General features: G+C 36.2%; 1 protein-coding gene across 1 annotated transcript; it reads right to left on the reverse strand.

Moving 5' to 3' along the window:
- Positions 1-1,789: 1,789 nt before the first annotated feature.
- LOC149075686 (alpha-mannosidase 2C1-like) lies at positions 1,790-32,945 on the reverse strand. The gene is made up of 17 exons (XM_089243172.1): positions 32,481-32,945; positions 29,152-29,266; positions 26,811-26,995; positions 23,931-24,061; positions 21,867-22,086; positions 21,002-21,129; positions 17,954-18,082; positions 15,984-16,143; positions 13,337-13,482; positions 12,845-13,242; positions 12,443-12,697; positions 10,280-10,506; positions 9,236-9,409; positions 9,017-9,127; positions 7,929-8,118; positions 6,000-6,163; positions 1,790-5,873 (listed from the first exon to the last, which is right to left on the reverse strand). The coding sequence occupies exons 1-17, from the start codon at positions 32,724-32,726 to the stop codon at positions 5,607-5,609; spliced, it is 3,246 nt and encodes a 1,081-aa protein (XP_089099298.1). The 5' UTR covers positions 32,727-32,945; the 3' UTR covers positions 1,790-5,606.
- Positions 32,946-72,089: the final 39,144 nt, after the last annotated feature.

Raw genomic sequence — 72,089 nt, forward strand, 5'->3', positions numbered from 1 at the left:
AAATGTGTATGTGTTGTGAACTTAAAATGAAGTTTGTTTCTGTGCAATTCTTGTTGTAGTGCTACCATCAATTTTTCAAACTATGAGCGAAATGAGCCCATAGACTGCAATCTTGAGTGGATCTTTTACTATATTTCTCTCTCTATATTCTGCTATAATTCAAGTCACAATAAATACATAGATAAAAATAATAATGGGATTCACCTTAGGCTGCAGTGTGCTGCTGCTTCCTAGCAGACAAGCATACAACAACTTGCCAACTTCTTTTTTGATGCCAAAAGCGTAGAAAATTATAATCAGTGGTTTGACTAATTTCAGATTTTTAATTAGCGATCACATTTCTCTTAAATTTTTATATTTCTTCCAAAATTTTGATTTTTTTAATTTTTGTATCACTTATAATCATTTGGTTTTTTTTAAATAAATCTAGTGATATTTTTCTGGCATGCAAAATATTGATTTGAGTATCTATTATTCTAAATTACAAGTCAATCAGCCCTGCTACCTTCCAGTAATCAGGCAATTCCTGTAATTTGCCATACCCTGGTTTTATACGTGTCGAAAGTCTACTGTACTGTTGTTGTCTACTAATGTTTTCTTTCTTATGAACTGGTAGTTCTAAATCTGCATTCCTGTTTGTTCGTTGTTCATGTTCAAAACTTATCTTTATCAAAGGTGATTCGATAGTCACACTGGAATTTCCAAATATAAAGATTCCAACTTTAATCTCATAATTTATAAAAGGGAGGGATTTTTTCCCCCATTAAGCTAAATAAATTTATGGCTTAAAGGCATTTTCAGATTTCTCCCAAAGAGTGTGTTTTTTGGGAAAGAACATTCATCAAAACAAAAATTGAACCTTGCAATGGATCCAAACAAAAAATATTTAAAAAATAATAAATTTTCACACCATAACATTGTACCATGTTCCAAAGTAAGCCTGATAACACATTTAAAAAAATTCAAGAATTTTGTACTTCATAGAAAAGTTTTCACTATTTTGTTCCCGAATCAATTTTTTTTTAAATCACAAAAGAAGACTCGTTTCAATAGAAATATTACTTGTATAAATTTCCTATTATTCAATAATGATCTAATTAAGACTTTTTACCTACCAAGAATTCAAATTTTATAAAAGTCAAAAAAATTAGCATTACAAAATTGTTCTAAAAGCATTATAAGCATAGAATAACTTGAAGGAAAAAAATATTTTTGTGCACTCCACTCAAACACAGCATTCATTTTCTCTACAAACTAATCAACAATACAAAAAAAACAAAGATGGATAAAAATGTTCATAAGATAGAAATAAACAAATTAAAAATATGGTAATTTAAACTTTGTATGTATTGCATTTAGAACAATGCTGGCAACGACAGGGTTCCCGGTAGATTAATGATAAAAATCCAAAAATGCTGTATAATTTAAAAAAATGATTTTTAACTTTTATTTCATATACTCATATATATCATGTATATATTTTCTCTTCTTATTTAAATTTTTTTCATTATTACAAATGACAATTTTAAATCAATTTCCACCACCCTATCTGTTAAACCAATGTTTTGGCTATCCAAGACTACAGCCATCTCTTGACACAAGTTTATATTTAGCAGTACAATACCATCAAAGCATTACCCATTTCTACCCACAAGTGTAATAATTTTTAAATTTGTGAGTGTTGTTCCCTTCCCACTGAGTACATATTATAAGTGTTAAAGTTAAAGGGACAAAGGAAAATATTTGTCAAATTTCCACGTTTTAAAATGTTTTGTTCATTTTTGGATCATTTGATTTTTTTTTTTTTTTGTCACAAAAAACAATCATTTCTGCACATGAGGACTGACCGAGATCTACAGTTTATTGCCGATTTCAAACACAACAGCATTCAACACACACACATTTTCTTTCCTTCCATATACCTCACAGTGAGATAGGGGTGCTAGCTAACTCTCATGTGGGGGACGGTGATAGCAATGTATTCTGTGTGGTTATCTTGCCACCATTTATGTTGTACTTGTATGTCAGAAAAGATTCTGAAAAGGATGAATCGGGTATCAAACTCAACTCTGAGCATCCTATGATACAGTAGGCGAGTATCTTATCGAGCTGGGCTACCGTGCTCTCGTTTTCCATGCTGCTGGCATGACAACTGGTTCACAGAGCAAGAGAGAGAGTATATACTGCTTCTTCAATTAAAAAATTTCAAGTTTTCTTATCGAGTCATGAAGATACGGGCCCATTACCAAATTTAGAGAGAGGATGCAAATTGGTTAAATCACTTCTAATGTAACCAATTACACACAGACAAACATAAGTATTCTTTATGGGCATTGTATAATATTTTGCCATGTATATATATTTGTTTATAATTTTTGTTAATTGCATTTTTGGTTGGGTTGCTGTATTTTGGGTAAGTATATGACATCCATATTTTTATGGGCATCTTTTTCTCAGCCACCTCATTGGGCATTTTGATTGTTGTGGCGCTGTATTTGTATTTGTAATTAATTTTTCTTCTCAAGTATAAAGGAAGTTATAGTATCAGGAAAATTCAAAAAAAAAGCTCTAGTCACACTCGGGAGGAAGAGGCAATTCATACTTTTGCAAGAAGTTGTGAATTGTAAGTATACATGGAAATGAGCAAATCATACAGCTCTTGGCAAGTTCCAAGGCAGTAAGGTATTCAAAACAGTTCTTCATTCCATCTCTCTGGCAGATTCTAACGAGATTGGTTTTAGAATCAATTAATTCAAATTTTTTTCAAGTAAATTGTACACATTTTATATCAATTTTTTTACAGATGTGAATTTCCAGTAATCCGAGATGGTCTCTTCCCCCATTCACCTTGGATATTGGCGATCCTACTGGGCCATGTATAAATTCCTCATGAAATTTACATAAAGATAGTTCAACTCTTCATTATAGCAACAGTAGGAAGGATTCAGTAGAATTTTGTCATTACAACCAACATTAATGTTTTCAAGACCTTGTAAATGTAAAAAATGTAGCGAGATCAAATACAGGAAGTTTAAATTTCATTATGATTGTATATTGATCATATTTTATCAAGGAAGCATGGGAAATTGGGATAAAAATTGCTGGACATTATTCGTAAAATTTTTTGGCATTCAGCATGAAATAAAGTGCAAAAGCAAGTATACAGTGAATTAAAATACATTTATAAAAAGATAAGGCTGAAAATGATGCATATGTGTGATGAATACATAGTCATGTGCATAGATGCCAGAACCTGGGAGGAGGGAGGGTCTAAGGCTATTGAGTCCCCTCTCCCAATAAATTTTGTGAGGTCCCCCCCACCCCCATTTTGGTGCCTCTGTGATCACACATATGCATTATAAAATAATTTCTAAGTTATTCAAATTATCTTCATCCACCAATTTTGGTAGAATTATAAATTAAAATACGCTAATAAATGGAGGGAAAATAGAACATTTTTATACAAAAAATCGAGAAGGGCCAAATTACAACATACAGAGATGCCCCATTTTACTGGTCATATCAAGAGTAAGTCATAGCGTCAAACATGTAACAAATCTTATCTCCATTGTTAGGTATCAATAGAATACCAGTGATGAGCTTTAATTCCAAAAAATTTTTGTGAAAATGCCATAAAAACAGAAGCAAAAGCAACAAAAAAAGTGCTGTTTTATCTAAGATCCTTGCTTTTTTTTATTGGCATTATAAGCAAGGTTCGTTAACATTGTTCTCTAAGGGAATTAGTTAGGACCACACAATGACTACAATTATTGCAACTGAGGCACAGGCGGAGATAGACGTGAAAGGATGCGGGGGAGGGGGACATGATGATGAAAGCTGGAGGAGGGGGATGATGTGGATTTGTACATATATATGGGTGGGCAAAGTCTGTAGAAACTTTAAAAATGAATAGAAACCAGAAAAATAACCAAAATAAAAAAAATAGTTTACAGGGTTAGCATCGCTCACAGGAATGTTTTTAAGACGGAAAAAATAGCAAAGAACAGCCGATAGGTGGCGCTGGTATGATCTACTTCAGTGGAAATATGGAAATGAGACGGTTATAAGAACTTGTACTCCAAATCCACAACCAGTTCACCATTGTAACCGTGAATGTAGACCTGCTGCACTCTGCCATTACTGGATTTGTGACTCGACTGCAATGTGTTATCCCATGTGGTGGTGGTCATGAGGAACAAATGCTGCTGTAACAAACGATTTGGAGGCATTTTGTTCATTATTTGCTTATCTTTTATTTTACTTGTGTACGTCATCGCCACCTATCAGCTGTTTTTTTTTTCCTGCCTTAAAAAATACCTATGACCTAGTGATGCTAATCCTGCACAAGCCATTTTTTATTTCGGTTATTTTTCCAGTTTCATTAATTTTTAAAGTTTCTACAGACTTTTTGCCCACCCTGTATATATGAATATACATTATATAATTTGGCTCCGCCATTGATACTGTGCAGCACTCCTTCCCCCCCCCTATTTCTGCTCATGAACTGAGGTTGTAAATTCAACCAAGTTTGGCTGCACATTAGAAAACTTTGAAAAAAAAATTGTGATTCTTAATTTTTTCACTTGAAAAAACTCATGTAATCCCTTAATTTTAAGATTGTAATCATCTATTATAACTTAATAGCAAAAACAACATAAATATGAAGAAAGCATGATTTGAAACAAAATTTAATAAAGGATAAAACAAAATTTAATAAAGGATAAAACAAATATAACAAAAACATAAAACAATTAACTTATGTTTAAGAACGACTAGTGTATTTCAGACTTGGTAAGAAAAATAGAGAAAACCTGCACATCAAGCTACACAAAACAATTCAACAAGTGTTAATACTGCGCATAATAATACGGATAAAACATTCAGCCAAAAATATATGTATACAAGATAGATCGCTATTTTCATTAACTCCCAATATTTCACAGGTGCAACACTGTAAAAATAATCTAAAAATTTGCTGAAAACAATGCTAAAAAATCTTAGGTGGCACATATATACACACAAACACACATTCACATTCAGGTGCTCTGAAAAAAGATTTTCAAGATGACTGGCATATGAAAATCATTGAATATCGACTTTATGCAGGCAATGATTCTTTAAAGATGGGAAAATACTCATCATAGAAATAGTTAAACATTGACAATAATTCAACAAAAACTTTACAAAAACTTTGTAACATGTACCAAGCCTAGATATATTTCAGTAACAGAATGAAAAACATTCATGATATTTTCAAATGAAAATTTTAAATGTTTTAAGATCTGAAATCACAGGTTAAATTCCCAATTCAGTGGAATCAAGATAGGGCTTAGTCTTAAAATATCCCAATTACGAATACATTAGAAAATTAATAAAAAAACAAACAAGTTGTAAAAAATACTTTGGTGGTCAGTAAATCATCACAATATTAGACATAAGCACATATTTTTCCTATGTATAATGCAAAATATACATATAAATAATCAAAATCAATCATTTTCATTGCCAGTTATAAAATTTTTTCAATATTGTACATGAAATTTGCAATTTAAAAATTAGAAATACATAATGTATGTTACAATGTGACATAGCATCATCTTTCTTTCTCACACTTCAACATACAAAAGTACGGACAGAACTTGAAATGGAGAAAAATTGAGTTCCAAGTTATTACCTTTCCATTTGACTTTTTGCCCTGGAAGCTCAACTACATCTTCGAGTCCATTACAGAGAACTGCCTTATTTATGGGAAGACAACTTCTTAATACGACATGGACACGACCACCATAAGATTCATACATACGAACGACAAGACAGTCATCTCGATCTTCTGCCTTCTTCACTGCATCTATGATTATGGCCGGATCACTTACCTAAATTCAAAATAAAAGAATACAACTATTATTGGTTGGAAAATTTTCAACAAAGTTTTAAGAAAAACTTTGACATCCTTGAATGACTTATTTCTCTATCAAAATGTTTACTGTCAAAAATGTTACCTGAAACCAGCTCAGGGACTCGTGCATTTCTAAGGGTAAAACTCTGTGGGCATTTGTCACATAATGACTGGCACCAGGCTTTGCAAGATGGCTTGTTGGAAACATGTGAAGAGGGCAGTTTAGCTGATATGCTTGTTGAACAACCCCTACTTGTTGAAAGGTCTCTGAAATGTTTCAAAGTTCACAAATTATAACTAATATTAACACATACAATCATAATCTATTTTTAGCTGTCAGAGAGATGGTGAGAGAGAACCTTAAAATAAAGACTTTACTAAATGAGAACATCTGGTAAATAACCCTGACTCATGCCAAAAACAATTTTTTAACTTAAAAAGCCTCCTATATTAAGCATCCACATCTGGAAACACAGCAATTCATAAAAATGTTATGTCTGTTATTACTGAGAGTGAACATCTCTTACACAGTATGGAAAAAATCCATTTCTTTAATGAAGTGTGGTAATACAGGACAAGTAACAAGACAGAGATTTAAGTATCAAAAACCTGACTGTTATGGATAGAACCTCTCACAACCCTGGACTAATTGGCGTTATATATATATATATATATATATCTTGATTTACTGCTACTTAGAGGTGTCTTTGATTAAAACAAATGTAATCTTTGCAGAGCTCTGAGCCAGTGAAGAAAAAGCTAGAAGGCAAGTAAAAAAAGTGAAAGGAAATGAGCCATATCTGTATTATAATATTAGTTGCACAAATGATTTGTGATGATTATCTGAGGTCTATCTTGATGGAAATGATTAACATTATGGAACAGTGATGGTGTATTTCTTTTCATGCATTTGACTCATTTCTAATGACTTTTCCTTTTAGTGACAGATTAAGTCAATGTTGTGAATTCTACCCCAATTGGCATTTAAAAAAAGAAATATGATGTTTATAATCGGATGAATGAAGAAGCTATAAATACAAGACCAAAACATGCAATGAGGTGGCTGAAAAAAATTATGCCCATTAAAAATCTGGATATCAAATATAACCAAAATATAACAACCCAATATAAAAGCAAGCATACATCACAAAAAAAAATTTAATATATAATACACTGCCCATAAAAGATTATGATTGTCTTATCTAAATATATGGATAGCTTCTTGATTTATCCCACTAGGTTTATCATACTTCTTTTTAGATATATCAATTGTGTTCGAATTCATGACCCCCACAGAGACAAGCTATTCCATTTTTTGACAACCCTTATTAGAGGAAAATTCCTTGCGACATTACAACTTGGAATTGTCTCTTACTAAACAATACTGGTGTCACCTTGTAGTGGGCAGCGTATTTGATTCTATAATAATCATTAGTTTTTTATTAGTTTTATTTTAGTATGTATTAGTTTTTTTGTGATAATTGCTCTTATTGCGGGTCGCTGTATTTTAATTATATTTGGCATCCCTATTTTTTAAGAACATTTTTTTTTTCAGCCACCTCGTTGTACATTTTACCTGTTGTAGCGTTTGTATTGGTATAGGAAGAACCCCACCATTCGTTTTTTCCTTATTACCAAGGACTGTAAGACTCAAAGCGCACTATATTGGATCATACATAATCCTCATGTTTGTTAACCAATAACAGAAAACATCTGAAAATAATTTCTAGAATCTCCTGACCATAGAATAATTGTTCATTATTGCTAACATGAGAAAAATTATACACTTGAGCCAGAGGAAAACTTTTGTTGCAGAGACCTTTGAATTTTTTTTTTCCTTTTGAATGAACTTGATGATGAAACAATAAATTTTTTCAACAGATCAAAAATAGAGTAACATAGGTGGACAGAATCACCCTCTCATTCAGCTGATAATAAATATTAGAAAAAGTAAAACAAAAAACAAGTGAAATTAAATTAATTTAGTCAATCATTAGACTATCCAGACTATATTAATGAAAAATTGTCATACTTGTGTGTGGCATGATGGCATAGTTGATAATATGTTCACCCATGTCAGCAGTTGGGTCTGGTGACTTTGACGACCTTAACATCGAAAGTTGAATAGTATTACCTCGAATCGAATGTCCATATTTGCTGGTATTCAGGAGAGCGACGCCCCAATCATATTCAGATAAGTCAACCCACTTATGTGCATATACCTGTCATGAAAACAAAAAACGACCTTAATGCAAGATCACTTATTGGGGGCCATTCAAGTATTACGTAAGCAAATTTTTAGCCGTTTATGACCCCCTTCCTCCTTGTCAGCAAAATTTCGTCATCAGCTCTGCCCTTCTGAATCCTAACTCATATTTTATTTTCATAACGGGTGGTTGATGACGTAAGCAAAATTCAACCCCCCTTCCCCCCTTGTCATCAAAAGTCAGCAAATCGGAACCCCCCCCCCTTCGATGATGACGTAATGACCCCTCAGGAATCTTGTATTGTTAGTGGAGAAGACATCTTTATCTACATGTATGTCGCCATCAGTGGCCTATGTCATTTATCAGTTATTAGTTGATTGCTACCGCTGTCCATGTATGGAACCATTCAATATATATGTGCTCCAAGGAAGGAATATTCTATCCGTTTCCATAGCTTAGTGGTAGAGCACTAGTCTATTAAATGAGAGACCTGGGTTCGAGTCCCCATGGAGGAAGAGATGAGTTTTCTTCCTAAAATCATCATCGCCAAATGTAACCAGTCTATTTAGAAATATTGTATTAACAAGTGGAGAGGACATCTCTCTCAATGATATCAATCTCTTTTCTCAGTTTTCTTGTGAAGACAAAGGCATAAGTGTTCTGAAACTTTGATGTAAACAATAACAAGAACACCCACAACATTTTCAGTGCTTGCGGAAATAACTTTAAAGTGTCATGAATCTAGTAGAGTAAAATGACAAATCTCATTTATTTTCGTCAGTCTGAAAAAGTTAGAAGTGTTTTGTTTTAATCTTGATGTTTTCCAAAATTTACAATTCGCAACACAAACACTCTTAATTTCATTCTATTGTGGGACTTGTAATGCATATAATGAAAGAAATATTTTTCGTACCTCATATTTTGCCCAGTCCCATGAAGTATTGCAATGTGTAGGTCGTTGTATGTGACCATATTGTATCTCATAAGTTGCTTGCGGGGACAGCACTGTGACAGGGAATTCTACCTAATAAAAATAATTCAAAGCTATCAACTTCGTGAAAAAACAATTTCAAATATTTTTTTCAGTTTACACTCTTAACTTGTGGGTATAAAATAAGGAAAATCTTTTTACCTTCAAAAATTTATGGTTTTCTTTCCAATTGATAACAGTCTCAAACAACAAATAAGGGTGGACAGCATCAATAACAATCTTCTGAAAAACTTCACTGTGTTCTTCAATTTTCACTCGATATGTAAGAGAAGCTCGAAGGGGTCCCTGTTCAACTATTTTCACAGCATCTATCAACTGCAAACAAAAAAACTTTTCATCCTTATGCCAAATCATTTTTCTGTGCACATAAATGTCATGATCTAAACCTAAAATCAAACCCTCCATTGATATGACTTTTTTCTATCAATGTAATGTCATTAGTTTTTATGATGATATATTAGAGCCATTTTGTATATAATCAGAAAAAATATATTTCTTTAAAATTTTCATTAACTTGTTTGTTTTAATGACATTTATGGACACTTCTGCATTTATACATTGATTTAAATTATCATTTTCACATAAAAAAATCCAATAATCAAGATCAATTTTTTGCCAAGAAGAAATTTTTTTTTAAATCTATAATCACAACACTACTTAAGCTGGGGGGAAAATTCAATGTGTTTACAAAGATGGTCTCTAATAGAACATCTAAAACCCTAATGCTACTTTCATGTGCTATTGATTCATCCATACGGAGGATTTCCCATACGAAAGATCCCCCACACGGAGATAATTGTTTTCTCCTTCACACAAGATGTGACAGTCACCACTCTCAGTCTGCAGTCTGCTGTTTTGTGTGGGAAATATGGGCTGAAATCAAATTAGCTTTATTACAGAGTGGCTTTGTACGGCTGAATGTCCGTAGCATGTGAAAGCATACATTTGTTCACGTACGCCACTGTGCTCTTTGAAACAGCATGGCAACCATTTGTTGTAGAAGAAGTGGACAGCAGTGCGAGGGTGGCTTCACCATACGGTGAAAGCTTTCACCCAACTGCTCATGCCACCAATGGAGTGTCTCCACACGGCAAATGAATCTGTAGCATGTGAAAGGAGCACAAGAAGTATTTTTAGCAACAAAAAGTTTAATTTTTTATGCACTGAAAATTGGCAAATACTAACCTCTTTTACGGCATCACGTTTTGTCTCCATGTAGTAGTCCATAACATCCCATGCATCCCAATATAGAGGAATGTCATCAAATATGACAAATTTGTTTCCAACAGATCCGCTAGATATGGCTTCCTTGTGACTCTCCAAATGAATAAGGGATTGGATACATCCAGATGTATTGATGACAGCCTCTATAAATTGGTTTTTTAGCAAGAAGTTTCCATCTTTCTTTTTCTCTGAGAAAGAGGGGGGGGGGGGGAATAAGCAACCAAAATTAAATACATCATAATAGCATTTGATACAAAAATATGCTTGAAATTTATTTTTATTGTCCTCTATTATATTGCCATGACTTTGTTTGCATGTCTTCACAGTAAGTAACAATTGCAACAAAGTATGAAACATATAGAGTACAGCCCAGATAATCTGAGGTGAATGAGATTGAAGCCACCTCAGATTATTAAATAAACTTCAATTATCTGAAAAACAATAAAAAATGCTTTAAATGTTGGTTTTATTTTAGAAAAACAGACATGCAAAAATGCAGTACTAGCATATTGTTACGTACTTGAATATAATTGAATAAGTTATAGATGCCATATGATTTGTTTCAAAAATGGAAGAATGTAAAAGGGCAGTGAAGATGAGAGATGATTGAGAAGAGTTGGGGGATGGGATTGATGGTGAACGACGTTGAGACAATGATAGTTTCAACTGCCTTTCCAATGATTTTACATAAGCAATTAGGAGGACAACGCTATTGTCCACCATTATGAAGAAAAGGGTCAAAGAAAGTTAAGACGTTCTATATCTATTCAAGGGAGTGTAATAGTTTACAACACCAATTATACCCATTATGGGGGTGGGGGGGCTGCCTAGTGCCTTTCAAACTAAAATATTACTGTAAACCTGTAGGTTTAGTACTTAGTAATAAACTAATAGTTTACACTTAGTACTCTTGGGAAAAAAAAATAAAGTTGGGTTCTCTGAGGAAAAAAAAACAGAAAAGCAGGTCTCAAGGACATTTGAAAATTCTCCATTTCCCTATACCTCGGATTATCCAGAAACTCGAATTTACAGGGCTCAGATTTTCAAAACTCTACTATAGGTCAATTCTTCATGGGAAAAAAAGTTTTCTTAAGAATAATATTCAATTATAATGAAACATCTTCATCTTAGGAAGTAAATTTTGATCTCTCCCTTTTATTAAAGTTGAAATATTTTGAGTTGTCTACATCTCTATCTACCCAATGAGAAAATTACAAAACTTTAGAAACATCTTAATTAAGAGATGGACAGAAATTGTGAAATTACTTTAACGACCAAAAATCTATGCAAAGCTTTTTTGTAGAATCACTTCATTCATAAGAGAGTTTCACCAGGAAGTGGGCCTGGCATCATTTCTGGTATTGGTTCTTATAGCTCAACGCCATATTGTATAGTGAAGAATGTGAATGGAAATGGTTCTGAGATAGTTTAGATACCTTGCCATAAAGGTCGGGCAGTTTGGTCATGTGTCGAAAAATTTGCAAACAAAACAACTTTTAGCTGTGACAGCAAGAGCCATTTTTTCGCAATTTCTTTCACATCCCTTGATTAGGACATTCCCAAACCTTCATAATTTTGGACGTTCACAAAGCTTTCTGGTGGGGCAGTTAAGACTGCACACCGGGCAAACCACTCCAACTATTAGAGACACCCTGTTCATATTTTACATCTAACTGATATTCATTCAAATTTATGAAATACTAGCAAAAATACCCGGTACTGCCCAGTTTTCTTCAATTGCTGGGAGGATTGAAAAAGTGACAAACCATTATAAGGAATGAACCATAATACTGGCATCATCAAAGAAGTGATAAACCATTGTAAAGGCATGTGTATGTCTGAAACGTATTATTAGGGAACCACGACAACCGAAGTAAACATTGTAAAACAAACTATCAAACACTGTTTGGGTCCATGAACTATTGCTGCCAGACGGTTTTTTGGGCATTTGCCCTGCTCCGACGAACTTTTAAAGTAGCCTACAGTTCAATCTCGGTCCTGTTTGGCATATGTACAAAATTTAGGAACGATCGGTCTAAAATTGCAGATTTATATAGAGAACAAACATACTTATACAGACATACATACTTTCACACTTATATATAAAATGGTGATGAATCTTACCAACCACTACTGGTGCTTTTACTGCAGACAATCCCCTTAAAAGCTGGTAGCCCATTGGTCCAACAACAACTGCAACCAAAGTTCCACCACCCATTTCATTTGTGAGATTTTGCATAGCTTTCCCCACACCCTCTATCCACATGCGACGAGATATTTCATCTTGGTACCAAGGCACTCGAACCAATTCAGTTCTATTCCATGATAAGGTATTTACAAGAACAAGCTCTTCTTCTTCACCACTTCCTTCAGGAACACCTAGAGTAAGAATGGAACATAGTTGGAATATCTCCTTGTTTCAAAATGGAATTTTAAAGATGAATTAAGTCAGTACAGTGAAAAAAATGAGAACATTTTTCTCATGTTAACAAAGGCTAAAAGAAATACTAGTAAAAAAAAAGGTACCAAAAAGTCTTCGGACTGCAGTATCCATGAGTCCTCTGGTACCCTTCAAAACTTCTTTGTAATAATAAGCGGCTTCTCTATGTACATCTTCAATTGATGAGCCAGGCAGTACATCATGGAATTGATTTAACAACAATATTTTCCAGAGACGTTCCAATTCAAGTTCTGGGTAGGCTTTCTTATCTTCATCTCTACAAGCTGCTAACAGCACGCTGTGGAGAAGTTCGGTATCACGAAGCAGAAGTTCCCCTTGTCTGTTAAGAAGTTTCATTTTTGCCTGTGTAGTGTATGTCCCATTATGAAGCTCCAGGAAGAGTTCTCCAATCCAACGGCACAGTTTCTTCCGGTGCTTCTCTTCAATCACAGTGTAGAACATTTCTGGGGTACCATGATGAACTCTACATAAAAGTTATAAAACAAACTGTCAGAAATGAGATGTACAATTTTTAGGTGTCGTGAATTTCAATACAAACATATTCAAATTTTACTAACTTGGGCAAACCATCCACATTATGCAACCGTTTTATACTCTCAAGCATTTCTTCAGTTGGACCTCCGCCTCCATCACCATGACCATAGAGCATCATACTACATGACACACGGCCTTTATCTTGTAGTTCTACTGCTGTCTTGATGACCTATTCAATATACAAAGTTAATATAGACACATGTAAAGCGTTTGAACAAGAAAATCCAAATATATATGTACCTGGATCGTACAGAAATTGATACGAGCCCTCTCACGTCCCAAACAAACTCCACACGGCAGAAAAGCACAGAAAAATAGACACCATGGATCGTGAGCCATGCAGAATGTACAAATGGTGCTACCAGTTGGTGACCAATTAAAGAAAAGTTCATTCCTCTAGTCACCATCATTGCAGCAAACATAAGGTGATTATCCCACCAGCACTGGACATTATTGTTTTAGTGGGAGGAGGGGGTTTTAGGAGGAAATATTGATGATGTGCAAAGACAAAGCAGCATTAAGGCGAATTGTGTTCCGCTATTTGGCTAAGTTCAACAGTGGACAGAAAAGTGCATCCAAAGATGTCAGCACCACCACCACCCACCAGGTGACCTTCAACATCCAGTGCAGCAGGAAATGTTGACACTGTGTCAAGTTTGATTATGGCGAACAGGAGTATAACATTTGATGAGCTGCACAACGAAACAAGACATGCTCGAGGAACATTTGCAGTCGATTTTCCACAACAATTCATGTGAGGTCAATGACTGAAGTGTGATGGGAAATTGCAGGCTATTGTCTGTAGATGGTGCAACAACACAACCACAGTATGGTTCACCAAAGCCATTCAGAAACACTCAGCCAAAGAGCTAGACTAGAATGGGGAGTTTGTCTAATAATTGTAATATTCAGTTTTTATGAATAAACTATTTTCCCAACCCGTGGTTGCATTTGTGTCAATCATTTCTGTTCGACATAAATAATTCAAAAACAATAATTTACGGTACGGATTGCAAACTGGCAGCTCTCAAATGATTCTTATCTGTGCTGCAGTTTGTAATTCAGTTGAACTAATATTTTATTATTCTTAATGTAAAAACTATTACAAATTAAAAATTCAATTTAAATGTACAACTGTTTTCATAAAGGCGAAGCAAAAAAAGTAGTCTTGTTATAGGCTTTTCCTTTTCAGTTTATGTTTCGATTCACAGATTATGGTCTTCGCATACATTAAATATTATTTAATATTGCCCCATCCAATACATATTTGGTTGACTGGCCCTTTGCTGCATTTGAATTACTGATCTCTAGTCGCGGGCAAAATAAACATCTTACATATTTTTTGTTGATTTTGAAATCAATATATATGACATTAAAAAATATATTGGAATGTGAATGGAAATGGTTATTACTTCAAACATATCTAACAATCTGAGATAATTCATTAATTACATCCAATACAAATTTCACAAAGATTGAAAGTTAGGATTGCAGCAACAAAGACATTAGAATTAAGAACTATATCAAAAATTAAGCAACCGTTAAAATTCAGAAATGAGGACAATGGTGAAATATGTACATTAAATTTTTAGTTGGTTTAGTTTGATCTAAACAGCATACTCAGTTTCATTCTCCAAAAAGTTTTTTTTACATCGTCCTCCTAAAGAGATTCTACTTTTCTGGGTCGTCTCGGATTGGAGTATGCCATTAGGTTTTGGAGGCCATACTTACAGAGGGGCATTGAGTTGAGGGTGTGCAGAGAAGACCCATGAGTGCTCTTGATGGCACATGGGCTTAAGCTATGAAGAGAGACTTGATTTTTTTGAAAATTTTTTACATTGAAAGAGTACAGGTGTTGGGAGGGGGGGGGGGAAGATATGATTGAAGTGTGTTTAAAATTTTTAATGGGATGGATAAAATGGATCATGTGTTATTAATACATCATCAATCAACTGCTTCGACAAGGGGACACCAGTATCGATTAATAACGGACAAATCTAGGTTATGGTGTTGCAGTGAGTTTTTCTCTAACAGATTTGTGAATAAATGGAATAGCTTACCTCTGTGTGAGGGTCACAAATTCTGACACAAATGGCACATTTAAAAAGAAATATGATAGATGTGTGAAATCGAGAAGCTATCCATACTTAGAATAAAACCACCATAATTTTTATATATAGGCAGTATATTTATATTCAATAATAATTTGTTTTTTCTCTCTTATTGGGTTGCTGTATTTTTGATATAGTTTAGATAGATATTTGACATCCATATTTTTCATGGGTAGTTTTCTCAGCCACCTCGTTGGGCATTTTGTCTGTCGTGGCATTTGTATTTGTATTAGTGTAATCTTCTATTATGAATTATGCACACAACCAAATAAATAAATAAATAAATATTTCAAATTCCCTCAGACCAAGTGATTAGCTATGAATTTCATAACTATTCAATAGATTTCCTAAAAAATATACCTTTAAATTAACTGATATCTATATTTATGAGATGTTCAGTTGATGATTGTTTAACAAGGTCATTTCCAATCCATGAAAATATTTGTTAAGAAATTTGTACATTGAAAAATAGTTAAATATAAATTTTTAATACATACTGTTTTGCGTGTATCTAACTTTTTCTCAAAAACATAATTTTTCTCAAACTATCAAAAATTACCTCTTTAACTGAGGCATCAGAAGTATATGTTTTTGCAGGTGGAAAATGAACCAGGACTTCTGATCCATCAATACCTTCCCAAATGAAATTGTCATGTGGAAACTTGTTTACTAAGCTCCAACTAAGTTTTGTCGTCATAAATCTGTCAATCCCACAAAGCCTTGAAAACAATAAAATGGATGAAATAAACATCACACAAAAAAATTTTAAGAGAAAAAAGTCAAGAAAGTTATTTCATTATTTTTATTTATTTAGTTATTCAAAATTAGAGAGACTGCTAAGATAATATTTATTCAAGTTAAAATTGTACCCACCAGATAAGCACTGTATATCGTTCAGTAAAATTGCAAACTTAACTCTGTATAGATGATATGCAGTGAAACTTCTCTTAAAGGTACTTGATACCTTTAACATAGTGAAAAACTATGCTCTAATAGAAATATTAAACAAAAAATGGTTAAAAAAAATTATTTCAAATTGTTTACACACGTTCTTGATTGTATGTGCTATCCTATGCTGTTAAAAAGCTTTACATATCTTGCATACTTAATTTTTTTTAACAAAAAAAAACATTTAAAATAGCTTGCATGCATGATAAAATACCATGACATCAATGTAATTGAATGAAAACTAATTGATTCAAAATAAAGGAAGCTGTTTAGTTCATGAAGTGAAGCAAAAGCTTGAAATTTCATTGACTTGATCTTATTTAAAATTAAATTTTTAATTTCAAAAATTTTTAAATTTTAAATTTAATTTTAAATAAGATTGAATCAATGAAATCTCAAACTTTTGCTTCCTTTCATGAACTGAACAGTTTCTTTCATTTTGAATCAATTTTTATTAAGTTACAATGGTATTTTATCCTGTGGGCAAGCTTATTCTAATGCATTTTTTGAAAATTTACAAAAAATTAAGCATCCAAGAAATGTGAAACTTTTTACTGGCATGGGATAGCTCATACAATAAAGAACAGGTATAAATATTTGAAATAAATCAGTGGTTAAATACTATTTTTAATGATATTTCATTAGAGCATAGTGTATTTCACCATGTAAAGGTACCAAGTCCCCTTAAGTTGCCTGTCAGCAGAAGTGTATTTACGAGAATGCTAGATAAGAGTGCCACATATAGCTGACCAGATGACCTGGAAAACTGGGGCTGTCTGGGGTAAAAGTGTTCAATGCATTTACTGGAGGCTTGAAAATGTATGTTGATGAGAACCAACTTATCGAAAATTGAGTGCTGCCACAACAATCTTTCTTCCTATAGAATTTCAACAAATTAAATGTGTAGAAGAATTTGCATTGGAACATATGACTCCCTTGAATCTCCAGAGTAATTTATGTATACATAATGTAATGCTTCCTCCCCATTCCCTTTCGTCTTTCCCAGGACAAGCTACCTTTAATCATATATAGTACTAGATGGCTGACAACCATAGCTCCATCCTGACATTTTACTTATTTTGCAGCCTTTTTGTAGAAGTAGTGTGACAATATTTCCATAAAAAACTGAAAGCTTACAGTTTTAAAATTAAGGTATTATTGTAAAATTGTATTATTGTTAATTTTGAAATTAATGTATTTTTATCATTGTTATGATTCTACCAACTGCAGTTTCAAGAATTTTGATTCATCACAAACAAACGCAATGTTTTTCTTCTTTTTGGCTATAAAATTTCCAAAAATTCACATTCTGTCTTTCCAGCATTGTTTACTTTTCATTCAGTTGCAGTGTTTCATACTTGGCGTTTTACTATCATGCAAAGTTATTCCTTTTATAATTCACTCTAATCTGTCTAAAACTACTATTATGTAATTACAGCTTGTGCAGCTCAATTGCTATTAGTTAACAGAGTTTTATATTTATAATCATAATTATGACTTCACGTAAGTACACTTAGTATCAAATATCTTAGTGTTTTCAATAGTAAATATGATTCAAAATATAACATATATATACATTACTTCATTATCTGAGGAAGTTGTGCAGAATATCCAAACGTGTCAGGCAACCAAAATTCTCTACATCTTTTACAAAACTCATGTTCAAAGAACCTTTGACCATATAAAAACTGACGAATGAATGACTCACCACTGAAATGGATATAAAATAATAATAAAAGTAGAAGCCTATAAATATGAACATTTTTCATTATATTTCAATAGAGCATTATTTTCACTCGCAAATAAACTGATTTAAGTTTCAAAAAACATTACTATATAATAGTAGATGTTGTGAAATTTTCCATGTTATACTCTTGTTCAAAATTTTTTGTCTAATTTCAATATTGTTAATAATAACTTGATGAAAATTCCGAAACATTTTAAATTGATAAATTTTTATTACCACATTTTACGGCATGTTAACCACATGTCTACAGAGGTGTGATGTGACAAATACTTATGCCATAGAAAACCAAAAATAATTAATGAAAAAAAATTGTAATATAAATTTACATATGCTTCAATATGGTGAATTTAAAAAAAAACCACATGAAACATATATGTAAATTTCTGTTACAATTTTTTTCATTAATTATTTTTGGTTTTCTATGGCATAAGTATCTGCCTGGCATCACACTACTGCAGACATGGGGTTAAGATGCTGTAAAATGTGGTTTAAAAATTAGCACTAGTCAAATTTGTAAGGATTGAGATTAATTGCATGTCAGACTACCTCAAATTGATATATTAGAATTACTATTCTTTTTTATCTATTTATTTATTTTGGACTCGGCATGAGAAGTGAGAACATTAGCCTCTCTCTCGTTATTATGGCAGAAACACTTTAATGTAAAAAATGTAGAGAAAATATATAATCTATAACTTCCCAACATGCAAAAAAAATGAGCCACTTGAAAATTATGAAGCCTAGTCAGCACATAAACTGGATACTTTGGGAATACAATAATAACCGGACTTTTGTTACCCCAAATGGCATGATTTTTCAGTTATGTGATTTTCTGTGAAAATGCACTCATTTATGAAATTCAAGCATAATCACAATATTGCTCAAATAATGCAGATTATCAAGAGATAATCGAATAAAGAATCGTTTTATTTGATCAGAAAACCATGTGATGCAACTGCAATGATTTTTGATTTGTAAATAAAACTAACATGACTGAAAAATATAATTGCAAGGCTTGTATAGTGTCTTCAATTTTCAGAGAAGGTCACAATTTCATACTTGAAGTCCAACGTTATACACCTAGTCTTAAAAAATAAATGCTGTTCATTGTGATGCTCATTAATGGGAATTCAACTGTTGGTTGATTTTAACCCCCAAGTGAAAGAAATATTTGTTTTCTTGCCTCCAAATACAAGCAGCTCATTTCCCCATTCCTTTCTTGGACGAAAGTGTTATGAAAACATTCAAAGGGTTTAACATGTGACTTTCATTTGCATCGATTTTAGAAATTACATTTTTTTTAGTGAAGCGGATTGCAGTCACAATGCAAGTTAAATTTCATTCAAATTTATATTCAAGTTAAGTACTATTTAGTAGTGCACAACCATGGTAAGAAGGAAAAAGACTGGTACTTTTCCTAAATTTTGCTCCCAATTAACTAATACTCATAAATACTCATATGTATTTTTTTGAAAAACTATACCCTCAATTTGACTTACTCAGTTATGGTCAGTCCCACGCACTTATCATGTAACTTTGGGGTATTGCTGTGCTTCTCACAATCTCATACTGATGTTTAAGAGAAAAAAATATATATTGGTGAACTAAATACTAATTCTAAAAAAGAATTCAAAAACACGAAAAATATGCAAGGCAGCAATACTGATAGCCCTTTCAGACCATGGAGCCACAAATATGCAAGTTGCTTTTCCCCTCAATGTAGTTTTTCCTTTTGACCTCAGGGAGTTAAGCCCTGAGTTGAAGGATTGTGGAAGTTTTGAGTTAGAAATATGAATATAAACCTTGGGGACTTTCATCAGAGGGAAGCACTTAAGGTTGAACTTTCAGGAGTGGGGGTTTAGAGGTCCTCCAGGAAAAGTGTGATTTATTACATAAAATTTAGCAACAAAATTCTGGAAAAAATTGTATGTGAAGATGAATACTATGTCCTGCATCATCTTGACTGAAAAAATTTGAAAGCGAAGTGAATTATTTCTTCCCAGAAAAATTGAAAAAATAAAGATTTGCTGACATTTAGGTTTTTAATGCTTTTTTTTAGTATCAATAATAAAAAACATTTTGAAAATTCCAAAAAAATGAATGATCGGGTCTGAAAGGGTTATAAATACAACAAAACCTCTTTTTCGTGGACACTGGTGGAACAACAAAATTCATCCATAAAAGAAAGGTGACTGCATCTAAGGAGGTGTCTATTAAGAGTTTCACTGTACTTATTAATAAAAAACTTAAGGCCTTGGACTATTTATAAGTTTTTTTATAGTAGATGTAAACAACAATTGTGAAAAAATGACTTGCAAACGGTTTCCGAGTTATTAGGCCATGGTCTAGGAGATTTTCTTCCTGACATTTTGCCCACATCTGTGGCAGGCATCATCTAAGGTGATTTGGACATAAGTCTCCGCGGCAAGCGAGAAAGGCTTCACACTTCTACTGTCATTGACTTGTTCTCTATATGCACTTCTGAGACAGAAGAATGCTGATGAATGCCAGAGAGAAAATGACCTTGACAGCCAATCAGCGCACAATACATCCACACAAGCCAACCAATGTGGTTCTTCTGCAGCCGATCAAGTCTCAGAAAAGCATATAGGGAACAAGTCAATGACAGCAGATGTACCAAGCCTTTCTCACTTGCCGCGGAGACTTATGCCCAAATAACCTCAGATGATGTCTGCCACAGATGTGGGCGAAATGTCAGGAAGAAAATCTCCTAGACCATGGCCTAATAACCCAGAAATTGTTTGCAAGTCATTTAACGCAGGCCATGAAAGCCTCAGACAATAATTGCGAAAAAATTAAAAATTTTGACTCATGAAAATTCATGTTCATTATGAAATTTACTGATGAAAAAATATTGTTACCTGGGAAGATTTCCGTCCATTTCAACCCATGTCCCACCGACTGGAATAAACTGGTTCTTGGCAACAAAATATTTAACTTTTTCATAGAGAGATGGATAATTCTCCTTGACCCACATGAATTGTTGTGCCTAGCCAATGTGGAAGTTCATAAATTATGCATAAAAAATGTTTTTTCTTGTGACAATTGTATGAAATCAATACTTATGAAAAAACCTCAAAAAATATACATTAGTTCACACATAGATAAAAAAAAAGATTTTGTTACCAGTCTTACTTAATATATGGTTCAAACTAAACATGAAGAAACACTCTCAATTCTTAGTTTAGGAAATATATTTTTACATTTATGTACATTGAGTAATACAAAACATAGTCGCGCTTTGTACATATTTTCGCACAGTGCAGGAAAATATAGGACCGACCATCTGCTCTTCCTTTTTGCATCTGGAAGGGTTGTTTATCCTTACCTCTTCGTTCCTCTCAGAAAAGACAGAATAAATTCCTCTTCCCACATTTTGGCCATCCAAAAAATCATCAAAAATTTTCCCTGATGTCACACACACACTTTCAACTCGAACAGTGGAGTCTTAATTGAGGATGGGTCTCAACTCAAAAATATATTGTCTAAGCAAATATCAGAGATGAATACCATCTTTCATATGTTAAGATGTCTATTCTGTATAGAATACTGTACTGAGCATTGCTAATCAGTTTTTGTTGAAATTAGGGCTATATAAATTGGCACTTTATTATTTCATTTTGCAAAATTTGATATGAATTATTCATTGTAAGTCCTGTGCAACCTTCAGGAATTAAATAAATATCATAAATAAAGAAATATTACCAATTTATAATATTAACTCACTTGAGAACATGCAAATCGGAAATTTGGGTATCTTTCCATCAATTGCACAACCGAAGACCAGCTCCTTGCACACTTTCTGACAGTTTCTTCATAGGGCCAAAGCCAAGCACAATCAATATGGCAATTCCCTATGGCAATTATCTTGTGCTGACTATCACCATTACGTTGAGAGAAGAATTTTCCACTCATCTGTTTGGCACTTTCGTAACTTTCCCTAGAACTAGAGAAATTTTTGCTTCAATACGATGAAATGATTTGATCTTCATTAAAAATAATAAAAATAAAACATCCTTCTTTTATGATGAAGTAAAATAAAAGTGCCGAAATGTAACATTATGGCAAATACATGAAAATATATATGTCAAAATAATAGAACATATCCATAATCTCATCATGCATTATTAGAACCAAAATGAGAGTTGAATGTGTATTTCAGTTAGCCAAAGGGACAGCTTAATAAAACATAAGTCAATGAAGAATAGATAAAAATGTTCAGAGAAAGCTTCTACAATACCAGTAACTAATCGTTTAAAAAATTAAGAAAATGGGTATCATCGTTCAAAAATGTGGAAAGCTTAACAATGGAGTACAGTTAGAAGGCATATGCTCCTTAAAAAGACAAACTCAGAAAATAAATAGATAAAAGACAACAAACTCTTCAAAAATGTGAAAAGCTTAACAGTAGAGTTAGAAGGCATATGCTCCTTAAAAAGACAATAAACTCAGAAAAACAGATTCTAAAAAAATTCTCTCTTCCACATCAAGTATTAAATCTAAAATGTTGAGATGAAGATGTACATGTGCTCATCAATCTAACTAACGAACAGATATCTGAACATAATAATTTTGTGGCTTGAAATATACTAATTTTGTAATAATTGAGAAACAGCTTAGGTCAAAAACCAACAATTTAAGGGTTTGTCAAAATAATGGTCTACATGGGGTTTTTTTAAGCAGTAGAGAAGACACAATAAAAGAGTCTGCTGAGTTAGATGAAAACTTTTTCTTTTTGCCTGGAAGTAACATATACTATTATTCTATCAAACTCCTGTGGCTTATGTGGGGAAGAAAACAATGAAAACAATGGTGACATAGATCCTTGTTCCAATTCTATAACTCGCGATTGCAGCTATCTAAAGTGGCATAGCAACAACATTTGTTGGTTTCTGCACAAACTTACTTAAGAAATGTGTAATGGAAGCTTCATAAAACAATATTCAGTCAAAAACCAAATTTGACAAAAAAAAATGTAACAGACATCATTATTTGACCAAACCCTTCAATTCTTCAGCTATCAAGGTCGTCACATCAATATGACTTACTCCATCATACTTAACCAGCAACTGTAACAATTCTGTGTTCAAAAATGGTAGCAAAATGCCATAGGCTGTCATACCTATCATAAGGTAAGTCAATACTTGTAAAAGCTTCTCTAGTATTCAAATTCAGTGCATATGGTTGCCAGGAAAACTGTATATACAAGATTGTCCCAACTTTCATAACACACAAACATGCCTGTTTTCCAAAAAAAAAACCTTTTTCAAGATGTTTGTATTGCAATTTTGCAAAATTTCTCAACAAATGCACATTATTAGGTGTGATAATTGGTGCTGCTAACTGTATTTTAATTTAACAGCATCTGACAAATATGTGCTTTGTATTTTTATTTTTGAAAACTAGCAACTATGTAAATTAATTTTCAATATTTTTCAATAATTAGTGTTAGGTTAAATACTAATCCCTCTTTCTTGTTCATAAGGAGGACCCTCATGATAATACGATTTCGGGATGAGATTACTCATTTGTTCAACCAACCTAAAACCCAGGCTCGTAGCCAGAAATTTTGTTTGGGGGGCACTTTCATTTCGGGGGGGGGGGGACCAAAGTGATAGAAAAATAGATTTGGCCATCTTTTTCCTTTTTTCATGTCATTTTCTCACATTTTGGGGGGACCAGATCTTCCCCTACAGAGTCAACTATCATTTATAATCTCAGGGTTATGAACATCCATAAAAGACACTAATTAAGATGAACTTTTAACCAGACTTGATAACAAATACTTACAAGTTACTGATCTGAATGACATTAATCATTTCATTAGCAGTGTACAGAGCATCATAACTTCTGGAGTTTTCTTCAGGAAGATGTTTTGCAATCCCGTAGAGTACTTCCAAGTCCATAACCAAATCATACACCTACAATAAAACAATAAAAATATGAAGCCACATTCAATGAAGCTTCCACTCAAACCATCAACGAAGTTTCATGTCTATAGCAAGCAGAAGAATGGCCTGGGAGGCCTCAAAAGAGGGGTCTCCCAAAACTGAGATCTGGTTGAAATTTGAGAATTTGCCACATACAGCCTCAGAAAAATTACTCGGCCCTGGACCCATGATGCTCTTAAAACAGCCTTGGATGGAAGGGGAAGTATGAATAGTCAAAAATGGGATGGAATATTGTTCAAGTATGTAGGCCTACTATTTATTTCAAATCTGTTTCATCCTGGGTAATTTTTGTGTTCAAATTTTTCTTTAAGTTGAGAGGGATGAGGAAGCATTGTTCAGTCCATGCATTTTTCTTATGTTGCCAGGAAGTTGCAGAAGATAAAGTGCCTAGCCAGTGATGTTTCATATATAGGAGTTATTGAGCAGCTGGCTTGAAATGTTGTTCTAGTGACATCTATCAACTATTTTAGAAATCAGGAGCAACATTAGAGTTATTGCAACAATTACTAGTGTGTCTACATCAGTGTTTCTCAACCGCAGAGACCTAACACTAGTCGCACTGGGTCGTGAGTGATCGCATTTCCATTTTCCCCATTAGTTTCTCATTAGTTGTGTGTATAACCGGGCCGATCATTTTTGTCGCACCACGGTCATTTTCTGCACACGAGGGCTAATTAGACCGGGACCTACAATTTATTGCCGATTCCGAACGGCAGGCTTGTTTCTTATACTCATCAAGAGGTTGGTACGCTAACTCCTCGATGGGGGCCCCCTGCGGTAGCAATTTTTTGCTGCGGTCAAGTCACCGTTTTCGTTGTACCCCTGTGCCAGGAAAGTTTACTGACAAGGACGAACCGGGTATCGAACTCGCGACACCTCTAAACATCCTTTGGTACTTTAGGCGAGTATCTTATCGACCAGGCTACCGCGCCCACCGGGCCTTCCACTTACACAAAAGACATTTACCAGGCCGCAGGCTTCCAAAGGTTGAGAACCATTGGTTTACATTGCAAAGTTTAGCACCATTGCCCTTGTAGTTATGCAGACATAATATGTAGTTTAACCAACAAAATTAATACTTGTTATGTTATGCAGCAACAAATTTGTTACTGATGATATAGATTTATTTACTAGTGTTATAGATTTATCTATCAAACAATTGGAATCTCCTCATTATATTCAACGTCTCACTGAATACTTCTAACCTACCCAATGACTGGAAAATTAATAAGATAACTCCCATCCATAAATCTGGCTCACTCTCCCACCCTCTCAACTTTAGACCTATTGCATTCACCTCCTCTTGCTGCAAGCTCTTAGAACACATAATTGCCAAGAATATCCGTATCCACCTCGATTCTATTAACTTTTTCTTCCCTAACCAACATGGATTTCGATCATCGTTATCAGTATCTACCCAATTAACACTTTTCATACATGACTTAACAGACTCCATTGATAAAAACCTCCAATCCGACATAATTTTCCTAGATTTTTCCAAAGCATTTGACAGGGTGCCCCATAATAAACTTCTACTAAAACTTTCATACCTTGGACTAAATGTTCAACTGCTGAAATAGGTGGAGGCCTTCCTTATTAACCGTAGCCAGTTTGTCTCGTACAAGAGCCAGAACTCCCATTTTCTTCATGTCAAATCTGGCACACCCCAGGGCTCAGTCCTCTCGCCATTATTATTTTTAATTTACACAAATGATCTACCCGATTCCATAAACTGCCGCATTAGACTCTTCGCTGATGACTGTGTCATCTATAAAACAGTGTCCAATCTTTCTGACCAAGAATCTCTCCAACACAACCTTAACATTATTTCCAAATGGTGCTCAACCTGGGAATTACCCCTCAATTTCTCAAAAACTGTTTTTATGAAAGTGACCCGTAAAAGAATCCCTCACGAATTCCCCTATTCTATAAACGACTCTTTGATCTCTGAGGTTTCCCAATATAAATACCTGGGCATTATAATCTCTTCCGATCTCCGCTGGAACCTTCACGTTGATTATATCTTTAATAAATGTCTCCAAAAACTGTTTTTCCTTCGCCGTAACCTAAAATACTCCACTCGTCATGTTCGTCACTTGTGCTACCAAACATATATTCTCCCTGCCCTCTCCTATGCTTGTGAAGTCGGGGACCCCCACACCCAAACCAACATGGACAAATTAGAATCCATCCAAAATAAGTCCACTTGTTTCATTTTTAACTGTTGGTCTTCATCTGTCTCCATAACGGAAGTCAAGTGACAACTCAATATCCTACTGCTCTCCTCTCTTCGACTTATCTCTCGTTTAACTTTTCTTTAAAAACTCCTCCATGGGGTTTTTAATATTGACACATCCAATATTCTAATCCAACCTTCACATTTCTCTGTTAGACTCAATCATTCCAAAAAATTACAGCCCATCTTTGCCTCTTCGGATTGTCACAAATTTAGCTTTTTCCCAAGAACTATTATCGACTGGAACAACCTACCATCAAATATTGTAGATTGCACTACGATTTCCAAATTTTCTCGTACCATCAATCGACACTTTTGCCATATATAATTTTGCATCCTCTTGTATAGGCCTCGGCCAATCAATATTGTATAAATAAAATAAATAAAAACAATAATAATCAAAGAATTGCAATAATATGATACATACTATCAATAAAAATAAATTCAATCCACTGAAATACTCAGAAATAATTCTGCACATACCTGCCTATCTAAAGCTGCTATATCAGCTTGTTGTAACGTAAAATACTTCTTGGGATCTGGTGGAGAAATCATTGTTGGCGAGCCTCCACCCAATATTGTATTGCATGCCATTTCAATATAGTATGTCTGTCGCAAATCTTCAAGAGTGGCATTACGAGTGATCGTGAAACTTTGCCTTTCTGTACCTGATTCATAGAAAATAACAAAAAAGGTAAGTTGATTGTCCAGAAATAAAAACATGCCAATTGAAAAAAATCTTGTTTGAGCCATTTGCATTCATCTGTGAGCGAAATAATCTGCAAACATTCAGTATGTGTCATAGCCAAACACAATAAACCGCATGTAAGATTTTGTCCCCTTATCAATGAATAGAGATGTAGAAAATTTAGAGAGAGATTGCAAATGAATTAATATTCAATGATTTTAACACTAGAAAGACCAATGTTTAATTTAATACTAGTCATTTTGACCAGAGGTTGATTGTCACTATTTACTCTCAATTTTCTTCACTTTTTATCATGTTTAAATGAACATATGAGTGTAGGTAGACAATAAAATATGAATTACAGGATTTTTTTAAAATAAAATTACATAAATCCATTTTATTTCAAATTTCCAAAAAATTTCTTGCTTCATAACCGATAAAAAATCATATTCTGAACATTGTAACTGGAGTTGCAGTATGCGCATCACACCTTTTGGATTTTACAATACTATCTTTATTACATTAGAAATCAATTTCCTGCTCAGATTTCTTAACCATTGGAAATGTATAGCTTGTTTTATTGCAAATCAGAATCAGACATTGGTGTCTTTTTTTCCTGATACAATAATGCTTGTTGTTATGGTTAGCAAAAATTCGGAACACATTTGATTCTCTAAGCTTTTCAGCTCATTTCAACAAGAGAAGGGAATAACCTTTTCAATTTTTTTTTTCTTTCTGCAAATCGACCAAGCATTTATGAAGAATAAGTCAAATGTCACAGAAAACATACATTGACAATGAATGATACCCACACCGAGTACTTATGAACCATCTGAATAACACCATACTTTGTTTTGTTTCCTCCCTAAAAAAACACACAATATAGCGCCTTTAAGTGGTATCAAAATGTTTTTCACATAGGAAGGGGAATTCTCGTTGAATCTAATGTGAAATTTTTTTCGACCCCTTTATTATTATACCTTCAAAGGTAATGACAATTTGGTGGTGTTATTAAAAAAGTATTGGTGAAGTAAAACAATCATCAAGTGGTCATATTTCTATTAGCTTTCAGATAAGGTTCGGAGAATTGCATTTTTGTTGCCAAATTAGCATTTTTATTTCATCATTAGTCGGTTAGTAAGAATGTCTTTAATTAGCCAAAGTAAACCCATCTATATGAGAGTAAATTTTAGGTCACAATTTGACGAAATATTTGTTGCTCATGCAATGAAAGTGTCTATAACATTACCGGTCATGGTATTTTTAAGTAAAACAAAAAATATCTTGACCAATTTTTTATTTTAAACTGATGATAGTGGGATAGCATAATGTTTGAGTATTTTTCGGAAAATTCATAAAATTTAAACTCTCTAAACAATATATATACCAATATGAAAATTGAGTGAGGTCATCAAAAGTAGTCAAAATGACCAGCTTGGTCCTTCCAGTGTTAAAATGAAATATACCCAGCTGCTGAGATTGTTAAGCCATATTCAGGAAAATTTAAATTCTGTCATTTTGTATGATTTGATCTAGGGCGAGTATCTCTTGAGATCTATTAATCCACGTGTCTCTGTAGCAAGAGATAAATCATTAGACTTCTAACTACTTGTTGCTCCACATTTGATGCAGAGACCTATGCATTGATAAAACCTCTAAAGATTGTTATTATTGATTGTGGTAAAAGGACAAAACATAAATTTCCCCCCCTTACCATAGCATAGCGGGATGTTACATATATTTCATCGAACTCTGACCATGCAAGTCTAGAATGATTTTGAAACAATTTTCAGGTAGACTTTTCCTTTTTAACATAAGTCAATCTGATCTTTTCCTCAATCATAAAACATCAGAATTATTGAATACTACTACTTAACCGTACATGCACCTTGTATTCCTCTATGATATTTCTAACGAATTGGTACATGCCAGAATGCGTGTATAATTGCTGTGAACCTAACGTGAAGTTTGTTTCTGTGTAATGCTTGTTACGTGTAATGCTGCCATCTGCCATCAATGTTTTTAACTATGAGTGAAATGTAGAATAATTGACTGTAAGAATGTGAGTATAGTGGACAAAACTTTCACATAATTCTGGAAATAATGCACCGGCATTTAATAGAAAAAAAGACTAACCATTTAATCCTTGCAAAGGTATACCATCAGCGGTCCATACCAAAGCTTCACATCCTGCGTTCCATCTCAGGTGGACCTCTCTTCCCAACCAGTTTTCTGGTATGTCAACACGGACCTTTCAGAGCAAATGACAAAGATTTTGATGTTATTAAATGACAAATTTGAACTGCTTTAAGTATGAAGCTATACAAGGTAGTCACACAAAAACCTAGGGAGATATACAGATGCCCCTAGCAGCTGCAACGAATACGAAATACATTTGAGATATAAGTTACGTGTTTCAAAGTATATGCTTGAGACTAAGGGGGAAAAACAAAACCTTAGCTTTTGCAGTTATGGTCACAGCAACAAAATTTCGACCAGTTCAAATGGCAGCATCCACACATTGCCAAGTCAGGGCAACTACCCCGAATGTGATTTTTTCTCATTTTTGTGGGTACATACTTTGAAACACCCATATCTTAAATTTCCTTCACATCTGCTGATCGTTGTGGCCATTATTTTTCTAAATTACAATGACAATTACCTATATATTACAGTAAACCAACAATATTACAGTAAAAGCTCTTTTCTTGACACTGCAGCTCTTTAAAATGATTTTTCCTAATCCCCAGTGTCTTCTCCAGCATTCTAGTGCATGCCAGGTTTGCATTAGCACCCAAGAATGACTATTATCTATGTACTATGTAGGACTACTATATTTAGTTTAAAAAAAAGCAGCCTAATAATAAATGTGAACCTATCGCCCAAGGAGGAAAAAATTGTGACCCACGGCACTTGAAAGCTGAGTACCACTACTTTATATTCCTGGCGTCCCAATAGGGTGGGACTGGCAGGTCTGCAGCTTGGGTGGCAAAGCCGTAACTAGGCTGGGGGTAACTAACCAACCGGGCACTGCCCCGGCGCCTCAAGGAAAATTGGAGGCCCCACACAAAAAATTCACACTTATTTTGCATAATTTTTTTCCTTTTTACGAAAAAATTCCCCAAGGAAATGCCTGCTCGAGAACCCTGAGAAGTTATGCTAGGGTCCTCTGCTGGGTGAACGGAATGATTCTCATTAATATTTTTTCTTCACCTTATAAATTCACTATAGAGAGTCATGTGATAAATATCCAACCTGGGTCCTGCAAAAAATCACAGCATAGAAATATTAATATGTGTACACCACAATGGAGGAGGGCTAACAGGGGCTATGTCCTCCCTCCAGCATAGTTTTAAGTTTTATATGCCGTTAAAGGTATAATTCACAACTCTTTCTGGTACAGCATCCGGGCATCAAACCTATGTATGTTCTTGGCTTGGGACAGAGTCTGTTTTTTGCATGAGCAAATGAGATTAATGCCTAGGTCCCACAAATTTTCAGGACCAAAAAATTGGCAGTTTTTTGCATTATAGACAGAGGTCCTTCCCCCATGCCTTAAAGAACACTCTAGGAGGTTCCCAAGAATTCATATTTCCCCAGGACCTAAATAAAGGTGCTGGCTTGGGGGGATTCTGTCAAAACCTTAGACTTGTGAGTTCTTTGTTGTGGGCGAAATTTTGAGCTATTGCTTCGTTAAGAAGTCAAAATGTAACTCAATGCAGTGCAAATATTTTTATTCCGTTTTGTGGCCCCCAAAGTTTAGTGGCCTAGTGCTGACGTTAGATTGAGTATGACAATGCAATAACATCATTAATACAAATACAATGCCACAACAGGCAAAATGCCCAACGAAATAGCTGAAAAAGCATACTGTTTGCAAGTAAGTGTAATTTTAAGGTGTAATTTTTTGTGGGTTTTTTCATGGGTTTTTCCCTGACCCAGGGGTTTTTAACTTTTTCAGCCGTGACTGAAAATCAATAACAAGATTAGTTTAGAATCCCTCTTGGGACTTTTTCTTTTCCTAAATAAGTGAAACCGGTGATGCAAAACATGCATTTATAACAGGACTGACTATAAGTGGATTTGCACGACCCATTTCAGAAGCACCTGTGAATCAAGATTGGTTTGTGACCATAGCTTAATAATCTTTGGCTGTAAATGAATTTGTACAACCCATCTAGGCAGCTCCTGTGAATCAAATTTGGGTTGGGATCCTAGCTCAAGAGCCCTTGGATGTTGCTGGACGTGGATGGCCGATCTCAGAAGTCCCTGTGACCCAAGTTTGGTATTTAGAACCACCTGCTGTATCCTATAATTTAAATAGCATTGAATAGAATTATTAATGTATTTCTCTTTAGATAGATTATGACAACGGAATAACATCATTGGAGAGCCTATTGCTTGCAAACTAGCGCAGTTTTAAGGTATAACTTTTTCTGGTTTTTTTATGGGCTCTTTCCGAGTTTTTTCATCTGGTTTTTTTAAACACACTCAAGGGTTGGGCAAAATCAGACCAACCCTGCCAACTGAGACAGTCGAACCAGTCAAAGTCCAGCCCTGCCTCTAGCTCCTTTCTCTCTCCTTTATAGATGACTGAAGAAAGTCATCCACTGGAGCTACAGCGAGCAAAAATAAGTCGCATGTATGTGCAGTACTACTATAGCAGTCATGCGCATACACGCAAAATGTTTTCGCTAGTGGTAGCTTTCAGTGGAAAACCAGCCTTATAGTTAGTTAGTCCCACTTGCAAGCAGGTGTGAAGGGTGTTATTGTACCAGGCTGTTAAATTTTAAGGGTCACAAAACGGAATGAAAATACTTTGATTACATTTCGACTTAACCATTTTACCAAAGTAATTAGCTTAAAATTATTTTGAAGACCTCTAAAATTCAAACATTAAACCCTCTTTCTAGGGATTTCACAGAACCCCTCCCAAGTCAAGAGAAGGATGCAGGTGCATCTAGTGCCTCAGTGCTGGACCAGAGAGGGCGCCACAATTTGTTTGATTTTTTAAATTATTCAAAATTACATGAAGTAGGAATAAAGCATGCTTGCCCGGTTGCAAGAGTATCTAGTTGCGGCAGCGTGTACTGTTGCCAAATTGTATAAATTTTTTGTCAAATGTCTTTTTTTTTTATGGCCATGAAATAGTAGTTTTATGTTCATTTTCGGGTTCCCGTGTAAAGCTGCCGTGCACCAGGATATTCATGGTTACGGGGAGAGGGGGTGGAAAAATTTGTTTTAGAGGGATTTTTTTAGTTGCTATCAAGATACATACATATATTTTAGAGGGGGGAACGAATGAAAGCATCCATCTTAAAGGGCCGCAAAGCTGTTTTTGCACCGGCCCGCAAAATATTTAAGCCCGTCCCTGCCCACTTGTACGTGTAGAAATCAGGCACCCCCAGTTTAATATGCAACACACAATTAAAGCACGGAAATTACGAATAGGAGTTCACACTGACTTTGAACCAGTGGGTGGACCACGTAGGTCCGAATGAAGCTCCGACTTTGGTGGCCGTGAAGTTGCCCATTTCCATGGCCTCCTTGAAGGGGACCCGTCCACTCGCGCTGAAATGCAACAGGGTCGGCAGAGAAGTCCTCACGGGGTACCTCCGGCCGTACAGGTTGACGTCGGTGAAGTAAAGGGGAGAGATGAACTTCTCGACCCTCTCCAACGTCGCGCGTCTGTTCTTGGTCAAGCTGGCCATTTAAATGCCCCGGTTCACAACCTCTTCACGTGACGCAGATGCTACCTCAAAGAAATAGCCTCCTAGAGACAGACAGATGTTTCTTCAAAGACCTGAAGCGTCTTTTCCCATGTTCATGTCCAGGTGGACCTTTGCAACGAGGGCACAGAGGGGGAAAAAACCAAATATTAATACTGGTGTTATTTATTGACAGATGTGTGTGTACAGTGTACACGTAGGAAGGTGTATTGTGGGAGTTATACTTGGGACATGGTCCCTCCATCACGAAGGTAATTTTTGTAACGCCGGATAAATACAGATACACTGATCTGGGTTCGAGTCCTTTCTGGGATATTTTCATATTGATGTTGCTGTTTAAAATCAGCTCTAAACTGTGAGTTACGTTTCGATTGACTTTTACCAGGAAAGGACTGGTTGTGAATATTCACTGACCATATTTTGTGAAGCAAAATGTGGATTTTCAATACTGGATAATGCCAATTGTCGCCAAAAAAAGTTGCCAATGGCTGGGATTTTTTTTTTTTTTTTCACGTACTGGCTTTTGGCAAAAAAATTATCTATGTTTAAAGTATCGGTGATAAATCTCAAAAAGTGGGTTTCCTTGTTCGTGTGCAATAAAAAGAAGAGAGGAATGAAAAGATGAGTGCAGCTAAGGGGGTTGTCCAGGACAGCCCTTATCAGACGCAGGCCGGTGCGTGAATAATTTCGGGGCTGCTTGGCTCCGATTTTATATCTTTTGTTGGAGAGGGGCAAGGCCGCACTTACGTATTTTGCGGCAGGGTGCAAGAGAAGGACTCGCATCGTGAGGATCCGGGTTCGAACCCCACCGTCTCCGCAGTGGTGGTCGGCTGAAGTTGGTTTCCTGTGGTTCCCAATTTCGAGGAACAAATGCCAGCCGATCTTCCTATTGAGAAGTCTCGCCACAGAAAGCAACAGGCCTACAATAATATAATTATTCAATCATTACACTTCACTCATAGTTAGAAAAATTGGTGGCAGATGGCAGCACTGCACATAATCAACATTACACAGAAACAAACTTTACGTCAGGTTTCACTGCACACGTGCACTCCAACATGTAAATTGTAAGCGTGGCCCTGGGCACTTGAAGGTTAACCACTGAGCTGCAATCATGGCCCCGCAAGGGTAGGGCTGGCACAACTCCAGTCCGGAACAATTCTTTTTTTTTTTTCCTTTAACCATTGAACCATATATATGCTCAACCCATGACCCGTGAGCTAACCGTGGCCCTTGAAGTCATGGGATGAAATCCGTGCCCTCAAATCTAATTTTTCTTAAAGAAATCAGCCGCACATTTACTGATGACTTAAGTGACCTGAGCCACATTTACAGAACACTTAAGCAGCCCGTGCGCATCACTCAGAGCTTTCAGATCACCTGAGTGATCCACGGTACATTTTCACTGGACCGCAGCTAGATACTTTGCCGACCGGGCCAAGCACGCAATTTTGCTCCCACTTGCAATGCTGAAGGAGAGGTTAAAGGGTGAAATTTGCGCCGTTGCAATCCTGCGCCCGGGGCGCAACAGACCCACCTGCTCCCCTCTAGTTGTGGCCACAGATCACTCAAGTGGCCCACAGCACATTGACAGATCGCTCAAGTGACCGTGGAGCACATTTACAGTTCATTCGAGTGACTTGTGGCACAGTTCACTTGAGCGGCCCACGACACATTTTCAAATTAATGAAGTGGCCTGCGCTCTCCAAAAGGTTGGGTACGCTTGCTATAAACTCACTATAGAGAAGTATATAAAGTAGTAAAGAGAGGAGTTTAGAGGAGACCATATCGTTCCGCACTGTACCACAATGCAAAGGCTGGAAGAGGAAGTTGATATTTCAGATATTCATTACCCAGAGATGCAACTAAACACTTTTTTGGTTGGTCAAACATGCCCCCCCCCCCCCACTCCGAGTAATTTCAAATACGTCGTTAGAGAGAATTTAGCGCTTCTTCTGTTGCAGCGCCCATTTAAGAAATCAAAGTGTTACTCAATGTAAATTGATAAAAGAATTTTTCATTCCGTTTTGTGGCTCCTAAAATTTACGGGCCCGGTGCGAACGCACTTTTCACATCTGCCTAAGCCGGCCCTGGGAAGGGAAATCGGCATACAAAGATTCATGAATTACCATAAAATATACGGGAATGCTGAAAAATATCTATTGCCTAGGACAATTACTATTGTTTTTTCATACTACAAATTCACTATAGAAGGGCCCGTGTAAAGTCTGGTCTAGCGGTCCCTGCTCAAGAATGTGGGGGCCATTCCCGTGGCAGTTGTACATCACTTGAGTAACCCTTTCCAAATCACTTAAGTGGCCCACGACACATTTAAGGATCACTTAAGTGACCTGTGCATATTTTCAAAGCACTTGAGTGGCCCGAGTTGCAGGTCCACATAACGTAGTTACTCGCGGCATACTTCCAGATCACTTAAGTGATCCCCGGTTCGAACCCCAACGTTGCAACAATGGCGGTTGGCTGAAGTTGGTTTTCTGTGGTTCCCAACTTTGAGGCGCGAATGTGCTTCGGTGACTCAAGACATATTTGCAGATCACTTGAGTAACATGCGTTACAGCTCCATATCAAGCGGCCCTCGGCACATTTAAAGACACTTAAGTGACCTGCGGTACAGTTCCAGAGCACTTAAGCAGTTCCCGGCAGGGCCGTCTTAACAGCATCATGGGCCCCCGCGCCAAGCGATTTTTCTGAGGCCCTACCAGGCACATTCTTGAAAATTTCAACCAAATCTCATTTTTGTAAGGCCAATTTGCTCTTGAGGCCCCAGGCCCGTCATTTAGGGGGGCAGGGGGGGGGCGTTCCCCCCCCCCCCCCCTTGGCTTTTGAAAATACACTACAAATGGCGTATCTAAATATATATATATGCGTACCTTTAGTAAATGCTCTTTGCCCCCTTCCCTGGCAAAAGTTTGCCCCCCCTCTCTGGAAAAAGTTGAAATGACGGCCCTGTGAGGCCCCTGGGCCGTGCCTGGGTGGGCACATGCCTTAAGACGGCACTGGTTCGCGGCACATTTATAGATCTCTCAAACTGTCCGCAGCACAGTTCCAGATCACTTAATAAAGACCCGCAACATGTTTTCTAATCAATGTATATAGTGGCCTTTACTCTCCTACAGGTCGAGTACCCTTGTGTTATGTGTTAAAAGGTAATAACTGGGTTATTAAACATGACTGCACAAGGGCGTAGCCAGGGGGGGGGGGGACTTGGGGGTCTGGTCCCCCCCCCCCCCCGAAATGTGAGAAAATGACCGAAAAAAGGGAAAAAGATGGCCAAATCCATTGTTCTGTCACTTTGGTCCCCCCCCCGAAATGAAAGTGGTCCCCCCCCGAACGAAATTTCTGGCTACGCCCCTGTGACTGCATGATTATAGTGCACGTTATTTCTCCTCCCTAGACACATATTACTAGACCCCGGATTGCACGCACTAAAAAAGTGTAGAAATAAGCTCTATAAATTTGCAAATATGCACTTGGAAATGCCAAAATATGCACTAAAAATCCTGAAAAAGTTAAAAATTCCAAAATACGTACGAAAAAATGGGAAATATGCATCAAGGAAAAAAAATTAAAAAAGCAGGCAAAAAAAAAGGTATATTTTTTTTTAATGCATATTTTACATTTCTTAGGCCTCTTCATTTATTTAAAAAAATATCCCAACGTATGTACATATATTTGCATATGCAAATAACTTCTACATATTTAGGAATTTTTCATTTCTAGTTGATCGTAGCTGCTCAGTAACGAAATACCCGTAACAAAATAATTTCTACGCTATTTCTAAAAAAAAGTGAATACCTTTTATGACGTGATTATGAAAATATTTTGGCCTTTTTTTAGCATTAATGCATAAAAATGCATAAAATCAAAGAATTTTCAGAATGAGTGCACATTTTTGAAGGTTTATTTTAAAGCTCAATTACTTTTTCTTTTATAATTTTTTAAATTAGTGTTGTTCTTGATATTTTCATAACATCAGTTATTTTTCCCTCTTCCCACAGGTGGGGTTTCGTGAATCGATAGAGATGTTTGGAATATTCTGCAAATAATAATCCACTAATTTTAATCCCACCTGCGGGGGTGTAGGGAGAAACTGATGTTAAGAAAATATTATTAGGAATATTTATTTGAAAAATTATATTTAAAAAAAATGATTGGATTTCAACAAACCTTCAAAAATATGCACTTATTCTTAATTTTTATTTTATTTTATGCATTTATATGCATTAATGTTTAAAAAAACCAAAATATGTCAATGATTTTAGAGCTATTTTGGTTTTTTTTTAACATTAATATTTACAGAAACAACAATTTATAGAGCTTTTTTTTTTGGTTTTATGCATTTATATATTTAAAAAAACCAAAATATGTCAATGCATATGCACATATGTATTTATTACCTTCGGAATACGATATTATCTCGTTAAAATTTAAATGAAAAACAGAACAGATTTGCGAGTATCAGCAAGAAGAAAGTTCTTTTCACTGAAAGCTCTCCGGGTTCCGAGATTTTTAAGTGTTGAATGGCGTTTGATCATGCAGAACCCAGAAAAAAAACTGTCACGAAGCTCTAGGGTTCCACAGAACACCAGTTGGAAACACGTGCTCTAAAACAATTTGAATTATAGAATTTGAAAAGGGGGAAACGAAAAAAGTTCATTTTGCCCATGAATCCGTTTTACCTTGCACTGGCCAAGTACCTATTTCCCCCCCCCCCCCCCCAAATTAGACATTGACCATAATGTGAGTATTTGCTTTCCTTTACATTTCTATTATCAGGAAATGTTCAGTGATCATTCTTTTTCTTGGAAATGATTCCATTTCTTCTGAAACCTTGTATGAAATCAATAAGCAGAAATACGTATGAGGCAAAAACAACAAAAAATATGGAAGTATGTCCAATTGAAAATCATTAGGTTTCAAAAAAGAAGTAAATATTGAAACTCCAACTTTAACAAACCCAATTACGTGCAAGTCGCCGTAAGTTGATCGTGAAGAAATGATTCTTCCATGTTGAATAGTAATACACGAGCAAAAAAAATCATTCTTTATAATAGAGAGATTTAGTATTTTCTCAGCACACAACGTAACAAAGAAAAATTTCTGGATAATAATGCTGAGACGGACATTGGAAAGGGAAACATTTTGTTTATGCCAAAAATCGAGCCCTGGTTCGCAGGCAATCCAGGCAAGTGCACTAACCTCTATACGACAGGTACACTGATTTTTCTTTCCTTATAACGAAAGAAAAGAGCCAGATGCGCTGATTAGAAGCAGCTTTTTTTAGCTAAGTCATACCACCTTTTTTTAGCTAAGGTACCACCAGGTAGCGATTCCGTGAATGGACTACTACTTAACCATACATGCACCTCGTACACATTTTTTTTTTTTTTCTATTCGAATTTCTAACGAATCGGCACATGCCGGAATGTGTGTTCTGAGTGAATGTGTAACCCTAACGTATCTATGTTGTAGAGTTGCACTTGTTTCAGGTTCATGCTGCCATCTGTCTTTCCGAAGAGGAATGTGTACGAGGAGTATGTACGGTTAAGTAATAGTAATAGTCCACTCACAGTATCGGTACCTGGTGGCATCTATGGCTTAGATAAAGGAACCTGCTTCTTATCAGAGCATCAGGCTCTTTTTGCGTTATAATGAAAGAAAAATCGACCACACAGCGGCACCGTGGGTGGACTGAAAAAAAAAATACATCTCCATCTTGTTGTTGCCACCAGGGGAATATTGCAGAGTTAAGGGCTATACTTCGCATCGCGAGGATCTGGGCTCGAATTTCAGCGGCGACACAGTGGTGATCGGCTAAAGTTGGTTTTCTATGGTTCCCAACTTCGAGGAGCGAATGCGAACAGATCTCCCCGTTAAAAGTCTCGCCGCAGATAGAACAGGCCTACAACGGTACACATAGTCAAGCATCACACTTCACTGAGAATAGCAGCACTAAAAAACAAAAAAAAAACTCTCACACAGCACTCAGACTGTTAGGTACACACACACTCCGGCACTACTCAGTCGGTAGTAAATTGCCCATGGTGATAGATCGGAGTAGCGCTAGGTTTGAAAGAAAGAAAGAAATTTCTTTCTTTCTTTCAAACCTGTTAAGAGTCAATGGGGACTACTACGACTACTACTACTACTACTAAACCGCTCAGACACCTCGTTCATATTTCCCTATGGAATGTCTAACGAATGGGTGCGTGTATGTGAAACTAACGTGTTGCTTCCTTGTCTGCGTTTGTTTCTGCGTAATTATTGTTAAAGTGCTGCCACCTGTTATCTACTTTTCGAACAATGAGAGGAGTATAATGATCGATTATTTGTCCCGGTTTAGGCCCGTTGCTTTTTAACGATGAGATCGGTTCGCCTTCACGTGTCGAAGGCGAGAATTTCCTAAGTAGGGCCTCAAAAAAAAAAACACTTGGCCCTGGAGCCCCATGCTGCACTTAAAAGACGGCCCTGTCGGTGCAGATATTTTTTTTTATAATGGGGGGGGTGGCTGGCTCGTATTTGTGCCTCGAGGTTGGTTTCGTTTATGTCTGCTACCAACAGAACGCTTTCCAGGAATATCGAAAATACTGCAGTAATTTTTGCAATAGAAACCTACACACATACCATTGAATATAAAATTTCAGTCGATCCACTGCGTCGCTAGATGGCAGCACCACGATCAGCCGCGAGAGATCAGAAACTGCGCATGAAATGATATTTTATCGATTAGATTTTGGTTTGGGAGAAGTGGGAGGTGCGGTCGTGGCAACACGTGACATTGCGGAAGAATTATGCAGCAGTAAACACCACGAGGAGAAAAGAGACAGAGAACCAACTCTCTACGAGAAACATGAATAATTCCCACCACGAACCAAGATTCCACTCCCACAGCGGTATATAATCTCACATTGTCGACACCGAGTTTGTGGACGTCCATTCCGTGTTTAAACATTCAATTCTCATCTCAGACGTCCTTTCCCAAATGCATCATATGAGCATGACTCTCTCTCTCTCATGTCATCTAATAAAAATATATTGTCCTTTGCACACAAAGGTATCAAACTTTAAAAAAAATATTTATATAGTTCGATACCACTGCAATATACATAATGAAAGATTTGAATCTCCAAAGAAAATAAAAGTCACACACACACAGTAGACTTTAGACCAGTACAGTCAGGGGCGGGCGCACCCAGTGCCCCGACTTCTGAAGGGGGTCCCCGAAAACCCCAAACTGTACACTTTTTTTTTTCTAATTTAAGGGGCCCATTGTTTTCTCTTGCCCCCCGGGGCCTCATCCGACTAAATTCCGCTTCTGGTCAGGGCAGAACTTGGACAGGTGCGAAAGGTTCGGCCGCACTAGGATGCCAAATTTTTGGGGCTGTAAAAGATTACAAAAAAAAATTATTTTTCATTACATTTCGATTTTAACTTTTCAACCAAGTAAGAGATTACAGTACATTACGTTTGGACGTGGCCATTTAGACTCAGTTGTTTGGATGCGGGAAATTTGGACCCGTGCCGTTTTGACATCGGCTGATTGAACGCCACCGTTTCGACACAAAAATTGTGAATATCATATGAGAATTTCAGTAATTGAGAAATAATCGAATACTTACTGTGCTCACAATTTTATGCTATAACTTGTGATTATGCTATAACTTAATGATATTTTTTATATTTCACGTTTTTTAGGCATTTTTGGTGTTTTCAAATTTGTGATTGAAATGCTTTGAAAGTGCTTTTTTTTTCTTCCGAAAATGTGTTATTAAATGTGATATGGGGCCATTCAAGTATTACGTAAGCAGATTTTCAGCCATTTTTGACCCCCCTCCCCTTGTCAGCAAAACTCAGCAAAACGCTTACCCCCTGTCAGCAAAATTTCGTCAGCAGCTTAGAATGCTTCATATCTTCAAAAAGGGTGGTTGATGACGTAAGCAACCTTCGACCCCCCCCCCCCCGTCATCAAAAGTCAGCAAATCCGAAACCCCCTCGCCCCCCCCCGATGCTGACGTAATACTTGAATGACCCCCTATGTAATAATGAAGAAATGATGTGATATTCATGTTATGAAGATTGTTGATTGATAATGATTATTTAATAAAGACTAATAAATAATAAACAAAATTAAAATAAAAAATAATAAATAAAATGAGAAAGAAAATAAAGATTAAATAAAGGAAATCATGATCCGATTGGACGTGACCACGAGACGGCGACCGAACAGCATGGGTCCAAATGGCCGAGTCCAAAGAGTCACGTCCAAACGACCTATTCCGATAGATTAATCAATTCACGTACAAGTTATTGGCTACCAATTTTAATCTTCTCTATTCAACGGATCGGCGATAAATCTGGTAACCTAGTCCTAACCTAACTGCACGTTAGAAAAAGGAAGAGGAAAGGAAAAATATATAAAAGGAAAAATTATAATAGATAAGACATTTTTCCCCTTTTCAACTTCACTCTACGTGTTCTTTTTTGCACTTATATGCATACAGAAAGATACATTATATGTGTTGGATGGGAATCATTATCAGGAATATAGAAAAAAAGAAGGGAAAGAAAAAAAATCATCTTCAGTTGATAGGGTTACTATAAAGCTTCGCGATGGTGAAGAGAGAGAGATAGGAAAGTAAACACAGGGAACATGTTTGACTTTATTGCACTGGGGTGAAGACGCGATATTACGTCCGTGATCGTGAAGGGCTTAAAATTCAGTCCAAGTTAGAGAACCTCTTACATGCAAACATTGAACCATCTGACCTAGGGTTTTGACAACCCCCTCCCAAGCCAAGAAGACGGGGATGAACCTGTTGACCTGGGTGCTCAGATTGATGATTGCTGATATTCTAAGATAATTATGTTAATTTATTTTTTGTTGCCTTCTTCTGAGGTGGCCCGGATGCACCTATCCTTCGGCATCCAAAGCTTCAATATCTCTATGAGATGTGAAGTGGGATGTGTTCAGTCCTTCAATGTGCTGAGCGTTGGACTAGACCAGTGAGGGGATGGGGGGGGGGACAGAAGTTTTTTTTTTTAATGTGATCACCACGTATTCCCAAGAGATCTTTACGATCTGTCCAGGGAATTTGTTAGTGTGTTAGTAGACATCCATGCCGAACCGGGATTCACTGTACTCTCAGGCGTAACTGTCAGTTACGGGTACAACATTGGATCCTATGGGTTAGATTGCGTTGGGGGTGGTGGGAGAAAAAAAAATTCTGAAGTGGCGATGTGACAAAAAAGGTTGGGAAACTATGGACTATATAGACGGTGCTAAATTCTTCTTTTAACTACTTATTCAAAATTACATGAAGAAGGCATAATGTGTTATTATCCAGCTGAAAGAGTATCCAGTTGAGGCCCTTGGTAGATAATCGGCTCTGTAGCCCTGACAGCATGGGCCCCCACATCCTGGAGCAGGGCATCTAGGCTGGGATCTTTTGCGGGCCCCCCGACCAGACTTTCACGGGCCCCTTTATGTTGAATTTATAGCGTGAAAAAGCAAAAAATTGTGAAAACTGTCCCGGGCCCCAGGGCTGGAGCTTTGTCAGCCCACCCCTTGTTGGGGCCATGCCTGGCAGCCCTCAACCATTAATTAGTCTTTTTCCTGGGCAACGTATACTATTGTCCATATTTATTACCGAATGGTTTTTTTATGACCACAAAATAGTAGTTTGATAGACATTCTCGGGAGACACTGTGAACGTCCCAGGCACCAAGGTACCCATGGACACTACGGTCACACTAGGGACCAGTTCAGAGAGAGCCGCAAAATACTTTATCCCGTCATTGAGTACAATAATACTTTTCCACAATTTTTGAAAACAGTTTCTCGGTCATGTCTCTAGATTTAATAGTTGAATTATCATCAATGAGAAAAACCTGAATACTTCACTTGAAAAAGGCATAGAAATCCATAGATTTTTCTGTAAAATTGGAATACAAACCGAATTCGACACACGTAAGACCTATAACTGTTCGTTAGATCTCTAAAAATAACAGTAGAAAACTTCCTCGATGTTTAACACAACGCATTTCAATGGTTTCCTGTACAAATGGAATGTTGATAAAGGATAAAAAAAAGTATTTTTCGTAATTTCTGAAACAAACGTCTCATTATCGTAAGAGTCGCACGTGTTGAAAATTGCATCGTAAAATCTGAAGGAATGCAACATTGCACGTAAGCAGCGCACTTGATAAAAAAATTGCCCAATAAAACCTTGAATACATCCGAAAGGCCACATCTAACGTAATCGTCGTACTTGCTGGAAAAAAAAAAGCCTAATAAAATATGAAACTGATGCAGAAATGCTACATAGTACGTATATAAGCGTCACATTTACTAAAAAAAAATTGCCTACAATCTCTAAAACTGATCCTGATCGAAGAATTTATTAGGCACAGAGCTGCTCTTGGAGGTGTGCGACAGGTGGGGTCGCGCCAGGCCCCGCGTTCTGGGAAGCCAGGGCTAACGGTAACAATAATTGCTCTCATAAATTCTGAATTTTCATTTTCATCTACGAAAATTAACCAATTCTGGAATTTTGCATTTGCATCTACAGCCGCTGTGGTGGTCGAGTGGTCATAGTGACGGACTCGCATCGCGGGGACCCGGGTTCGAGCCCCACCGTCACCAAAGTGGTGGTCGGCTGAAGTTGGTTTTCTGTGATTCCCAACTTCAAGGCGCAAACGCGAGCCGATCTCCCCGCTAAAAAGTCTCGCCACAGAGAGCAACAGGCCTACAAGCAGTACAAATATTGTCACTACACTTCACTCACTTTACTTCTGAAACATAGATGGCAGCACTGAAAAATCATACACAACACTAGATACGCACTCAGACTGTTAGGCACACACACACTTACACTTCCGGCACAACTCACTAGGTAGTAAATTGCCCATGGCGATAGACCTGAGTTGTACTCGGTTGAAAAAAAAAAAATTGCATCTACAAAGTAATAATTCTGGAACTATTTCTCTCATAAATTCTGAATTTCCACAAATTCTGGAATTTTCTTTAAATTAAATTTTAGAATTTTTATCTTTTTTGGAATTCTAAATTATTTAAATTATTTATTTCATTTATTTGGAAATACTTTCTCTCATTCATTCTGAAATATATATTACTTCTTTCATTACCCTTTTTCTGAATTTTCCTCAATACTGAAATCATTTCTTCCATGTATTCTGAATTTTCGATTCTCCTCTTCCACAGGATATATGAAATCGGTGCTGAGACACCAAAACTATCAAGGCCTCGCTATTATTTTCGCACAGAGCCTCGCGTGCGGTAAGGATGCTAATGATCACGAATATGTGTAATTATGATTAATACAGATCATAAGGTACTTTTCTTAATTTCCGTATTATTATTGAAAAAAAAATGTGCATTCATCTGAATGAATCGCTGTATCAATTGAAAGTGTATTCACGTGTTTTATTATAGTATACAAAAATATATATATATATATATAAATATTTATATGCGATATACACCCGGACCCTTTTCAAGTATCAGGTATATCAGCATTCGCGCAATTGCCATCGGCTACCGATACCGTGCGACTTGTCTCAGCCCAACATTGATCGATTATCTCCATGTACTGATAGAATTCACTTTCTAAACTCCACTTGATTGATCGGATCCGTGTTTTGTGCTTGAGAGCAGCTGATAATTGGAGTGCATTGATCTACTTTAGCAGCCATGATGAACGATAGTCTCTCCGTGATCGAGAAATTGAATAAACAATAAATTCTCTTATTTCAATATTAAATAAATACATTTGATATTGTGACTTTATAGTTTGTTTTTTTTCGATATTGAAATTATATACAGCTCATTTATCCATCATATTTATCAATTCTACGTTTCAGCGTCCTCGTTGTATGTTTTGGCTGTCATGGCCTTTGTTTTTACCCAATTTCTCTCCATCTAAGGAACCATTTTCTAAATTTGGACGCAAAATTTGGTTGTCTGAAAGTGAGATTATGTGTTTACATATTTTTTACTTAACCAGATATTGACATCGATGAAATTATTGATTCCTATAAGATCTCCATGATTCTTTTTAGACAAGTTTTTTCGCTAAAGTCATCCGTCGCTAGATTGAAGGATACCCTGGAAGGGGGGGGGGTGTTATTTTAAGAGAAAGGGGGGTTCAGAATTTTTACCACCCACAGTGAGAGAACAATTTTACCTGGGTGCGGTAGCCCAGGTCGATAAGATACTCGACTAAAGTACCAAAGGGTGTTTAGAAGTGTCGTGACTCCGATACCCGGTTCGTCCTTGTCAGAAAACTTTCCAGACACAGGGGAACAACAGAAACGGCGACATGACCGCAGAAAAAATTGCTACCGCATGGAGTCCCCCCGTCGAGGGGTTAGCTCACCAACCTCTCGATGAGTATAAAAAACAAGCCTGCCGTTCGGAATCAGCAATAAATTGTAGATCCCGGTCTAATTAGAACTCGTGTGCAGAAAATGGCCGTGGTGCGACAAAAATGATCAAATGATCAATTTTATGACCAACTATAATATCTACATGACTTTCCATACCGCTAGATGAACGGAGATCACCCTATATATTTTTCTTCTTTCTTTTGGAACTATGAATTTACCAGAAAAATCACTAAATGGTGGTTTAGTGTAAACGTTTTAAACGTTTTCGCCTTAGGTGAAGGACTTGGCAAAAATCTTGGGCCTTTCTTTCTGTGTGTGTGTGCATGTTCATTCTGATCATTTTTGTCGCACCACGGTCATTTTTCTGCACACGAGGGCTAATTAGACCGGGATCTACAATTTATTGCTGATTCTGAACGGCAGGCTTGTTTTTTATACTCATCGAGAGGTTGGTGCGCTAACCCCTCGATGGGGGGGACTCCATGCTGTAGCAATTTTTTCTGCGGTCATGTCGCCGTTTCTGTTGTACCCCTGTGTCTGGAAAGTTTTCTGACAAGGACGAACCGGGTATCGGACTCACGCCACTTCTAAACATCCTTTGGTACTTCAGTCGAGCATCTTATCGACCGGGTTACCGCGCCCCGTGTGTGCATGTTAATGATACACAGGATGTACCATAAATTCAGAGTTTGAAAAATCATAAAAAATTAAAGGAGTTGGTGTACTTCAATGCAGTTTGTGAAAAATTATTCCTACGGAGGAAGGGGGGGGGGGTGGTATATTTTTTTGACGTAGAAAAAGAATTAATTCAAATTTCCGTCGAGTTCGGTGGTAGTGATTGGATCGGAACCTTTCTTCAATCTCTTTTGTGTTAAACGTTCGTAAAGCTAGAGCCGGTGATTCATGACTGAAGTAAAACAACTTCACCAATAGTGCTTTGTTGATAACAGGAAAATTCATAAATATGAGCTTTTTATCGCGCACCCTGCACTTTATAGAACTCCGATTCGTATATTTTCAGTGATTTGCTTTTGTGAAGCGTGCTCTATCGACAAAAATTTGAACTAAATTTTTTTTCTGCACCAAAAGAAACCCCTCCCCCTCCCACGCAGAGTCGTAACTAAGATTTTTGCCACCCCACAACTTTAAAATTCGACAATTTTGTAGTGATGTTCCTTGTTCCCACCTAAAACTGCCGCCCGGGGCAGTTGCCCCCCTCTAGTTACGGCCCTGCCCCTACGTGAGAATAACTTATTCGCAAACAGTATTCAAATATACCGTCAAATTCAGTTTTACGGGATACCCCTGTACTGTATCTATAAATTGATAGAATTTTATGCTAGGGCTTCATGATTTGGGGAATATTTATTATTTGAGGGAAATCATGCTATATCCCTGTACACAAAGACTCAGATTTCCTAGATCTATATAAAAGGATTATAAAATGTAAATAATTCATATATTCATTTCATATTATTCAAGGTTTCACTATACTGGCATAATACTCGTGTTTCACATGTAAATATTCATCATGATAGTATTATATCAGTTGTATATTGATATATCAGTGCATCATGATAATATTTCGAGTCCCGACATAGACCATTGGACTTTTCTTTCCGAGTTCACCTCAGCATAATATCAGAAAAATATGTTTCCTGGATTATTGACTCTTTGATCATCTCTTACACACATCATCTCTTATATCACATATAATAACACATCTCTTCACTTTTCTTTTCTTATATAACCCCTATGATAATATCATACCTGGAAGGGGCATGATCCTCCCCTGCCGTCTAACTTCATTTTACTGGATCCATTGTAATTTTCTAGCCCAAAACGAACGCTAAAAAATTTAAAGTGTTTTCTATTATACCCCTATTAAAGTCATTTGCTTGGCTCACTAATGTTTTCGAATCGGCATGGATATGATGAAGAGGCTATCAGCTGAGCCTACACTCAGCGAGGACCCTCGTTCCACCATTCTAGGTTTCAAAGGTTTTATGTAAAGTACTTCAAAGAACATCCCAGCTTAGGAAAAAGACTCAAAGTCAAAATAAAAAGTACGTAGTGAAAATGCATTTAAATTCCGTTTTTGATTCCGCAATTGAAACAAATTGCTGCATCTCCTAACAGGTGAGTTACGTCAAAATAGAATGCTTGGAAGCTAAGTTCAAAGAACGTGTTTTTTTGAGTTGGATGTTGTTGGCCATAATTACATACGCATCTGCATTGCCCAACACACAAGAAAACTGACCTCATGGGGAAGCGTCAGCTCGAAGACTGTCTCCAGAAGTGCTCTGGATCTGGTAAAAGTCCCGTGGAATGTTTCTCCTTTTTTTTGACAAATTGCAGATGTTGAGCTAAATCCGCAATATAGGCTAAAGCTATTTGTGTTGTTAGAAGTGAGAAGAGAGGTGGTCCATTGATAAAAGTTTTTAATGCCATTTACGATCGTCGCTCGGGAAGATCGTAAAATGGACGCCTCTCGTCGTGTGGCCAAACACACACACTCACAACAGTTGGTTCTTCTCTCTCGGCTTCATTTTATTTTATCTATCATTCAAGCCGCCTGTTGGTGACATTTTGTCTAGCCGCTGAGGCGGTGGCTATAGCAACTCGCTTATGTTGGTTCCCGACCAGTCGAAACATTGTGCGAAAATGCCGTGAAAAATAAAGCCCCCCTTTTTTTAAGTCACTAAAGGCCGTGAAACGGGGAAAAAAACGGAAAATGTGTTTTAACAAACGGAATATTAATGACTTCTTCCCTTGCTTGGACTCCTAGACTTGGCACATATGTAATAAGAACGGGGGGGGGGGAGAGGTCGAGAGCTGTGCACTTGAGCACTGTGTAGGGCGGTCGAAATTATTTGAGTCATGGCGCAAGGGACAGAAAAACGTTCCAATGTCACGAAACCAGTTCAGTTTCGGGCGTCACTAACCCTGTTGGGAAAACACGTCATTTACTTTTTCGTAATTAAAAGAACATATCCAAAACAATTTTTTTTTTTTTTTGGGGAAACCCAATTTGCGAGACTCATGAGAAAACTGACAGAAGTTAATTGCGGCTGATGAAATAAGTTTTTGCTACTGAAATGACCAACTAGGATTGATTGTATAGATCGACATCGGTGTCATTCAGAATAACAAACAATGATTTTTTTTTCCCGTGATTAATCGCCAAAGAAACTTTACTCATCCAATCAATCATAGAATCACGCGATACACAATCAATCAATCAATATAATTATAGATTTCGTTCTAAATAAGTAAGTCTACCTTTCAATCAATATCATCAATATTGATGTGACGTTGGTGCATCACATGGGATCGATGAGAGTGAACGATGAATTCGATTCGTATCTACAACGAACACATCTTGAATCCACAGCAGCGTGACACCATTGTACGTTCAGACCTGATTTCAGGAGATTATTTTTCAAAAGGGAACATTTCCACTTTTGCTAAATTCACAGTAGAAGTGAAAAACGTATTGTTTCGGAATACGTCTACTTTACAAAAAGCATAATATAGCCCAATTATCCAAATCCCCCCTTCTCCCCGTTGTCATCAAAAGTCAGCAAATCGGACCCCCCCCCCTCCCATATTGATGATGACGTAATACTTGAATGACCCCTTACCCCTCACTGTCCCCTCGTCATTCTACAGTAGGGCCTCCCATAACGGACACTCCTGTTAGCGGACACCTCCACTGACGGACACAATTTCGAATTACATTGACGGACAAGCAACGCTTGTTTCCTTTAGAAACGATAGGAAATATCTAAGAGAGGGTTTTGCTCCTAAATGGTACTGGAAGTGGTGATATGTTTCTTGAACGCCAAAACTGATCTTCATAGTGGAGACAATATATTTTTTGAGATTTTCTTTTTAAAGTTCAATCAAACTCGATTTGAAACCGAAATCCTTCAAAGTTTTTCATTAAATCGATTTGTATTTCCCAAACCCAAAAAATTTGCTGAAATTATGAATTCAAGAATATTTAAACATGGTCACTTAAAATGTTATGAAGAGGAACATAATTTCTAAGACATTTAATCGGTTTCGTCAAGTAAACAAGAAATTAGTTTGCATATTTTTAATGAAAATTTTAATTGAGTTTTAGTCGGATTGATCGAGTCGATTTACTCAACTAAAATTTTTAATCACGATTAAAAAATGATCGATTGGATACTTTCACTTTCGATAGAAACTACCAACTTTATACATTGCAATTTCTACCAAAAATATTCCCGTTTGACTAATCCCGGTTGCATAATCTGACAGAGCTTATCCCAAAGATTCATATACCGTTAAAAAGTGTATTTGGAGAAAAAAGTAGAAATGTTCCCTTTTGAAAATAAGCTTCTCCTTTGATCCTACCTTCTTTAAGTCTCACTTCTCTGTCTTCTTTAAGACAGAGGCGTACGCAGGGAAAAAGGACATGTGCTCTGTGCCTAAAACTAGGCAATAGTAGGTGCCCTAAAACAGGTAGCCTATCCTCTAGGTACCCTAAAATAGGGAATCCTAACTCATTGTTTAATCTGATTTTATTCGTTATATGTCTGACCTCACGCATGTTTTTTGTAATTGTATATAAATGCACATGTGAATAGGGGTCATCTAGATCCCATGATACGAACCCCCAATTATTTTTTTCTCTCCTTATAACTCAGAATTCTCTTTAGCGTGACCACACCCTCCGGGGTAATGATCTTATATCGCGTAAGTGACAGAGCCTGGTCGTACTCGATCCGGTCTGTTCTGTATTGTGAATAAAATACAAAAGGCAGCCAGTTTCAAGGCCCAGAACATTTGTGGGCTCTGGGCACGTGTCCCCGTTTGCCCACGGTTGAGACCGTCCCTGCACTCGCCCAATCATAAAACCTGTCAGCTGCAGGCGTTTTGTTTCCAATAATAGAACTGGGAAGCAGTCAAGATTGGCTCTATTCTTGACATGCAGAATATTGAACTAGAAATCTGAACAATGTTCGGAAAATAAGTTCTTCAGGGAATCCGATGAATGCTCAAAAAAAGCGTGTTGATGCGAGAGAACTATTTCAAACACTGACAGTGGATAGTTATATTTTTCAAATGTGTAAGTTTTTGCAGCTCAAGCGCACGAACTTATTCGTACGGAAGCTGAATGCCTCCGTATGACAAGATACGTACCATTTGATCGAAAGTTAAATTTAGCGACAGGCTTTACAGACGAAGAAATATCTTGAATTTCTATTTCCGGAAAAAACTTTCAAAATGAAACAAAATAGAAAGGGGAAAAGAGTGGAAAACTAGCGAACGTGCACATTTTTAGGATCGAAAACACGGCACAGCTCTTGTTCCAACCCCGACCTTTCGTAAGAGCGGGCCCCAAAATCCGGAACGGAGTAATTTTCTCCGCATTCTGCTGCCTCCTTTGCCCATAGAACAAGCTCCACAAGGAGATGGAAATAGGACCATGCAACCGAATGGATTTGTGAGTGAGTAAAGAGCATTGCGCGTGGCTGCTGCTGCTGGTGCCTTGCAACATACACGCCTGTAGCTTTTTATTGATCGGCGCTTCGCTCTATCCACCTTCAGTCTACAGTGTTTGTGTGGAATCCTTCTCTCTCAGATCCTTTCGCTCGTTATACGGTGTATCGCCTTATAACACTCTCACAACGCACACACACACACGGCAGCTAATAAGAAGCCGAATAGACCTTGATATGGATCGCAGATTTTCAAACCCATCTTCGAGACTATCATTGAAATACTGAAATACCATCTGAATAAAACATTATGTTTCCATGTCTTCTACTTTTGATTTTAAGATTGAATATATACGTATCCACAGTTATGATTTGACGAAATCATCAAAGACGGTGGATTTCTATGCGTGATGAGAAATTTTAGTGCATTCGAATTTTACAGCAGCATAATTCGATTCTCTTAAAACGCATTTCCGAATCTGTCTGAAAATGTGATGACTTATTTACTCGTGATTCAAAATAGGTACAGCGGTGCCTCGTAATCTGACGTCTCTCAATTCAACGCTCAAGCTTTGTGGGGACTGAGCATGAGGAAAATTGCGTGGTAGACGTGTGTGGAAAATATTGTCCAGCAATTCAACATTAGTTAGGTGAATAGTTTGGAATACCGAGGCGCCATCGCGCATTCAGTTACTGATGGAATTGTAGTCTTTCTAGGGTGGTTAATGCAAAAGAATTTAGATTAGTATTTTAATACCGGCTCAATAAAAATACAAACACAAAGGCCACCATAACAGGCAATTCGCCCAACGAAATGACTGAAAAAAGACGCCCATAAAAAATATGGATGTGAAATACATCTAATATACAGCAATCCAATATAACAGCACCTGTTTCGAAAATTACTAATAAAAACATGCGATATATAAGTTCCAAATTATCACCAGGCTGATTTTAAATTCATTGGACAAACTTGATGATGTGATATAAAACTCCTAAACAAGCATTTTTGGTCATAGAATGTGTGGTCGAATCGCAATAGCAAAGGCGATAGAGCATGGTTTTTAGAGAGTGCACGATAGCACTCCACAAAAAGCACAAATATCTTATTTTCCGACGTATTTGCTGTTACATGTGCAATAAACCATTCGTGGTAGGCCTTCTCATGATGCGTGCAATCTAGGTAACGCAAATTTTACGACAAGTCATAAGCTTGTCATTGTTTCGCGCAGATGGACCTCGATGGATCTTGCATCAATAAGAAACGAACTCCAATACAATCCAAAGATGAATATGCATTCTCGAATGGTTGACAGCACATATCCAGCAAATCCGTCCGAAAAATACGATATTTGCTTTTGGTGAACTGCTGTTGTTCACTCCTTAAAAGCGCCCTCTACCGCCTCTACTATTGCGATTCAACCGCACAGTCAACGATCAAAAATGCTTGTTTACGCGTGTCTTATATCACGTGTGTCTTATATTCTTGAAGTTTGTCCCATGAATTTTTAATTACCCTGTACATTTAGATACATTCCTCGTTGAGCAATCTGCCAGTTATGTACTCAACGTTTGTATTCGTTATCAAAAATCGTTTGTGCGGTAAAAATTAGCATTATTTCATGGTCTTACCAGACGTACTGGAACTATTAACCCAATTATTAGAACCTGTAGAAAATTGACGAGACTGGTAGAACTTGGAAATTTAAAAGCTGGTAATCTAATGCTAAAGAAGCTTAAAAAGCTTCTAGAGATTAATGCACTGTAATAACTCTATTCAAGTTTGAAAATACTGGAACGGCTGCATGTATCACATGGTATATTCATTCTGCGATGGGCATTTTTAACGCTTGTATGACGTGGTTGATTCTCATCTCTTCCCGTAAAGTAAAGAAAGCATTAGGCGAGCGTGAAATTTTGAAAATTATGTAAATAAATGCTCGAAGAGAACTTGAAAATATTCCGAACGCATCTGGGTTTCATTCGAACGTGATGGAAAATGTTACGTGAGGCTGGAAATAGGATTTTTATCACTTTTAAAGAACGGTAGTCTATTATACTCCATTGGCATTCAAGATAGACTACTTCCAGGAGAATTTATATTTATGCGCATATATGCGCATTTAACCATTTCACCTCTCATAATCTATCAAATCCCCGTTCTTTCTACATTATGTACTTTACGAGTACCGAATCTCCTGGAAATAGTAACGAAAAAAATGGAGATCTAGAAAACGTATTGTAAGATAGTTTTCTAGAGGATTCGAGAGGAGTTCTCTTTCCACCGTCATCATCTGATCGAAGCTCTCACACATAATACAGCGCACTTACATTGTCTTACATTCAAGATAAAGCACGAATCTCTCGAAACCCCTTAGAATGCATCAGCGAATTTTCCGCAATGATACGACTTTACGGAGCTTTTTCGTATTAGATTTTCGGCACTGCTTCACGAACGGTATCAGAAGGATATAACAGTTCTATGGGTAGATTCTGATTTTAAAGTAAAATATGAAAAAATATATATCAGTGAAGAGAGGGGGGGGGGATCTTCTCGAACTGTTTTTCTTAGTATACCGTAATTTGCTCACTACTTGTGATGTTTGCTTATCTAAGCTAGTGAAGTAATACCTCACTAAGCTAAAATCATCATCGGCTAACGAAGATGATTCCGGAATCACGTGTGTTAGCCGAAAATTTTCCGTAAGTTTCTATGGAAAACCATTTGATTCGTTCCAGGTTCTGCCCAAAATTTAAAGGTAAGTTTTTCAAAACGCCAAGGAAAGCTTTTAAAAAACGGATTCCAGGCTAAAATGAACAACTTCAAAATTGGATAAATGAAAATCTACAGGAAGATGAGAGATACTGAAGATCTTTTTATTTACACCCCAATATATATACACAACCACAACCAGCTTTAGTCTACTAAAGATGGTGTCGACCCCTTCTCTGTATGAAATTTTTTGAACCATTTTACATGGGGGGGGGGGGGAGTTCATTCATACAGAAAAGTGTAGGTACTTCTGGGAAAACGATTTCGAGCTGGACATGAGTTAATCGGACTCGAATGGCAAGCTTCTCTTGGTTTCAGTTTGGTGATGCTGACTTTTAACAATATTTATTATCATTTTTAAATAGTATTATATAGTTTTCTTTTTTTCTCTTATGTAGTTAATGTTCCTGTTGGAAGTTGTAGTGAGGCGTATGTTGGTGATTGAGAAAGAATTATCCGATTTTAAAATGATTCTTTACTTGAAATCGACCATTAATAATATCTTATATATAAATGTGAAAGTATGTCTGTTACACATCTACAGTTTTAGACCGATCGTCGCCAGATTTTGCATATATATATACCAAACAGGACCGGGATTGAATAGAAGGCTACTTTAAAAGGTTGTCCGAGCTGGGCAAATATGGGCGAAAAACCGTCGGGCAACAATGGTTCCTGGGCCCCCCAACATTCAGTAACTCTGATTACCGTGGTTCCCTAACAATGCGATTCAGACATGCACATGCCTTTACAATGGTTTGTCACTTCTCTAATGCTGCCACTATAACAGTTTATTCCTTTATAACGGTTTTTGTCACTTCTCCAATCCTCCCAGCAATTGAAGAAAACCCGGGCAGCGCCGTGTATTTTTGCTAGTTGTTCTCATAAAACGTAGATATTTCCGCCTTTATATTGACACGTGACATATCATTCTGTGATTTTAATTTTAAAAAATATATAATTTTGAAATCTAATGATTCTCTCTGAGTCACCTGTACAAACATTAACTTGATATATTGGTTATTGTGCAGGTAAAATATAATAAAATTGCATTGTATCTTATAATACTTGGTGTAAGTAGCTGAGTAAAAGCATTTTTTAGTTGTGACATTTTTCTATTTACGTAAAAAAAAATTTCTTATGGGGATCGCAACCCATACTTTGAGAACTACTGTTTTACGGGAATGACACTCACTGCTCAATTTCAGTCTTTTTTTCTTTTCTCTTTTACTGGCATCTTTTCATATTTCAGTCTAGTTCAGAAAAAAATCAACCATTAAATTTTAACTCCTTTCGGTATTGCATTCCATTCATCTCTACGTTATGAGAAATTTCACAGACTATTTACGTGATGTAAATTTCCCAAACGACGTATGATATTTTTTTTCGTGAATAAATCCAATCATTATGTTGTGTAAAATTAGCACTGTGTATATCAATATATTTAATGTAGTGGATATATCAATACGTTGCATAGTTATTATAGCAATATGTGTTAGAATCAGTATTTCAATACGTTTCACAATAATTGTGCATATACTATTTTTCTTTTCTTTTTAAAAAAAAATTTCAGTTCTGATTTGTTCATATTTCACTGAAATTTCTCATACTCACCTCCTAAATCTGTTTTGATGCAGTTCAAATTCAGAGCGTCCTCCGTGAAACGATCACATAAACCCTACCAGAATAAGAATTATCACACAGATAGAAAGTTACCAAGGAATTATAACTCAAAAGAACCATATTTCCTGGTTCCCGAATGAAATGGAAACATGGAGTTTTCGGCACTCTACCACAAATACAAGCCACTCGGTGAAGTGGTAAGGCAGGGGTCTCTTCAATCTATGGCCTGTGGGCCAAAAGTGGACCCTCCGAGATTTTTGCCTTGGCCCACCGACCATTTTAAGAAAACAGCTAATTTTCATAGAGAAACAATTAAATACCAAAATCCAAAAAAAAAGCGTTAAAGAGCCTCCGCGCGCGCGCGGGCCACTGATCTCTGTACTGCTGTATTTAGAACTGTGAGATATTCTCCACATTCAATAGTAATGTTGGGTATTTGATAAATTAAAAGGGCCGTCGTTGGCAAAGTTGGGAACGACAGCCAAAACAGTTTTTGAGGCCTATGATTTCTAGGCTGAATATTCAAAAGGTATACATAATTACAGAATTTACAGAAATGCTAAAAACACTGAAGTGAAAGAATAATTTTCGAGTTATTGAAAAAAATTAATTTTAAGTTATTGAAAGGAATTAATTCAATAGCTTCTGAAGTCGACGATGGAAACAAAATATTCTCTTAAATAATCGGTTTAGAAGACACGGCCCATATTATAGACAAATCACTGTCTATATGGAATTAATGTTGATTTAATAGCCCCAGTGTGTTTTTTCATTATCATACTTCTTTCATGTATTGTACACAGGAAACTAATACACTTGATCTATTACTAGCTCTTTCCAAAAGCCTTACAATGAAATTTTTCTGAACTTTAATTCAGGAATTACAGTAGTACAATACAGTGAAACCTCGCTACAACAATATTCGATACAACGATAAATCCCTCTAAATTTATAGCCTAATATTAAATACCTCTCGATACAAAGATATCCTCTACTACGATAAATCCCTCTATAACGATATTTTTGAGATATTTTGAAACAGTGGTAGTGTTTACAACAATATTTTTTTCTACATTTCGCTCAAAAAATCATCTCGAATTTAATTTTAACTTTGTCACTTGTTTTCATTCTTCTAATTTGCGTCTAATAACAACGATATTTTGCACCACATGATCGCCGAAAATGTTGATAAAGCAATTGATGTCACCACTTTCTCTGCGACAAAAAAAAATAAGTGCAATAAGTTAAACTTCTTTACAGGGGCAATGCATCTGAATGAATTTCATTAATCAACTAATTACTAACAGTTTTTTGCGACAAATAAATACTTTGAATCTCACTTTTTCATAGTCATATTTAGAAAAGATGCCAACAACAGCATAAATCTGGTGGTACGTGATGACAATGTTGTATCTCGATATAACGATAATCCCTCTACTACGCTATTTGCTCTTGGCCCACTGAATATCGTTATATCGAGGTTTCACTGTAAATTCTAAGCAAAAATATTTAATTGAAGCTGAGAATATTGAGGAAAATTTTTATGCTACTGATTTTTTTAAAATCTTATGATGGCAACTACACAAGACAATGCGCGCCACAAAACAACAAAAAATATCTGGTAAATAACTTCTTTAAAGATTCAAACATATTTTTCCGAATCACCACGAGAAGAATCCTCTCCTATTCCGAGACAGTAATGAAATAAGACAAAAGCAAGACGTAAAAGCTACTCCAACGTCAAGGAAATAACTCGGGCTGTCCTTTTAAAAGATTCACTTCACCAGAAATGAGTCGCATCTTTTCTCATTTGTATTCCTCTTCTTTTTTTGTGGGCCCACGACAAACCCATTTGTTTTCCCTCGAAAAATAACTTTATATAATGGCTAAGAGAAGGAAAATATTTGAGAACATAAAGTACCGAATGTGAAACCCAATAGTCTGAAGTAAACCAATCTTAAATATAAAGAAACAAATAAGGAAAGCTTTTCCGAAATGGACGATTTTCAGTTCAGTCGACTGAATAAAGGAGTAGCATTATAATAATGCCTCTCGTTTTATTGTTATGCTGCTGCTGCTGCTCTTGCTATTTTTATAGGATGATCCGAGAATTTTGATTCATTTCATGTGAATTATACATTACGTTATACGCAAGCACTTTTTTGACGTAAATACGTCTGTAAGCTCCGGATACCTGATACAACCGGCTGAAAACTCCAAAAACATGACGTCACGTCGCTAAAATTAGTCATACTTAAAACACTTGTATCTCAGGGGAAAAAAACAATGCGAAAGACCTATTTGTCGGCGCAAAATTGCAAATAGGTCTTGTTCAAACAAATCCAACCATTTTTTTTTTAATTCGTGAGAATACGTCTGAGAGTTCTAATATTATCAGATCTATAAGATGCTCGTCTTCCACTTCAGCACTGTGGACGGAGGCTTTGTTTCCTCGTTTCCCGTCACAGTGGAGCTTTGTATATATTGTGTTTTTAGATAATTCGAATCTTCCACCTCAACATGCCAACTTCATCTTCTTACTTGACCCACAAGTCTTCTCGTTTCTTTTGAAATCCCAAGTTGCGATCTTCAGCCCTTACGTGCCACTGAGCGCACTACAATTTTTTTCCCTGATTACTGGGTTCAGCTATCCATTTTTAATCAAATGTGCTCACAGGGAGAACGATGCGAAGGATTTGATACTTGCGAGCACGGAGCAAGGGGCCACTGCTATAAATCTTTGCTAATTTTTCCGACACAACCTTGCCTCTTTTGAGATAACGGAAGTAAGTTGCTTTGCATTTGTATCAGTCCGGGGTTGTGAGCGGTTCTATCTATCTATCTATCTATCTTCCACTATGAAGGTTACCGTCAAGGTCCACGGATTCGAATCCGGGTATAGAACGTCAAGAACAAGTTCTTTATCTACCGAGGCTGGGGCGACCACTGATAGATGGCGCTTTCATTTCCCACACAACTTCACTGGCTTTTAATTGCCGTGTGACGATATATGACCAGAGTTTGTGTGCGGTATGATAGCTACACTATACCATGGCGATCTTTTTGTAATTTAAGACGTTAAACGACGATATTCATTCGCAGTAATATGATTACGTTTTCCTATAATAAAGACGAGGATTAAAAGTTTGAGAGAATGTTATTTCTAATTAAATCTTGCTAATCAAAGTAACCTGGTCAGAATGGTCTGGCATTTCTATTATACTATTTCTGGAATTATTCTGACACATTGAGAGTTTATTATTTTGCAGTTTCAAATGAAACTGCATATTTTCAATGTTTTTTTTTTCTCCCGTGTTACGCACAAGACAGAAAAATTCATGACTTGTGCGTTTGTTGACATGTTCATTTACCGCATTCACTTCTGTAAACATCTGGTTATGGCAGCAATACTTTGAAAAATGAATCAGCTGATGACCATTACCAGCGAAGAGCACTGTTAAAGAAGACGAATTGAGAATGAGAATGGGTAAGCTTGAAAAAGAGAAACTTGGCAGAAACATTTGTGTGATTTTAAGAACACTGACATCAAAAAATTCTTGAAGGAATGAACGTTTCCTCATCTTCAATCTTCGAAGTATTTTTTCTGGAACGACCTCCATTATAGATGATCGCTCTAGAAAGATATTATTAGGTATAAAAAGTTCTGAAGAGAACTCTTAAGTAGGAATTCGCCAAATACCTGACGTTCATGCTCTTTACAAATACTGTATTGAAAAGGTAAGATATAACCTACTTTATTATTATTTTGATACTACCAGTAAACTATATAACTTAATATATAATTGGCGAGTGTCCTTGGTCTCTAGAATTATCAAAAAGTCGTATGTGGTGAATATAAATGTGATTATTGCAAACGCGTTAATGTCGGTTTCAAGTATTACCTTCTACGCAATTGAAAAATTTGAGACGTTACGATAAAACTTTCAGCGTTCTTGCATCAGTTGAGAGAGAAAGATTGAAAATCAACATTTATTTGTTTATTTGTGCGAACAATATCCAGTCCAACGGTTTCCACTCGGGTGTGCCTGGACTACAAAAGTTGTATTTGTGGTGGCAGCTCTCGATAGAGTTTTTGAAACGTTGTTTTAGTTCTTTTGCAGTCCGGTGAATTGCAATGGTATCACACCACATTTACTAGAACTAGATAAAATGTCCTTCATTGTTAGAGGGCATTCTTGGTGACAGATGGCTATATTTTCTACTGCTGCAAATGGGGGTCCATAGAAAACACAAATATTTCCGAGAGTTCACGACTAAAAGTATTTGGGAACCGCTGGTCTAGTCAATAGGTTTCAATTGAATCTTGAGTTTTTAGAAAGTTATTGTTCAGTTTTTAGAGCGATTTCCTAGGATTCTGTGCTGTAAAATCTTTAATTTTTTTGTTTCAATAAAATTCTATAAATACTCGTTTTTTTTTTGTTTTTTTTTAATTCCATAGAGCAGTGTCGTAGCCTTCAAAGGCATTGACTACAACGTTTGAAACTTCTAGTATAGTCGTGTTTCAGTGATCGCAAAAAATAGCAAGCATTTATTGTATCACCAGATGGACAGCATGGTATTATTTCTCGGAGAGCGATGAAAATTTTTATTAGGGTACATCCATCACCTGAAATGTAGATCGTAGCTAAAGTTAGTGATGTAACACAAGATATAATCTAGCAATATCTCCGCATCAAATGTACACCATATGAACTTGAGTTTAAATCGGCATCCATCGGAGCCAGCTGAATCGTTTATTTTGAAGCATAAGTCATCAAAAAGTGTCTAAATATACAGTCGACGCCACTTATTAGAATCATATGCAATTTTTTTACAACCGGAATATTTTTCGAATATAGTTATCGATCGACTTGTAGAAACTTTTAGTCCCAATGTGATTCTATTAAGTGGCGTGTACTGGATAAGGGAGGGTACATACTACGCTGATGTGAGAATCAAATTTCCACGTCAGGGTAGTGTACACGTCACAGAATTCCCAGAATTAGAATTCACCATGTTACAGACGTGAGGCGTCAGAGTAATGTGTAACCGCCTAGTACAATCGCGCAGCATGAAAATAATTTCAGTGAGCATCTAGCAGCAAAGCGTTGTTAAATCATTTATTTTGAAGGAAGAGTCATCAAAAAGAGTCTGAGTATAGCTATAAACATATATTCAGCGTATTCATTGGTGGAACACAGTAGCGTAGGAGTACTTATCGGGTGTGAAAATAGGAAACACACAGCACCACACAGAGATTCAATCCATCTCCGGCCTTTTCTCTCTCTCTCTCTCTCTCTCTCAATAGAAACGTACATTCCTAACATAAAACAGGACAGAGTTACGAATTTGTTCTTAATTTTTTCTTTTATTTTCGTTACTTCTCTTCCTACGGCTTTCAATCTACTCGTGAACTTGAAGCTCTTGCTTCCACTCGATTCTTTCTTACATTCTTTCTTTTTTTCTTTTTCTTTTTTGCCCCAGAAACTATCGATTTTCCATGATTCCTGAAGGGGAAAATGGGCTCCCAATTCCAACTTCACTTCACCATCTCGCATGTAAAAAAGAAAACAAAATAAATAAAGTTTTCCTCCTAAAAGAAAAAAAAATGGAGGAAAGAGGAGAGAGAAAATCCAGGAGATAAGAGACCAACCAAGACAAAAGAATATAAGGTATAAGAAAAATACAAAGAATTAAAGAAAAGGATTTTCTTTTAACAGTGACTCTCTCTCTCTCCTCTCTTTCTTTCTACTTTCTCCAACAGAGAGTCACAGATACATAAGTATGTGTAGATGAAAGTGAAGAGAACTTTTTCTTAGAATTTTTTGGCTCTGCTTTCTACATTTTTTTTTCTTTTTCTATTTGGAGATTGTAAAATGATGAGGACGTCTGCGAATTATCGATTTGGCTCCAAGGAATTCTTTTATTTATTTATTTTTTTCTTTTATCTGTAAATCGATAAAATGCGCATGAAAAATTGATTCAATGATAAGTAGGTTTAAACCATTTCTCTCTTCCGCCTTAGACAGTAATAACAAAGGAAACAAAAGGACTCGTGTGACACACACAAATTTATTATAATAGTTTTATGTGATACCGGCGTATTCTCATTAATGCGGAAATAACCCATTGTGTGATTAAGATTTGCATGATATCATTTGTGTACTGCATTAAAAAATTAGTTATATACTATGTCCAGATAGATATATATACTATGTCCAGATAAATATATATACTATGTCCAGATAGATATATACACAATTCTTTAATAATATTAAATATTATTTAACTGTAATACTGGTTAAATTTGTCTGATTATCCATCATCATTTATTATTTTAACATTTATTATTATCCATCAACAATTATTTTACCCTCTATGGTTCAACCCCATAAAAACTTTTGCACATATTCTCTCTAGCATATTTTTAATTGAAGTATTATCAGTATAGCAATTTAATCAATAAAGGGGATTTTTTAAGCTAAAATGATTAATTTAGTGGAAAATATAGTTTGTCTAGATTTTACTGCTATCTATAAACCGATAAAATCTTGCTTTAGCAAAATTTAATAGTTTTCAATTTGAATGTTATTTTAAATCCCTTCAATTTCATGCGATTTTATAAATCTCTGAACAAGTAAAATTTCATCAGCTCTCAAAAAATGGCACTGACAAGGAATCAACTCTTCTCAGATAAAAAAAAAAATATTGTATCTATATACCCGTATTTTGTACTGAAACTACACTGAAAGATGTACAAGGCAACCGTAGAGGGTAAAGTATAATACTGATTAATTTTCTTTGATTATTTATTATCATTTATTTAAATTATTTATTTATATAATTATTATTTATTTATATATCACTTCTTTTTTATGTTATACATGCAGGTTGCGTAGGTAACAGGGCGTATGGCATTTTATTAACGAACCATTGATCCTACAGGCATACTTCCAATTTAAAAAAAGTATTCAAACAACGTGTAGTACTCATGAGATATGTTACAAGGGGTTGTATAGTTATTTTTTTTTTTTTTTTTATTTGGGTCCTTCAGAAACAACTCCCCGTGTTCCACAGAGTATACCACGAGGCTTACAAACGTAAGTAACAACAACAAACATATACGGTTCAAGAAACTCAAAATTTGCAATACAGCGTAATACAAAAGAAAGGAAAAATCAGATCAGTATGTACAATAACAATATACGAATGCACTTCAAAGCGCAATATTGCACCAGTGAATGCCATATGGTATCAATGAAAAAAAAAAAAAAAAAAAAAAAAAAATTCAATACACACACATGAATAGAAAAATATACGACCACACATAAGTATATATATATATCCACACATACACATATATATACACACACCAATACATACATACAAAGATAGTGAGAAAAAAAAAAAAATAAATAATAATAATAATAACAATAATAATAATAATAATTAGTACTTAAATGGAAATTTTGATTAATTATTCAAGAATCGAAAACAGCACTTGCAAGGAAAATGAGAATGTACACATTGTATATACAAAAAATAAAATAGAAACCAATTATTTTTTCGCAAAGATATTTTGTACATATATTTTTAGAATGCGAAGGACTTCCTTTGATTTGACCAAATCGGACAATGCAGGCGGCCAAGAAATAGACAGTTTCTTAAGTTCTTTTCTGAAATGAACCCTCTCCTTCGTTAGATTTTTGCACGACAGAAGAAGATGCATAGGATCTTCTTCATTGGTTCCACATATACACAGCGAACTACTGGCAAGTTTCATTCTCGCGAGATAACTTTGAAAATTCCCATGCCCAGTAATAAATTGGGTCAGATGGAAATTTGTGGAGAAATGGTAACACTTCCTTCTCGCCGGAATCGAAGGGAAGAATTTCTTTACCGGCCTGGCATTTTTGGAACTGACATACTCTGTGTTCCACTGATGGATTGATTTGTGTCGATACACATATTTATAGTGAGATTTTGGGACTTTCACATTTTCTATGACATTAAGAAGTGTAGCAGACCGTGCGAGATCATCTGCCCTCTCATTCCCAGTGATGCCACAGTGACTTCGAACATGTGTGAAATCGATTATATATTTTTTCTTTTTAAGATCATTTATAAGACATTGTGTCTCCACCACAAGTTTTTCTGTAGAATTTATATCTTGTAGACTTTGCAAAGAAGAGAGAGAATCTGAACATATCAGCGCGCTATTATTATCGTTTCCAACACAAAATGAAATCCACTTGGTGGCAAGATTCAAGCAGAGGAGCTCGGCTTGAAAAACAGAACAGTTATTTTCTAATCTGAATTGGCGAAACAGGAGCTCATTCTCTTGCTTATAAGCAACGTAAGCGAGACCCACTTTGCCATCAATTTTACTGCCATCAGTGTAACAGATGAGATCGTACTTAGGAAAAGACTCTTCATTGTAATTTACAAGTGCGATAGCAGCTCGTGTCGCTGGGTGCGGAAGAGATGAAAAAGGTACTATACCCGAAAGGGAATTGTCATCACAATTTCTTGAAAATATGTTCTTGGCCTCGTTATTGTAGAGGATAAGGATGTCAATAGGTGTTTGCCCAGAAATAGCAAATAGTGCCTCGTAGCTAACTGAACGATATCCTCTAACAATTCTCAAAAGAAATCTCCGCTGAACTTTCAGAATATTCTTACGATTTATTTTCTTTTTCAGGGAATCACCCCAAACTCTGGAAGCATATGTAAAAATAGGAACGATGGCCTGATTGTATATTAAACACAAGACATCAGATTTCAATCCAAATGTATTCTGAGATACTCTCAAAAGGCCATTCAAAACACTTTCACATTTCCTAGAGAGGTATGTGATGTGTTTTTTCCACTGGAATTTTTTGTCGACAATGATTCCTAGATATTTCATTTCTTCAACTTCTTCAACTGCCACGCCATCCAGAGTTACATTGACTCCACCTCCATCCGGACATTTTTTATGCACCATCATAACTTTACTTTTTTCAGGATTGAATTCCATCTTGTAAGATTTGGCCCAAGAAGTAACCAGATCGAGAATTACCTGAGACGTTCCGCAAGCATCAGTAAACTTCTTCCGTTGAACAATCAAAAGCAGATCATCAGCAAAAGCAATCTTTGAGCAGTATTCGTGACTTGAAAGAACACGCAGGAGGTCATTTATTATTAGGTTCCACAGAAGGGGTCCAGATACCGATCCCTGCGGACATCCTTTTTCCGGGTAAAAGACTCGAGAAGCATTGCCTAGAGAAATTTCTGCTGAACGATTTTTCAAGAAACTTTTGACCAGCAAGTAAATGTTCTTTGGAGTTCCACCTTTCCTAAGCAGGTGCAAGATCCCAGGCCACCAAGCGTTATCAAAAGCTCCCTTGAAGTCTAAGAAACATAAAATTGTATACATCTTTTTCATCTTTCCCTTCTTTACGACATCACACAAACGCGCAGCGGCGTCCTCCGTTGAGCGCTGAGGAGTGAATCCAAACTGGTCATCACTCAGTTGACCCGTCTTCGAGAAATGCCATCTCAGACGCACAGTGAATAATTTCTCCAGGCATTTGCCCAGGCAAGACAAAAGACTGATGCATCTGATATTATTGATTTCAGTTTTAGATGTTCTGTTTTTCGGTATAGGTACTACCCTTGCTCTTTTCCACGACAGAGGAAATACGCCGAGTTGTAAGCATTTGTTGAATAAGAGATGCAATAGCGTCGGGAAAGATTGGTGGAAATGCTTAATAATGTCATTGTCAATTCCATCAGGACCCGGAGACTTCCCCAGTTTCAGTTTTTTAACAACACCGTTCACCTCATCAAGCGTAAAAGGCACATCATCAGCTGTTTCGAATGGAAGTGCAGCATCGGACCGGATGGCTCTGTGAGTATCATCATCGTCATTTCTCTCGTCTGGAGGAAAAGACTTATCAATGATTGCGCTGATGGACTGTCCATACGTTGCCGTGAAGACTCCCGGAGAAATTTCAATACCAGATATTTCAACGGTCCTCGAAAAGTTGTTTTTGACTGATTTGTAAATTTTACTCCAAACATTATGAGTGTCAATATCAGAAAGAAATCTCTTCCAGGAGGTTAGTTTTGCTTCCTTTAATTTGAGGTTATAAATATATCTGGTTTCAAGGTATTTTCTCTTGTAGATATCTTTAATAAGCAGAGATTTCTCTCTTTGGAATCTTCGTCTAATGGCATTAAGCTGCTTTCTCAGGCAAGAAATTTCAGCTGTCCACCAAGGAACAATGTGTTCTCTTATTCTCTTAAACGGGATAGAATCATTTGCTGCACTGATGATTAAGTCTTGTAGTCTCTCGACTAGAACCTCCAACAGTTCAGGATCAGAACATTCTTGTAGACTTCGAACGAAATCCTTTTCAAAATGTGAACAAAAGGTTTTGAAACGGCTCCACTTTGCTCTCCTGGTGTCAAAGAGTTTCGTCATCAAAGGAGGTAGCGGATTTCTTCTATTTGAGAGAAGTATTTTAAAAGCAATCATTCTGTGATCAGACATTGAATCAATATCTGGAATGTTCCAATTTATGATTTGTCTAAGAATTTCTTGACCGACAACAGTGACATCGATGTAACTGCTTCCTTGATTACCAACAAAAGTTGGGCCAAAGTCCTCATTTACAACAACAAGATGCCATGTGCAAAAGAAGTTTGTGAGTTTGAGTCCTCGAGAATCAGTATTAGAGCTATGCCACAGATCTGATTTACTGTTGGCATCCATCCCCCAAATAAGTCGAGAAACATTTATGTTCGAGAGAGTTGAAGAGAGTTTACCGAGATCCGAATCAATGTTTTTAGCTGGTTCAAAATAATAAGAAAGAAGAGAGAAATCTATGCCTTCAACTGAAATATGTACAGTAACCATGTTGAAGTCAGTGTTACGAACATCCAGAAAAGAAAATATTTTCTTAGATCGGATGACGATGGCTGCCTTCACCACATCCGCTGACCGATGAAAATGAACTGTGTAAGAGGGAAGAAACCCCGGAAGACTGCCTGCGAAAAAATGCGGCTCTTGAATAAGAGCTATATCAATGTCATCAGATTCCATGTTTAAAATAAGTTGCTGCGTAGCTCTCTTACATTTATGCAAATTAATTTGTACAACTCGCAGACAAGATCCTGAATTCAAATTATTATTCATAATGGATTCGAGAAAGGGTAAGATTTCTCATAAAATTGTCAGTCGGACAGCAGCTGTCATATGGTTTATGATTTACATCCACACACTTGGATGGATTTTTGGTTTTTGCGTTAAAACGAATGCAGTTGGCACAAACATTTTTATTTTTCTTATCACAATCAACACTTTTGTGTTGACCAGCACAGCTAAAACATGTAAGAACACCTCTACATTCACTAGATTTATGATTGTAACCCAAACACTTGAAGCATCTATTCATCACAACAAAGTCCTCAACAGTGCACATCGACCAATCAAATCTAAGACATTTTTGTAGTATGCATCGCTTTCGGACTGCCGCAGGAACATTGACAACAACATGTCTCGAGTCATTGAACTTTTTCCCCAACACAAATCTGAACCTCGATTCTTTGCTGTCACTGTCAGAGGAACATATTTCCGGATTTTGGTCAAACATTACTTGGACTAGCTCTTCATCACTGACAGAATTCGGTACATACTTGACCAAGATCGATGGTTGTCTGCCCCTCGGTATTTCTGAGACCAAGTTGGAACATCTTTTCGTCAAGGCCTCGCGGAGCTTATTTCTGTCATTTTCGGAAACACATTTAATCACAACTTTATCATTTTGAATTTTTCTCAGTCCTTGGATTCCAATCCCCATCTCTCTCGGATTTATTTGGTCTTTGATAAGTTTTTTGACCTCGTCCGAAGAGCATTTCTGGCCCTCAATTGAACTGACAAATAAATCGCATGTTTGTGACGATCGTTGGTCTTGTTTTTCTAAAGGCGCGATAGATGGCGGCACAGTGCACACCTGAGCGTAGGTACGACTCTCAACGGCCTTGAGAAGGGACTCTTCACAAGCCTTGCGAAAATTAGCAGACTTTAATCGCTCAAAATTAATGGTAATCAAGCTTTTCAACTCACTTAAAGCATTCCTTCCATCTTCCCTTGTTTGATTATTCATATTACACTTCGATAACAATGCGTTTTCAATCGTCTGAAACAACTGTTTACAAGAGGCATGAAAACTGGCGTCTTCATCGTTAGCCGCCATGTTGCCACCCCCTTGTATAGTTATTACAATAAAAAAATTAACTTTTTGAATGGACACCCTGTGCCAAAAACCCCGGTAAGAAAGTTGTTTCCCCGTCTCTGCGGATGCCAACAAAAAAAAATTCACGTTTCCAAGTGGAATATTTACGGAGATATTTCAATTCGAGAAACGGAGGAAATTTGGAAAACAACAACATTAAATGCGGGTAAACCGTTCTGATTTAATGTCATGCGCCTTGTAACCTATGCACCCTGTATATTTATTTAATTAATTAATTATTATTTAGTTATGTATTTCTCTTTACTTTTCTCTGATTCAGGATGTAACCTCTTTTCAAGATACTGTACAGTCACGAATTCATTTTACGAACTAGTTCTCTGATCCTGAAGAACATTGGTTTTTTTGTACCTCTTTTTCGTATTTACGTACTTGCGATTTATAATAGTATTAATACTCACATGATGATATGTATTCAGGGTGCTATATTGCCATCGATAAAATACGAAAAATTGGGACAACTACGGGAAAATACAAGATATTGTCAATTTATTATCGCCAAAAAAATTGTCGAAGGTAAGCAAATTTAGAGATGGGTGATTTTTTTCCCTCTCTCGAACCCCGATACATCAAATCAAGAGAACTTCTGAATAGTATAGAAACTTCCCTTTTTCTTAGGGAAGAAAATTTTGTTGTCTCCACTGAGAATGGAACCCAGGATTTTAAGGGAAAAAGGCTTGTGTCTCTGTGGTATAATGGTCATTACGTTTGCCCAGTTGCAAGAGGTCCTAGGTTCAATTTCCGGTAAAACAATAAAAGTTCAACTCGGCATAATACAGTCAACACTCGTTATAGCGACCCCCATAGTTCCGTCACAAACCGACGTTACCTAGGATGATTGTTATATCTAGGGAAAAAACGAAGGAGATAGTCGTTATATGAAAAAATTTAGAACTCATCCCACCGTTCGTTATATTAGACGATATATAACGTGGGGTCGAATGTATCCAAAAAATGTGTTGATTTTGTGTAAGCAAATTTGTTTTTTATCACTGGAAAATCTTCAGTATCGAGAAATACAGTGCTACTGTAAATCGTAGGGGACTAAAATTTCATTTACAAAAAAACATTAACATAGACAAATATGTGAGAACATTTGTATGACGACTATTAATAAATTATATTTATTTCTATCCTTAAATAATAGGTTAATAAGTTATCATAAGTTATGAAAATAGTCTTATCCTTTGTTTTGGTAAATAAAAAAAATTCAACTAAGCTTCGAATGATGGAAAAAACGATCCATTTTTGGAGAAAGTCGGGATGGCCGAAACTGTCCTGAACAGTACGAGACATATGGTCACCCTTCATATTCTGTCCCACTGGTAATGAGTCTGCCCCTCTTATTATCGGCCCTTGGACTGAAAATGTTGTATACCTCCTGCCAAATATCAAAGAATAGCTTATAGGAAAGATATAAATAGTAAAGTACACACGCAGAATGCCTAAATTGCTGAGTACATTCGAAGCATGATTAAACTCTATATGCAGCCCGTAGATCTCTCTCTCTAGTCCAGCTTTTTTCAACCTTTCTAAATCCAAGCACCAGTAAAATGCCTGAAAGAGTTCGACAGATCCCAAACTAACAGCATAAGGGCTGTGACCACATTGCCTGTAATTTACGTTAATGTACTAACGGGGCGTTCCTGTATTTCTGACCGAACCGTTTATTCAACGAAGCTCTCACTTCAATTTGTGACTTTCATTAAAATGTTAAAGGTGGATAATTTTCATAAATTATAAATCATATCACGATGATTCGGCGATGGATATAAATATCAATCTCCCATATTTGTCACGCTTAACGTTCCATGAACATTTCAGTTTAATGCGATTTTAACATGCCCTTTTGCTCCAGACCACTGGCGATTTTTCAGGAATTTTAGGCAACAGCCGGTGATTTTGCCGGTTTGATCCGATGATTTTATCGAAAATTTGCCATGTCCCATATATATTGCTGCATTTAAAGATGGTAATTTAATGTATTTTGATAATTTCCTGTGTCTCACAATTTCCATAATTGCTGTATTTAAAATCCTGATTTCCCATATTTGCTGTATTTAAGATTCAAATTTCCCGTATTTGCTGCATTTAAGATTCAAATTTCCCGCACTTAATTGAATTTCAGATCCCAATATCTCACATTTCACTATATTTGTGATCCCAATTTCCCACATCTTTGTCTAGGAATTAAATTAACACCCCCTAGTCATGAAAATCTTTTTTTTCCCGTGAACTACATTTCTGTTTACTGCGATGTGGAAAAAGCCCATTATTTTCCCACCCTGCAGCAATTTTATCAATTATTGGAAATTTTGTCGAAAATTGCATTTTTCGGTGACAGCCAGCCGTGTCCTCTTAAGGGACGCAGGGAATAAGTTTTCAGAATCGAAATTTTCCGTATTTTTCGATGAAATATGTTTAACCCTGAGTGCGAAGGTCTAATTCTTTCGTTAAATTATCAAGTCTGCTTACGGACCACCTGTACGTCTTCGCGGACCACATCTGATTCTCGGACCAGAGGTTGGTCTATCTCTAGGAGTTGCAGGTTCATTTCGGAATGCTGGAAATCACCGTTTGTATTTTATTATGGAGAATATTTATTTATCATTATTCTCAAATACAGTATATGCAAGAAGATTAAAAACGGAAAATCAATTCGAATCGACGGCTTTCATAAATCTTTTCCTTAAATTTTAATTCCAATTCAGCACCCAATCGAAGAATGGAATCGAAACTTTTTATCAAGACCGAAATTATTTATATGAAATTCGTGGGAATGAATCGCATTTGAAGTAGGGAAATGTGTTCTTTTTTTATTATCTTTTTAAGACTTTCATTTGAAATGCAAAAGAAACTAAAACTAAACCAATTTCATTCCCGTACGGTAAAGGAAATGTTTCATCACGGAATTTTAAAAGTCTCATAAATATTCATCGTACGCGCTGTAAAACATTGCACGATTACCAGTGGCAAACAGAAACTCAATTTACATTAATTCAAACATTGCCACTAGGAGAAAATGCAGAGAAAAACCTTTTTCCTTTTTACTTACTTTTCTGTCACGCGCACATGTGAATTGTTTTCTTACTGGAATTTTTCTTCAATGACGTTCATTCCCCTTCTGATTTCATGATGATGTATATGCACTCATATGTTTTTTGTTTCTCTTTCTTTATCACGTCTGTGCATAGGAAAATGAAATAAGTGCAAGTATTTCTCGTTTCTTTAGTCAGTCAGCTTCTTTTCGTTATTATAAAAATTTATTACATAGTACTGTATTTAGTAATTCAAATCACGTACCGTAAGTGCTCATAACACCGTTATATGAAGGAGAAAAAAGTCAAACTGACAGGAATTTTTGAACTTAATAAAATAGGGTTATTTAAATGACAAGCAAAGATCATAAATCGATATTCATAAGGCCATAATTACGCTGGAGCTACATTAGCATAGTAATTTCACGGAGCCTTAAATTTGAGAATTAGCAGTTTGATTGCAATATATTGTAGGTATCCCATATATCAGTGATAATTGTTTAGTTTCACATTTAATTTCATATTCGATAAATTTATTTTTCTTTTTTTAGTTTTCAAATTTTTTATTTTCCTCATCAATGAATTCATTTCTTTTCCGTTCCGTTTTTTAATTTTACTTATTTTTTAAAATTCAAATTTTTACATTCTGTTTCTTTTTTTTTTCCTTAATTTTTTTTTCATTTTTTATTTGCTTTTACCTTTTCTCAATATTTTTTAAATTTTTCATTCGAATTTATTTAACTTTTCAATATTTTCATTCTTGGATTAAAATATTTGTCTGTTATTTTGTTTGAATTTCGATTTATCTTAAATACTTGATTTATTTTTACAAAATTCCTATTTTAGTTTTTATCCTTGTATTTTCAATCGTGTTGCTGCATTTTAGATATATATACGACATCCATGTTTGTTATGGGCATCTTTTTGTCAGCCAATTTGATTGGGCATTTCGCTTGTTGTTGCCTTGTATTTGTATTTGTATAAGGCTTTCGTTTTTTTCATCAGTAGCTTATAACTCAGAAAATAACTTGAATTAAAAAATTTAACATTCCCCTTTATCAATTAAATTCATTTTCACAATTGATGCAATCATTTTTATGATCGAATCTTATCCTTACTCACCGCTTCAGGTAAGCTTTTTTATATTAAGTATACATCGTTAATACGCTGCTTCAACAAGGGGGAGCACCAGTATCGATTGGTAATCAATTGGTCTTCGAATCGGAGCATAGACCGTCAGAAGCAAGTCTTTTACTTATAGAGCCTGGGGCGACCACCGATGGATGGAGCCTTCATTTCCCGCCTAACTCCACTGGTTGGAAATTGCCGTCTAGCGATATATGACCGAAGTTGGTGTGCGGTAAAGTAGTATCGTTTGGTGAGGGAAAATTCTAGGATGTAGTGTCACCGGGAGTTTTTCTTTAACAGGGTTGCGAATAAATGGAATAGTTCACCTCCGGGGGTCGGAATTCTAACACGACTAGTACGTTTTAAAAGAAATACGATAAACATTATTGGGATAAAATGAGAAGCTATCCGCACTTTCATGAAACAACCGTAATTTATAATAATTGTTTTTTTATTGCTTTTATTGGGTTGCTGTATTTTGATATATAATTTAGATATATATTAAACATTAATATTTTCTCTATGGTCATCTTTTTTCAGCCACTTCGTTGGGTGCTTTGTCTGTTGTGGTTTTTGTATTTATA

This window comes from Pholcus phalangioides, unplaced genomic scaffold, assembly GCF_987345545.1.
Source record: "Pholcus phalangioides strain wild (caught in Gottingen) unplaced genomic scaffold, Ppha-v1.0 ptg000015l_1, whole genome shotgun sequence".
Lineage (NCBI taxonomy): Eukaryota > Metazoa > Arthropoda > Arachnida > Araneae > Pholcidae > Pholcus > Pholcus phalangioides.

Bases quoted from the DNA above. Each gene is read 5' to 3' on its own strand.
- LOC149075686 (XM_089243172.1), bottom strand. From the start codon at position 32,726: ATGGCCAGCTTGACCAAGAACAGACGCGCGACGTTGGAGAGGGTCGAG. The intron at 21,130-21,866 runs GTGAGTTAATAT...CACATTGGCTAG, and splicing joins TCCGATTTGCATGTTCTCAA to GCACAACAATTCATGTGGGT. The intron at 13,243-13,336 runs GTTAGTAAAATT...ACTTTTATGTAG, and splicing joins AATGTGGATGGTTTGCCCAA to AGTTCATCATGGTACCCCAG.